Raw genomic sequence first — 72,089 nt, 5'->3', positions numbered from 1 at the left:
GCAGATGTACAATACACAGGATAATTACAGTAGACAATTACAAATGCTGACAACTCTGAATTTCTCAGAGTTAATATTTTGCATGTCCTGTTCCAGGTCCAGCACGTAAATACAATTACGAAGAAAGCACAGCAGGCCCTCCACATTCTTAGGAATTTGCAGAGATCCAGCAGGATATCTAAAACTTTGACAAAGTTCTGTGAATGTGTACTGGAGAGTATATTGACTGGCTGCATCACAGCCTGGGATGGAAACACCAATGCCCTTGAATGGAAAATCCAACAAAAAGTAGTGGATACAGCCCATTCCATCGTGAGTGAAGCCCTCCACTGCATTGAGCACATCGACATGAAACACTGTCGCAGGAAATCAGCTTTCATCATCAGGGACCCCCAACACCATGGGCATGCACTTTTCTCACTGCTGCCGTGAGGACGCAGGTACATGAACCTCAGGGTGAGCACCACCAGGTTCAAGAGCAGTTACTACCCCTCAGCCATCAGGCTCTTGGACAAAAGGGGATAACCACAGTGCCCATCACTGAATCGTTCCCATTATCTAAGGACTCACTTTGAAATAGTCTTCATCTCATGTTCTTGATATTTATTGATTATTTATTTATTATTATTTATTTTGGCGTTTTGTATTTGCAGTTTGTTGTCGTTTGCGGCCAGGTTCGTGCGGTCTTTCATTGATTCTGTTATGTTTGTTATGATTCTGTTGATTTATTGAGTATGCCCGCAAGAAAATGAACACCAGGATTGTATATGGTGAGGTATATGTACTTTGATATTAAGTTTGCTTTGAACTTTGAACTGCCAGTCACCTCCCTCTGGTTCCCTATCTCCTCCTTCCCTTTCTGCTCTAGTCCTCTGTCCACTCCTGTCATACTCCTTCTTCAGCCCTTTAACTCTTCCAACTATCACCCCCAGCTTCATAATTCACTCCCTCCCCTCTCCCGCACACACACCCACCTTTCCTCTCACCTTGTCTCACTTGTCATCCGCAGCTTGTACTCCCCCCCCCCCACCTTATTCTGGCTTCTTCCTCTTTTCCAGTCGATGGAGTCTCGCCCCGAAACATCGACTGGTTATTCCCCTCCACTGGTGCTGCCTGACCTGCTATTGTCCAGTTCCCTTGCATCCGCTGTGACGAAATGCTTTGAGAGGCTGAACTACCTCAACTCCTGCCCGAGCAGCGGCTGCTGTCCAGTTTGCCCACGGTCGTAACAAATCCACAGCAGATGCCATTTCATTGACTCTTCACTCAGCCATGGAACATCTGGACAGTGAAGATGCAGACATCAGGATGCTCTCCACTCAACACTGTCATCCCCTCAAAACTATTCAATAAGCTCCAAGACCGAGACCTCGATACCTCCTCGTACAACTGGACCCTCGATTCCCTCACTCTCAGACCTCAGTCAGTTGGGACTGGGAACAACATCTCCTCCACAAGCACAGTGACTCAAGGCTTTGTCCCGAGCTCACCGCTCTGCTCGCTTTAGGACTCTGAGGGTGAACACAGCTCCAACGTCATATTTAAGTTTGCTGACTATTGTTGGCGGAATCCAAGGTGGTGACGAGTCGGCATATAGTAGGGGGATTGAAAATCAGGCTGTTTGGTGCCACAACAACAACCTCTCACTCAATGTCAGCAGAACCGGGCCGACTATCGTCTGGAGGAGGGAATAACCGGAGGTCCATGAGGTAGACCTCATCAGGGAATCGGAGGTGGAAGGAGTGAATGCCTTTAAATTCCTTGTGGTTCTGATTTCAGGGGATTTGTTCTGGGTCCAGCACATTAAGCGCCATTACCAAGAAGACACGGCATTGCCTCTACTGTGATAGTACAGAATTTGCGCAGGGGATTCGACATGCCATCTAAAACTTTGACAAACTTCTACAGATACGCCGTGGGGATTATCCTGACTGCTTGCATAACGGCCTGCTGTGGAAACACAAATCCCCAGAGTGAACACAGCCCAGACTGTCGCAGGAAAAGCCTTCCTCACCATTGAGCGCATCTGACAGGGAGCGCTGCCACAAGAAAGCAACATCCACAATTAAGGCCGTGTTCTCTCCTCGCTGCTGCCATTGGGAGCTGAACGTGCCACAGCAACAGTATCAGGAAAAGTTGCGAAGAGAACGGTAGGAAGATTATCTCAGTTACAAGTCCGGGACAGTTTCATGTTACAACGCGGAGACCACGTCCAATCTTCATTGGGAATACATTAACGGGGGAAGTTTATCCTTTCTTCGAGACTTGGCATGAAAACCAGTGGCTGAGAATCTGCTCCGGTTCCGCTCCGGGTCTGGTCCCGGGACCGGCGTCAAAGTAACTCTGTGTCAATATAAGTGTGTAGAGAATGAAATAAACACTAATTATAGATCCATTAATTTCAATGTGTTCACTGCATCCACCAACGGAACAGAAATACTACGTATTCAGTAGCAGCCGCGGGCTACAGGTTCTGAGCTCCCCGGGTCCTAAAGTCCACCTACAATATGACAGGTTAAGTTGGACAAGCGGTGGTGGTGCTGACTGGGAGCCGTCAAGGTGAATGTTAGGGAATGGCCCCAGGCACTGTGGAAACACACAAAGCGCCGGAGATTCTCAGCGAGACAGGCCAGCAGTTGACATTTCTGCTCGAGGCCCTTCATCTCAGCTGAAAGAAAGAGGGGAGATAGTCGGTAGGGAAAGGTAGAAGAAACGGTGGAGTGAAAGCTGGCAGCTGATCCAGATGAGGGAGACGTGGAGTGTGGAAATGTGTCAGAAGCCGGGAGGTGAGAAATGGGAGAAACAAAGATGATGGAATCTGGTCGGAGGGGAAGGTGGAGCCTGGAATAAAGTGAGGGAAGTGGGGAGGAGCGTGTGGGGGATGGGCAGATGGGGAGGGTGGGGGAGGAGGGGAAAGAGAGAGGGTGATGGGGGCTGATGGATCACGGAGAGAGAAAATTAAAAGGAAAAGTGACAGAGGGGGAGAAACTACCGGAAGTCAGAGAATTCAGTGTTCATGCCGGCAGGTTTCAGGCTGCCCCAGTGGAACATGAGGAGCGGTTCCGCTTATTGATGAGACAAGACCACAACAGGTGCCCACGTGGAATCTGTTATTCAGTTTTCGACCCGTGTTATCCCCAGGAAATGCAGGAACAACAATAACAGGCCTGTCAGGATCCACGAAGAGAGACACGGAGTTTGCGTTCCACGTCCATGACATCTTCATTCAAACATTGCCTGGCCTCTGCGGAGTTCAAATATTTTCTGTTTATTTTTAGTTTTTCGAGCATCTGATTCAAATAAACGAACAAGCAAACAACAACGGATGGATCTGACACACGAGAGTCTGCAGACGCTGGAAATCCCGAGCAACACAAAATGCTGGAGGAACTCGGCGGGTCCGGCTGCATTTATGGATGGAATAAACAGACGATGTTTCCCGCCGAGAACCTTCATCAGGACCGGGAAGGAGGGGGGATAAAGTCGGAATAAGGCGGGGGAGGGTAAGGCGTACAAATGACATGTGAAAGATACACCAGGTGAGTCGGGTGGGGGATTGGGGGAGGGAACATGAAGGAAGAAGCTGGGAGGTGACAGGTGGAAAAGGTGAAGGGCTGAAGAGACTCTGATGTGTTTTTTTTTTCCGGCTCTTCCTGCATTACCGGTTCCCAGCAGCAGGTGGGGATCCTCGCCGTGAAACTGATCTTTGCACAGCTCGCTATCCCCATCTCCTGGTTGAAAGCGGTACCGCCATGAACTGAACGTCCAAACATTTATCAGCCGGTTTGGCGGAATCCCGACTTCAGAGCATTAACAAAGATGTCTGAAGTTGAGGGTCACATCGTGGCGTACCCCTTTCCTCTCTTACCCCTCCTCCCATGTGATCCTCAACCTCAGTCTTTTCCACTCACTCACTCCCCAGCCCTGTCAAACTCACTGGTGACAAAAGACCCCCATGCAGGTATCAAAGGTCACACGCGGTTCTCAGTGTGGGTTTCTTTCTGCCCCTCCGTCACTCAGTGTTCCAGTGCCCCTTTCGCCCCATCCATCACTCAGCCTCGCTCACATGATCATTTGGGACAGTTGTGTCACCCGAGCAAGGATTGTGTCACCCACTCGGGTGGGAAGGAGAGCCCAATGCAGGGGTGCAGCAAAGGGAGGGGTGGGCAAGTGGAGGAGGCATGAGGTCTGAGGAAGGGTGCACAGAAGTTAAGGGGCAGGGGGAATCCCGAGGGAGAGGACAACCGGGAACAAATTTGAGGGAGGTTCCGATGAAACTGTGTGTAAGTGCAAGTGAAGACAAGGCCGTGGATAAAGGTAAATGTCTGAGGTCACGTGTCTGTGCGTGTGCGTGTGGCAGAGAAAGAGAGAGAAAGCCAGAGACATCTTCTCTGCTTTCCAGGTAGATGCAGGCTCAGAACTGGTCCATTTTTTCCATCTGTTTCAAAACTAATAGAAAGATGTGGCTGCCCGTGAGGACGCAGGAAAAGGGAGGCGGGGTGTGCGGGATACAGAACGTACGCAGAAAGGTGGGGTTAGTTTAATTTGGTTTTATGGTCAGCACAGACATAGTGGGACCAGGTTACTGAGGGAACTGGGAAAATGCATTGTGAAGGCTCTGACCACAAAGAGTAATAAACAAGGGTGGATTCAGCTCTCTGTGAGAAACCCCCGATCAAGCTGATCAGGCAGAGAGAGGAGTACAGTGAAGAGAGAAATCAAGAGTATAGGAATAGAACACGCGATACCTCTGCAGATAATTTGAATGATAGAAACATAGAAAATAGGTGCAGGAGTAGGCCATTCGGCCCTTCGAGCCTGCACCGCCATTCATTATGATCATGGCTGATCATCCAACTCAGAACCCCGCCCCAGCCTTCCCTCCATACCCCCTGACCCCCGTAGCCACAAGGGCCATATCTAACTCCCTCCTAAATATAGCCAATGAACTGGCCTCAACTGTTTCCTGTGGCAGAGAATTCCACAGATTCACCACTCTCTGTGTGAAGAAGTTTTTCCTAATCTCGGTCCTAAAAGGCTTCCCCTCTATCCTCAAACTGTGGCCCCTCGTTCTGGACTTCCCCAACATCAGGAATAATCTTCCTGTATCTAGCCTGTCCAATCCCTTTAGGATCTTATACGCTTCAATCAGATCCCCCCTCAATCTTCTAAATTCCAACGAGTACAAGCCCAGTTCATCCAGTCTTTCTTCATATGAAAGTCCTGCCATCCCAGGAATCAATCTGGTGAACCTTCTTTGTACTCCCTCTATGGCAAGGATGTCTTTCCTCAGATTAGGGGACCAAAACTGCACACAATACTCCAGGTGTGGTCTCACCAAGGCCTTGTACAACTGCAGTAGTACCTCCCTGCTCCTGTACTCAAATCCTCTCGCTATAAATGCCAGCATACCATTCGCCTTTTTCACTGCCTGCTGTACCTGCATGCCCACTTTCAATGACTGGTGTATAATGACACCCAGGTCTCGTTGCACCTCCCCTTTTCCTAATCGGCCACCATTCAGATAATAATCTGTTTTCCTATTTTTGCCACCAAAGTGGATAACTTCACATTTATCCACATTAAATTGCATCTGCCATGAACTTGCCCACTCACCCAACCTATCCAAGTCACCCTGCATCCTCTTAGCATCCTCCTCACAGCTAACACTGCCACCCAGCTTCGTGTCATCCGCAAACTTGGAGATGCTGCATTTAATTCCCTCATCCAAGTCATTAATATATATTGTAAACAACTGGGGTCCCAGCACTGAGCCTTGCAGTACCCCACTAGTCACTAATTAGGATCAGTTCCTGAGGATTGGAGGGAGGCTAATGTAACCCCGCTTTTTAGAAAAGGAGCGACAGAGATACCGGGGAATTATAGACCGGTTAGACTAACATCGCTGGTGGGGAAAATGCTAGAGTCAGTTATCAAATATGAGATAACAGCACATTTGGAAAGTGGTGAAAGCATTGGACAAAGTCAGCATTGATTTGTGAAAGGAAAATCATGTCTGACGAATCTTACTAGAATTTTTTGAGGATGTAACTCGTAGAGTGGATAGGGGAGAAAAAAGATGTTGACAAGCTCCCACACAGGAGATTAGTGTGCAAACTTAAAACACACGGTATTGGGGGTATGGTATTGATGTGGATAGAGAATTGGTTGGCAGACAGGAGGCAAAGAGTGGGAAGAAACGGGACCTTTTCAGAATGGCAGGCAGTGACTAGTGGGGTACCCCAGCTCAGTGCTGGGACCCCAGTTGTTGAAAATATTTATTAATGATTTAGACGAGGGAATTAAATGCAGCATCTCCAAGTTTGCGGGTAACATGAAGCTGGGTGGCAGTGTTAGCTGTGAGGAGGATGCTAAGAGGATGCAGGGTGACTTGGATAGGTTAAGTGAGTGGGCAAATTCATGGCAGATGCAATATAATGTGGATAAATGTGAGGTTATCCACTTTGGTGGCAAGAACAGGGAAACAGATTATTATCTGAATGGTAGCCAATTTAGAAAAGGGGAGATGCAATGAGACCTGGGTGTCATTGTACACCAGTCATTGAAAGTGGGCATGCAGGTACAGCAGGCGGTGAAAAAGGCGAATAGTATGCTGGCATTCATAGCAAGAGGATTCGAGTACAGGAGCAGGGAGAGAACAGATTTCCTTAAGCGCTGATGTGGTTATCAACCGGTGGATCAGCTCGGGAGGGGAGTGGTCTGAAATCAATATTTCCCATCCCTATTTCCCAGGGAAAACATCATAGGATCCACGGAATGAAGGAAAATGAAAATCAACATCATGGAAAATCTCACATTACAAAAGAGTAGGTGCTGATGATGCGAAAGCCAACTGAGGTGGATAAATCCCCAGAGCCTGATCAAGGGCATGCGAAGACATCAGGAGTAGGTCCACCCTATTACCACAATTTTTGGGTTACCAATGATAGAACTAAACCATTTAACCTCTTCAGCTCGTCGGATGATTGCATTTCTTACATTTTACATTTTGCTGAATTGGAAAGAGATCAATCCGCCCACCACATTTCATTGGTTCTCTCAAACTATTTTGTGTTTAAACTTGGGAAAAATTAGAAGTTAATTTATGATCCCTCTATTAAATTTAAAAAGACTTGGAGGCCATTTATTCAACACTTCCATACGATGTAATTTGAACTTTTCCAAACCTATTCTGTTTCTTTTTAATATATGCCGAGATGGGCGGAGTCGACGACACTAATGGTTCCTTTTTTTTGACGTTACACAACAGTCCATGTCTTTTTCTTTCTTTAATTTAGGTGGTTACAATTGTTTAGATTAGTTTTTCTTTTGGGTATATATTTTTTTTTTCCTTTTTCAATTTTTTTTTGGTATATTATATTTGTATCTTGTACGATTGGGAGGTTTAATCCCCGTGTGCCAACTGGGTTTATAGACAATAGACAATAGGTGCAGGAGTAGGCCATTCAGCCCTTTGAGCCAGCACCACCATTCACTGTGACCATGGCTGATCATCCACAATCAGTATCTTTTTCCTGCCTTCTCCCCATATCCCTTCACTCTGCTTTCTTAAGAGCTCTATCCAACTCTTTTTTGAAAGAATGCAGAGAATTGGCCTGCACTGCCTTCTGAGGCAGAGCATTCCACAGAACCACAACCCTCTGTGGAATTTATATTCAAATACGTTGGATTTTCTATGTTTCTATTAAATGTGCAGCAAATTCAGAAATCAAAGGTGGAGAGAGAGGGTGCAGGGTGGCTCAAGGACACAACTTGAGAAAGGCTGGAAGGACAATCCGGGGAACTCCAGGCCGCTGAGCCTCACATCTGTGATGGGAAAATTTCTGAGAGACAGGATCAAACTGAGTTTGACCAGAAAACCAAAGAACATAGGAGCAGAATCACGCCATTTGGCCCATCAAGTCTACGCTGTCAATCCATCATGGCTGACTCACTTACCCTCTCAATCCTGTTTTCCTGCCTTCTCCCGACAATTTGACGCCCTTACTAATCAAGAACCCATCAACCTCAACTTTAAATATACTCAATGACTTGGCCCCCACATCTCTCTATGACAATGAATTCCAGTTTAATAATCTTCTGGCTAAAGAAATTCCCCCTCACCAATGTACAAAAAGGATGTCTTTGTATTGTCCACAAAACCAGCAATTCTGCCATCCATATCACTGACAAACCAAATGAAAAGAAGCGGTCTCAACACCGACCCCTGCGGACACCACTCGTCACCGGCACCCGACCTGTAAAGGACATCTTTATTCCCTCTCTTTATCTCCTGAGAGTCAGTCAATCTTCTATCCGTGCTGGTATCTTTCCTGTAATTCCATGGACTCTCACCTTGTTTAGCAGCCTCATGTGCGGCTCTTTGTCAAATGCCTTCTGAACATCCGAGTAAACAACATCTATTGACTCTTGTTTGTCTATCCTTCCTGTTATTTCCTCAAAGAATGCAACGGATTGGTCAGGCAAGATTTCTCCTGAAGGAAAAATCATGCTGATTTCAACCTATCATATGCCTTCAATTACTCTGAAACCTCACCCTTAATAACAGACTCCAGCCAACCAGTGAAGTCAGAAGAAATCGCCTATAATTTCCTGTCTTTTGCCTCTCTCCCTTATTAAAGAGTGGACTGATGTTTGCAATTTTCCAGTCCCCCAAAACCACTAGTGAAAATTGAAAGATCAGCACTAATGTCTCCACAATCACTTCAGCTGCTTCTTTCAGAACCTCTGGGTCTCACTCATCTGCTCCAGGTGACTTGTCTGCTTTCAGATCTTTCTGTTTTCCAAGGTCCTTCTTCATAGTGACAGTGACAACACTCACTTCTGTGCCCTGACACTCTTAAAATTCTGGCAGACTGCTGGTGTCTTCCGCAATGAAGACTGATACAATGTATTTAATGACTTTGTCCACCATTTCCAATGTAACTTTCTCGTGGTCTGATATTCACTCTCACCTCTATTACTCTTATTTATTTCCTAAAACTTTTGATATCCTCCTTTATATTATTGACTAGCTATCCTTCATATTTCATCTTTACTGACCTGTTTTTTTTTTCAGTTTCCTTCTGTTGGTTTTGAAAAGCTTCCCAATCCTCTCGCTCCTAACAGAGGACTTGTTTCCTTCCTGTTTCTCACTTCCACTCACACTGATTCAGTAGACAATCCCCCCACCACGTTCTCCATTGAGTCATTCATCCCGGGAACTGCTGCTGGAAGATCATCAGCTCAGTGAGAGACGGTCTTTGTTCTGCCCGAAACCTGTTGGTCTCCCAGCACAGCCAGATGTCGCGAAGGGAACGCTGTCGACAGGCACAGTCCAGGCTGCAGGAGGATGTGCTGAGGGACACAGTGGCTCTCAGTGCAGCCAGTGCAAAGTCTCTGGGAGAGGACCACAGTCGAGACTCCTTCTGCTACCACACATGGAGGGCCTGGGTCAGGTGGGGAAGCCCCACAAACACTGAAATTTGCAACATCCCCGAGGCGATCTGAATGGCAATGGTTCAAACAGTGTCAACACTGCTGAATGTATTGACCATATGAAATTAATGTATTGACATGAATGTATTGACCATATGACATTAAGAATGTCAAATATCATTTGAACTGTTTTAAACTTTTGTGGATATTTTCTTATAAATAAAGCTTAATTTTTTAAAACACAAGTTTACCTTTGCAGAACACACAAAATGCTGGAGGAATTCAGCAGGCCAGGTAGCATCTTAGGAAAAGAGTACAGTCAACGTTTCAGGTTGAGACCCTTCATCAAGACCAGAGAGAAACAGATGAGGAGTCAGGGTTAAAAGTTGGGGGAGGGGATGGAGAAACACAGGGTGATAGGGAACACTGGGAAGAGGGGAGGGGTGAAGTAAAGAGCTGGGAAGTTGGTTAGTGAAAGAGATACAGGGCTGGAGAAGGGGAAATCTAATAGGAGAGGACAGAAGGCCATGGAAGAAAGAAAAGGGGGAGGAGCACCAGAGGGAGGCGATGGGCGGGCAAGGAGATAAAGTGAGAGAGGGAAAAGGGGACAGGGAATGGGGAAAGAGGGGCTGAGAAATCGATGTTCATGCCATCAGGATGGAGGATACCCAAGTAGAATATAAGGTGTTGTTCCTCCAACCTGAGCATGGCCTCATCGCCATGGATTGAAATGTCGGAATGGGAATGGGAAGTTTAATTAAAATGGGAGACCACTGGGAGATCCTGCGTTTTCTGGCAAATGGAGCATAGATGCTTGGCGAAGCGGCCTGCCAATCTATGTCAGGTCTCACTGATGTACAGGAGGCCACACCAGGAACACCAGACACAGTACGTAACCCCAACAGACTCACAGGTGAAGTGTTACCTCACCTGGAAGAACTGTTTGGGGCCCTGAATGGTAGTGAGGGAGGATGTGTAGGGGCCAGGTGTAGCACTTGTTCCGTTTGCCAGGAGGGAGATCAGTGGGGAGGGGGGTGAATAGACAAGGGAGTCGTGTACAGGGAGAACCCTATGGAAAGCAGAAAGCGAGGGGGAGGGAAAGATGTGCTTGGCAGTGGGATCCTGTTGGAGATGGTGGAAGTTACGGAGAATTATGTGCTGGACACAGAGGTTGGTGGGGTGGCAGGTGAAGACAAGAGGAACCCTATCCCTGGTGGGGTGGCAGAAAAATGGGGTGAGAGCAGACATCGTGAACTGGAAGAGGTGCGGCTGAGGGCAGCATTGATGGTGGAGGAAGGGAATATCCTCCTTCTTCTTTGAAGAAGGAGGATATCTCCATCTTTCTGAAATGAAAAGCCTCTTCCTGAGAGTAGATGCCGCGGAGACAGAGGAATTGAGACAAGGGGATGGTGTCTTTATAAGTAACAGGGTGGGAAGAGGTATAGTCCAAGTAGCTGTGAGAGTCCGTGGGTTTATAACAGATATCAGTAAATAAGCTGTCTCCCGAGATAGAGACAGCAAGGACGAGAAAGGGAAGGGAAGTGTTGGAAATGCATCAGGTAAATTTGAGGGCAGGGTGGACGTTGGAGGCAAAGTTGATGAATTTGAAGAGCTGAGAATCGGTGCAGGAAGCAACACCTCTGCAGTCATCAGTGTAGCGTAGGAAAAGTGGGGGACAGACACCAGTAACATAACCTGTTCCATGTAGCTGATAAAAAGGCAGGCATAGCTGGGACCCTTGCGAGTGCCCATGGCTACCCCATTTGTTTGAAGAAAGTAGGAGGAGCCAAAGGAGACATTACTGAAAGTGAGGACAAGTTCTGCCAGACAGAGGAGAGTGGTGGTGGTGGAGGAGAACTGGTTGGGTCTGCTGTTCAGTAAGAAATGGAGAGCTTTAAGGCCTTCCTGGTGGGGTATGCAGGTGTATTGGTACAGGAGAACCAGAGTGAAGATCAGATGATTCGGGCCAGGGAATTTGAAATCATTGAAACTGGACCAGGAGGGATAAAACAGAGTCAAGATATGCTGATATGAGTTCAGTGGGGCAGGAACAAGCTGAAACAATGGGTCTACCTGGACAGGCAGGTTTGTGGATCTTGGGTAAGATGTAGAAAGGGGAGGTGCGGGAACTATGAGGTTGGAGGCAGTGGATGGGAGATCCCCAGAGCTTATAAAGTCAGTGATGGTGTGGGAGACAGTGGCCTGGTGCTCCTTAGTGGGGTCCTGTTCGAGGGGTAAGTAAGTAGGAGATGTCTGAGAATTGTCGCTGGGCCTGAACGGTAGAGGTCAGTACGCCAGACTACTACAGCACCCCACTTACCTGCGGGTTTGAGGATGAGGTGAGAATTAGTGCTGAGGGAGTGGAGAGCAGAGCGTTCGGAAGGAGTGAGGTTGGAATTGGAGAAAGGATTGGTGAAGTGGTGATGCTTGATGTCTCGTCGGCAGCTGGCAATGTAAAGACCCAGAGAAGGCAGAAGACCCGAGCGGGGTGACCAGGAGAGGAGGAGGGGTCATCGGTGCTTGTCCTCCCTCGCCCTTCAGTCTGTCGGATTGCACAGGGGAGAGGTGAGAGCACCAGCGACCCATCAGCAGCCGCTGCGGCGCAGCTCCGGTCTCCCAACAGCAGGAGACAGGTTTCGGAGGCAGCTGCAGACAGCAGGCCCCGATCCCCGGCGGGGAAAGGCCGGGCACCCTCCGTATAGCTGGAACAGCTCACGGAATCTCCTCACCTCCACAACTGAAAAGATTCGCAGCCCCGGCCGGTATTGCAGCGGTTGCCCAAGGTGCAGCTGCCGATTTGCGGCCTGTCCCCAGATCGGAGCCACTCGCTCCCGGTAGCAATGGACGGCCCACTGGGCGGGCTCACTCCTCAGCCGATGTGAGCCTGATTGACGGAGCGCCCCCGTGAGCTGCAGATTTCAGTCCGATAGAAGCGCCGAGTTTGTTCTCAGAATCACAGGAAGCTCCTGTCAATAACTTTGTTTATCGCCTGTGCATGTGAACTTTGCGTTAATGAACCTGACCGCAAGTCACCAGGAAGGACTCGATGTACACGGTGCAACACACACAAAATGCTGGAGGAAATCAGCGGACTTTTCTGCTTCTGTGGGGGGATGAAAAGTACAGTGTCGCTTCGGACCGAAACCTTTCGGCACCCTGAAGTAGATATAAAAGATAGGGAGGGGAGAGAGAAACACACGGTGAGAGTAGTAAACTGAAGCGGGAGGGATGAAGTAAAGAGCTGGGAAGTTGATCGGTGAAAGAGATACAGGGCTGGAGAAGGGGGAGTCTGATGGAAGAGGACAGAAGGCCATGGAGGAAAGTTTATGGGGAGGAGCACCAGACGGGGGCAATGGGCGGGCAAGGAGATCAGGTGGGAGAGGGAAAAGGGGAATGGGGAATGGTGAAGGAGAGGGGGTTGGGGGCATTACCGGAAATTCGAGAAATCGATGTTGATGCCACCAGGCTGGAGGCTACCCAGACAGAATATATGTTGTTCCTCCAAACTAATTGTGGACTCATCACGACAGTGGAGGAGCCCATGGTAATGCCCCCACTTCTCTTTCACCATCCCATCCCCTTTTCCCAGTGGTGGGCAAGTTGTTGCAGAAGATCCCGAGAGGCAGGATTTATTAGCATTCGGAGAGACATAATCTGATCAGGGATAGTCTGCCTGGTTTTGTTAAAGGCAGGTCTTGCCTTACGAACGTGATTGAATTCTTTGGGAATGTAACAAAACACAGTGATGAAGGTCGAGCAGTGGACGTAGTGTATATAGATTTCAGTAAGACTTTCAATAAGGTTCCCCATGCAAAGCTCATTCAGAAAGCAATGAGGCATGGGATCCAAGGGGACCTTGCTTTGTGGATCATGAACTGGCTTGACCACAGAAGGCAAAGAATGGTTGTGGATAGTTTGTATTCTGCATGGAGGATGGAGACCAGGGATCTGTTCCTGGACTCCTTCTCTTCGAAATTTTTATAAATGACCTGGATGAGGAAGTAGACAGATGGTTTCAATCACGTTCGTAAGGCATGACCTGCCCTTGACAAAACCAGACAGGCGATCGTTTCGCTGAACACCTACACTCTGTCCGTCAGAGAAAGCAGTATCTCCCAGTGGCCACATATTTTAATTCCACGCCCCATTTCCATTCTGATATGTCTATCCATGGCCTCCTCTACTGTAAAGATGAAGCCACACTCAGGTTGGAGGAACAACACCTTATATTCCGACTGGGTAGCCTCCAACCTGGTGGCATGAACATTGACTTCTCAAACTTCCGCTAATGCCCCACTTCCCCCTCGTACCCCATCTGTTATTTATTTATATACACACATTCTTTCACTCCCTCTCCTTTTTCTCCCTCTGTCCCTCTCACTATACCCCTTGTTCTTCCTCTGGGTTTTTCCCCCCTCCCACTTTTCTTTCTCCCTGGGCCTCCTGTCCTATGATCCTCTCATGTCCCTTTTGCCAATCATCTGTCCAGCTCTTGGCTCCATCCCTCCCCCTCCTGTCTTCTCCTATCATTTTGGATCTCCCCCTCTGCCTCCCACTTTCATATCTCTTACTAGCTCTTCCTTCAGTTAGTCCTGATGAAGGGTCTCAGCCCAAAACGTCCACTGTACCTCTTCCTAGAGATGCTGCCTGGCCTGCTGCATTCACCAGCAACTTTGATATGTGTAGCCAGAGGCTTTCCCATGGCTGAATGTCTAACACAAGGGAGGGGCATAGTTTTAAGGTGATTGGAAGTAGGTACAAGGGGATGTCAGGGGTAAGTTTTTCATGCAGAGAGTGGTGGGAGCGTGGACTGCATTGCCAGTGAAGGTGGTAGAGCCAGGTACAATAAAGTCTTTTTAAAAATCTCTTAGATTGGTACATGGTGCTTAGAAAAATAGAGTGCTATGCAGTAGGGAAATTCTAGGCAGCTTAATCTAGAGTATATTACATGGCCCCCATTACGTTGTGGGCCGAAGGGACTGTCATGTGCTGTAGATTTTCTATGTTCTATACTGGATGAACTCAGCAGGTCAGACTGCATCTATGGAAATGACAAATGATGAAGAAGGGAGGGGGACAGATTTTTTTTTCTGGAAGCAGAAATAAAATTCATGCCATCAGGTTGGAGGCTACCCAGACATAATATACATTGCTTTTCCTTCGCACAAGGGAAGGCTATGTACTGACAGGTTGGAATGGGAATGAGAATTGAAATTAAAATGTTTGGCCACCAGGAAGTTCCATCTTTGGCAGATGGAGCAGAGGTATTTGACAAAGCAGTCCCCAATTTACAACAGGTCGCACCAATGTAGAGGAGGTTGCATTGGGAGTGGCAGACCAAATAAATGACCCCAGCAGATGAAGTGTTGCCTCACCTGGAAGGACTTTTTGGGTCCTTAAATGGAGGTGAGGGAGGAGGTGAATAGGTACTTTGGCTGCTTGCAGGGGTAAGTGTCAGGAGTGAGATTAGTGGGGAGGGTGAATGGACAAGGGAGTCATGGAGGTAGTGATCCCTGCAGAAAGTAGAGAAGGGAGGAGGTAAAGATATGTTTGAGGACACGAGTTCAGTAGGGCAGGAGCACCCAGGAGCAGGGTCGGACAACAGGCCAACTGTTGTCTCGCTTTTCAGGAATTGTCCCTTTCAGTTCTGCCTTACACTGAACCAGGCTCCGCGCTCCGGGTTCATTTATATTCAGTCCTCTTTTATGTGTTTCTGATCCCGCCCCGAGATGGAAATTGCCGCGATTCCTTCCCAGACAGCACTTGCAGCAACGTTATGTTCATTCCCGAAACTGCAGCGCCCCTAGAGGACAATCGCGGTACTGCAGGGGTTCAGCAGCTCCCGAAGGTGAAAGGATCCTGAACCAGGAAGTACCGGGAGTTAACATGGCTTCGAAACGACAGGTCGAGAGTTTAACCGAGGAGGTAATTTGTCCCATCTGCCTGGATTTCTTCACCGATCCGGTTATACTGGAGTGTGGACACAACTTCTGCCGCTCCTGTATCACTCGGTGTTGGGAAAGGGAGGAGCGAAACTCCTGCCCGGAATGTAGAGAGGAGATTGCAGACCGCACCCTCAGGGTCAATCGGGCTTTAGCAAATCTGTCTGAGAAAGCTCGAAAACTAAACCTGAATCCGAAAGAGAAGGAAGGTAAACTTCACTGCGAGGAACATGATGAAGAACTGAAGCTGTTTTGTGAGACGGACAAGAAACTGATCTGTCTGATCTGTAGAGATGCGCGGGAACACAAGTCTCACAGCTTCATGCCGGTTAACGAAGCCGTTAAAATTTACAAGGTAAAAATAACCCGTTTTTGATCGCCTTTTTGTCTGATCCAAAAGTGTCATCTTTTTGTCTAATCCAGTCACTCTTTGATTCTCAGGATCGGCTTAAATCTTCCTGGGACTCTCTCACAAAAAAGAAATCGGACTTTCAGGAAATGGAGCAGCAACAGAAAGAGAAGATTTCTGGAGTTCGGGTGAGGCTTCCTGAGCAGAATTTCCAATATCGTTGTGTAGTTTTGTACCCTTTAATGCAGAATAGCAGAGCATCGCAGCTCCACTAACCTGGGTTTGATCCGAACCGCTGGTGCTGTCTGCGTGGAGTTTGCACGTTCTCTCCGTAACCAGTGCCTTCTTTTAGCCAACATTCCATGGTTGAATGGTAAATTGGCCACTGTAATTAACCCCGTGAAGGGGTTTGTATGTGAATCAGGTGGGAGTTAATGACTCAGTGAGGAAGACTCTGTTTCAGGGAAATGTGATCGAAGATCTGAGAACCACTTACTTACTGCCTGTTATGCCACTGGCGTTTAGGAGAGCAGTGAAGGTCCTCCATCTCTGGCAGTGTCCATGTCTTCATTGAACATGTCAGCAGCTACTTCTCGGTTTTCACTACTGTCAGTCATGCAGGTCCTGAGTGGAGACTCAGGAATAACATGGCATTCAGATGTAGAAAGACTCTTCATTGTTTCTGTAACAATTTTGTTTTACCAGTCAGTATTGTTAGCCCTGAGCTGAACCCTTGAACCTGGAGGACCAGTAAACCACTCTTACTCTGGCCTCTACCCTTTGACCTGTTTGTCATGGGTGACCCTACCAAGAGTCAAACCATAAAGCCCTGACTCCAGCCAGCAGAGCTCTTTGGGTGATTGAGGCTCACAAGCCTCCAAACCCAACGGCAAGGATGTGGTCCTCTTGGATGATAATGGGCTGGATAGACCTTCCATATCATAAGGAAATACATCAGGGCCAATTAATAAACTAGCCTCTCCTTTCATTCGACAGGAACAGTCACAAAGCTTTCAGTCCCAGATCACATCCCAGTTTGATGAACTGCGCCGGATTATCACCGAAAAAGAGCAACACGCGCTCCAAGATCTCAGGGAAGAAGAGGAGAGGATTCTAAATCCAATGGAGGAAAATCTTCGGGAGATTCAAGAGAATCTAAATTCTATTCAGGAGGAAATCTCTAAGTTACAAACAAGGATAGATCAGAAAGACAATGTGATATTCCTTATGGTGAGGGATTTCAGTTTGGTTCTGTAAAAGTGCACAGTCACAAAATGATGTCACAACCTGGCAGACGTTTTCACTGTTCCGGACTGTTGTCATTCCCCAAACCGGCCTCTGACAACATGTGTACATCACAGGACAGTCTGCTGGTGATCGTTTCTGTGATTCCCATGTATAAAATCCCCTGATACTCAGAGTAACACCCAATTACAGTCAGAGGCTGTGAGTGTGTCTTGTGTGGTGGGTGCGAGGGTCTGTCTGCCAATCAGTGGGAACTGAGGTTGAATTGCGGAATGTGACCCACACATCAGATTTACCTTCGATATCAGATTGTATCACGTTAATTGTTTTCGAGAATTTTGTACCAAATGTTTTGTTTTTCAGATATATTCTTTTTCAGATTATATCCCATTTTGCATCAAAGATAGGTCTTTCAGCTCTTCTTCTCTTATCAACTTCCCTGCTTCACAAGCAACCTCCCACACATTCACCACACAGAGCAACAGTGCCCCGAACTCCATGGTCCCTCATGTGTTTATGCAGCTTCCCCATTACATTCAATCTCTGCTGTTCCACTTCAGCCACTCCTGTAGCAGTGAGTTCCACATTCTCTTCACCACATTTCTTGTGGCAACTAACTGATGTTTTAACTTTGACTTTTGGTCTCTGCCCAAGCAGAAATATTTTCTCCTCTCCCACCCCGTCAAATCCATTTAGAATGTTAAATTTCTCCATCTGATCCTCCCTGACATCATATCCAGATAAAAATACACAACCTGTCCAGTCTGTCCTGTAAGTTCCATCCTCTCAGTTATGGTATAATTTTCATAATCATTCCTTGTGCTTACTCCCGTGGTTCTGTGTCCCTCTTTCATGCCTCATGAAAACAGGTTGAGTGCACTCAGCCCTTTGAGGTTGAGAGGCATTGATCATGTGGATAGTCAGAGGCTCTTTCCCAGGGCTGAAATGACTGCCACAAGAGGGCACAGGGTTAAGGTGCTTGGGAGTAGGTACAGAGGAGATGTCAGGGGTAGGATTTTTTACGCAGAGAGTGGTGAGTGCGTGGAATGGGCTGCTGGCAATGGTGGTGGAGGCGGATATGAAAGGGTCTTCTAAGAGACTTTTGAATAGATACATGGAGCTTAGCAAAACAGAGGGGTGTGGGTAACCCGAGTATTTTCTAAGGTAGGGACTTTGTAGGCCGAAGGGCCTGTATTGTGTTGTAGGTTTTCTATGTTTCAATGTTTCTTTCACCATGTGTGTTAGTGGGAGTAAGTGGGAATTTTCAGCAGTTTGTAATAACTTGACTCAGATTCCTGCTGTTCGGATGCTGACAGTCAGTCTTAGTCAATTGAGATCTGTGTTTTATTTATTTCAGGAGGAAGCTCATCAGAAGAGGAGGTAGGACATGGTCTTTACTGAAACTCTGGATGGATTTGTAAAATAGTTCAAACATTGCTGATGCTCAGTTTATAACCAGCTGTATAATATTTACAGGATTAGTGATGATATCCGGACATTGTCTGTGACAGATGGTGCCCTACTGGCTGAAAAATTCGATCATCCCTATTTGATGATAGCGTCGGAAAAAGTGCTTGGTGGCATTAAGCAAGGTAAAACATAGGGTTTCATTTGTCCTTGTTTATGAGACACAGTTTCAAAGGTTGAAAGGTCAGAGAAATGTATACAGTATACATCCTGAAATGCTTTTTCTTCGCAACCATTTTTCGAAAAGAGAAGTGCCCCAAAGAATGAACGACAGTCAAATGTTAGAACCCCAATTACCCCCCGCTCCCCTCCCTCCTGCACATAAGTGGTAGCGAGCAACAGTCCCACTCCCCCGCCCGGCAAAAATAAAGCACACCCGCTACCAGCACTCAGCGTGAGCTAAGCAATAGCGAAGACACAGACTTGCAGTTATCCCAAAGACTACATTGTTCACCCGATAGTCCAACACATTGCAGGCTCTCTCTCTCCTAATAAGGGAGAGAGAGGTGACTCCATTTTTCTACCCAGAAGGAGAGATAACAGACAACTCACTGGATTACGGTGTTAAAAGTCCATTACATCACTTTTTCCGAGCCCTGTGCCTGAAGATCGCAAAGATCCCTGGTCCCCAGGCACCCAGCAGATGTTCCAACTCCCCCAACGACACACAGGTCTGCTGTGGTGACACCGATCCATGATTCACCCGACTCCAGTTGCTTGGGATCCTAGGCTTCTGAAAAGGCGCCAAGATCATGGGCCGAGACTTCAGCATGCTGAATAGCAGCTGATTGTGGAACCCCAGGTCCCATTCTCGCAAAGAACTGTAGTCAGCGATATTAAAGATGGAAATAGCGCTGTTTCCGAAGATGCAAGCAAAGGAATCTCTGTTGGGAGCTATAACAACTTCGCTCTGCCTCCTTGATATAATTGGACGCAAAATATGGCTGTAATAATACGGCTGAAGGGGAACTAGAGACAATAAGACATAGGAGCAGAATTATCTGCTTGGCCCATCTTTGACCCTCCTTTGAACCCTCTCCAATGCCACAACATCTTTTCTCAGATCAGGAGCCCAAAACTGTTCACAATACTCAAGGTGAAGCCTCACCAGTGCCTCATAAAGCCTCAGCAACACATCCCTGTTCTTGTATTCTAGATCTCTTGAATTGAATACTAACATGGCATTTGCCTTCCTCACCACTGACTCAACCAGCAAGTTAACTTTTATGTTGTTCTGCACAAGGACTCCCAAGTCTCATTGCATATCAGATTTTTGGATTTTCTCCCCACTTAGAATACAGTCTGCAGATTTATTTCTACCACCAATGTGCATGACCATGCTTTATCCAATATTGTATTTGATTTTCTCCTTTCTTGCCCATTTTCCTAATCTGTCTAAATCCTTCTGCAGCCTACCAATTTCCTCAACACTACCTTCCCCTCCACCAATCTTCATATCATCTGCCAGCTTGGCAACAAAACCATCTATTCCATCATCTAAATCATTGATATACAGCATAAAAAGAAGTGGTCCCAACACTGACCCCTGAGGAACACCACTAGCCACTGGCAGCCAACTAGAAAATGATCCTTTTATTCCCAGTTGCTGCCTCCTACCAATCGGCCAACTCTCTAAACATGTCAGTAACTTTCCTGTAATACCATGGGCTCCTAATGTGATAGCAGCCTTGTGTGACATCTTGTCAAAGGCCTTCTGAAAGTCCATTTATACAACGTACACTGCATCTATCCTATGTGTAATTTCGTAAAAGAATTCCAACAGTTTTGTCATGCAAGAGTTTCCCTGAAGGAAACCATTCTGACTTTGTTCTATCTTGTCCTGTGTCACCAAGTACTCCATAACCTCAACCTTAACAATTGACTCTAGCATCTTCCCAATCATTGAGGTCAGGGTAACTGGTCATAATTTCCTTTCACCTACCTTTCTCTTTTAAAGAATGGAGTGACATTTGCAATTTTCCAGTCGTCTGGCACCATGCCGGATTCCAATGATTTTTGAAAGATCATTTCTAATGCCTCCGCAATCTGTACCACTATCTCTTTCAGACCCCGAGTGTGCAGTTCATCTGGTCCAGGTGACTAATGTACCCTTGGGTCTTTCAGCTTTTTGAGCACCTTCTCCCCTGTGAAATTAACTGCACTCACTTAGTTCATCTGCTACCACCCTGGCCTCTGTTATTATTTCTCTGGCCTCATTTTCAGCGATCCCACATCCACACTAATTTCTTTTTGAGTTTTACATACAGCGCTTGAAAAAGCTTTTACTATCCACTTTGATATTGCTTGCTAGCTTGCTTTCATATTTCATCTTCTTCCTCCTAATGATTCTTTTAGTTATGCTCTGCAGTTTTTAAAAGCTTCTCAATTCTTTCTTCTCACTAATTTTTGCTTTGTTTTATACCTTTTCCTTTGCCTTTACATTAGCTCTGACTTCCCATGTATTATTTTTCCATTTGAGTATTTCTTTGTTTTTGGAATACACCCATCCTGCACCTTCTCATTTTTTCCTGGAAACTCTCTCCATTGCTGCTCTGCTGTCATCCCTGCCAGCATCTCCTTCCAAATTATTTTGTCCAACTCCTTTCACCTATCACTGTAAATTCCCTTATTCCACTGTATTACTGCTATGTCAGATTTTACTTTCTCCCTATGAAATTTCAAGTTGAAGTCAATCATTCTGTGATCACTGCGTCCTCAGTGTTCTTTTACCTTAAACACCCTAATCACCCCCAGTTCATCCATAACACCCAATCCAGTATTGCTGATCCCCTAGTACGCTCAATGATAAACTGCTCTAAAAAGCCAACTCACAGGCATTCAGCAAATTCACTCACTTGAGATCCATTTCCAACCTGATTTTCCCAATTGACCTGCATGTGCGAATCTCCCATGAATATCATAACATTACCCTTTTGTCACTCCTTTTCCATATCCTGTTGTACTCTATGGTCCACATCCCAGCTACTATTGGGAGGTCTGTACAGGTGTCCCCCACTTTTTGAATGTTCGCTTTATGAAACCTCACTGTTAAGAAAGACCTACATTAGTTCCCTGTTCTCACTAACAGAAGGTGTTTTCACTGTTACGGAAAAAGCAGCGCCTGAAAAAATTCAGTGCGAGCCCCGAGCAGCCGCTCTCTCCAGTATTCGGAATGGCATTCTCGCCAGCATTGCTTAAACACGTGCCTGTGAGCAGCCGTTTGCAAGATGAGTTCTAAAGTATCAGAAAAGTCTAAAAGAGCTCGTAAGGTTGTTACACTCAGCGTAAAACTAGACATAATTAAGCGTTTCGATCGTGGTGAACGAAGCAAGGACAAAGTAAGTTTGGCTTGTGGAAGTTGACAAAGATGATGTTGAAGAGGTTTTGGCATCCCATGACCAATAACTGATAGATGAAGAGCTGATGCAATTGCAAGAGGAAAGGATAACAATCAAAACCGAATACAGTAGCAAATGGACCGAAGGTGAAGTCGTCCAGGAACTGAACGTGAAGCAACTGCATGAGATTTTCGCTGCAATGATAAAGTATGACTTTAATTTTGAAAGGGTACGTCGGTTTAGGGCATACTTGCCGGATAGTTTGAGTGCTTACAAAGAACTATATGATAGAAAAATGCGCAAGGCTAAGCAGTCAAGCAAGCCTCCCACATCAGCCACCTCTGAACTGACGTCACACCAACAGTTCACAGACAGACTCCAGGGTGAGATTCCTCAGGAGGATGATCTGGGAAGTGGTTTCTTAGATGTTGAACCCATGGCCCAACTCGTCCATCTGGGCTAAGATGTCTTCTTCAGTATATCCCATTTCCGTGTGTTTGTCCCATATCCCTCTAACCATTTCCTATCCCTGTACCTGTCTAAGTTTATTTTAAAATATTTTAATTATACCATAGACCATAAGACTAAGATATAGGAGCAGAATTAGGCCATTTGGCCCATCGAGTCTGCTCTGCCATTTCATCGTAGCTGATCCAATTTTCCTCTCAGCCCCAATCTCTTGCCATCTCCCCATATCCCTTCATGCCCTGACCAATCAAGAATCTATCAACCTCTGACTTAAATATACAAACCCCATTTCCAGAAAAGTTGGGATATTTTCCAAACTGCAATAAAAACAAAAATCTGTGATATGTTAATTCACGTGAACCTTTATTTAACTGACAAAAGTACAAAGAAAAGCATTTCAATAGTATTACTGACAAACTTAATTGTATTTTGTAAACGTACACAAATTTAGAATTTGATGGCTGCAAAACACTCAACAAAAGTTGGGACAGTGGCATGTTTCCCATTGTGTTACATCACCTTTCCTTTTAATAACACTTTTTAATTGTTTTGGAACTGAGGATACTAATTGTAGTAGATTTGAAACTGGAAATTTTGTCCATCCTTGCTTGATATAAGACTTCAGCTGCTCAACGGTCCGTGGTCTCCGTTATCTGATTCTCCTCTTCATGATGCGCCATACATTTTCAATAGGAGATAGATCTGGACTGGCAGCAGGCCAGTCAAGCACACGCACTCTGTGTCTACAACACCACGCTGTTGTAGCCCGTGCAGAATGTGGTCTGGCATTGTCCTGCTGAAATAAGCATGGACGTCCCGGGAAGAGGCGTTGCCTTGATGACAACATATGTTCTCTAAAATCCTAATATACTCCTCAGAGTCAATGGTACCTTCACATACATGCAACTCACCCATGCCGTGGGCACTGATGCACCCCCATACCATCACAGATGCTGGCCTTTGCACCTTTCGCTGATAACAATCTGGACGGTCGTTTTCATCTTTGGCACGGAGAACTCGACGCCCGTTTTTTCTGAAAACTAGCTGAAATGTGGACTCATCTGACCACAGAACATGGTTCCCCAATCTTTCGGTCCATCTGAGATGAGCTCAGGCCCAGGGAACTCATCGGTGTTTCTGCATAGAGTTGATGTATGGCTTCCTCCTTGCGTAATACAGTGACAAGTTGCATTTCTGGATGCGGTGACGGACTGTGTTGAGTAACAATGGTTTTCCGAAGTACTCCCAAGCCCAGGTGGCTATAATTGTCACAATAGCATGACGTTTTCTTAGGCAGTGCTGCCTGAGGGCTTGAAGATCACGCACATTCAATAGTTCTTTCCAACCTTGCCCTTTATGCACTGAGATGTCTCTGAATTCTCTGAATCTTTTCACAATATTGTGTACTGTAGATGTTGAAAGACCTAAATTCTCTGCAATCTTGCGTTGAGAAATGTTCATTTTGAACTGACTAACAATTCTGTCATGAATTTTGGCACAAAGGGGTGAGCCACGATCCATCCTTGCTTGCAAAGACTGAGCCTTTGATGGATACTACTTTTATACCCAGTCATGATACCTCACCTGCTACCAATTAGCCTGCTTAATGTGGAGTCTTCCAAACCGGTGTTACTTGAATATTCTGTGCACTTTTCAATTTATTTTAACTCTGTCCCAACTTTTGTTGAGTGTGTTGCAGCCATCAAATTCTAAATTTGTGTATATTTACAAAATGCTATTAAGTTGGTCAGTAAAACTATTGAAAATCTTTTCTTTGTACTTTTGTCAGTTAAATGAAGGTTCACATGAATTAACATATCACAGGTTTTTGTTTTTATTGCATTTTGGAAAATATCCCAACTTTTCTGGAAATGGGGTTTGTACATAAAGGCCTCCACATCAGCTTGTGTCAAAGAATTCCACAGATTCACCACACACTGGCTACAGAAATCCCTCCACATCTCCATCCTAAAAGAATGCTTCCCCACTTTGAGGCTGTGTCCTCTGGTCTTAGACTCTCCCACCATAAGGAACATCCTCTCCGTATCCACTCTATCAAAGCCTTTCAACATTCATTAGGTTTCACCCCTCATTCTTCTGAATTCCAGTGAATACAGGCCCAGAGCCATCAAACACTCTTCATATGACAAAAATTCAACCTGGAATCATTTTCATGAACATCCTTTGCACTGTCTCCAGTTTCAGCTCATCCTTTCTGAGATAAAGGCCCCAAACCTGCTCACAATACCCCAAGCAAGGCCTCACCAGTGCTTTATAAAGTTTCAGCATTACACCCTTGCTTTAATATTCTAGCCTTCTTGAAATGAATCATAAAATCACATTTACCTTCCTCACCATGGACTCAATCTGCAAATTAACATTTATGGAATCCCAAGTCCCTTTGTACCTCAGTTTCTTTATATTTTCTCTCCATTTAGAAAACAGTCAAGACTTACATTTCTTCTGCCAAAGTGCATGACCATACACTTCCTGACACTGCATTCCATCGGCCAGTTCTTTGCCCATTCTCCAAAACTATCTAAGTCCTTCTGTAACTTCTCTACTTCCTCAGAAGTACTTGGCCTTCCACCTATCTTCAGATCGTCTGCAAACTTTCCAACAAAGCCATCAATTCTATCATCCAAATAATTGACATACAATATAAAAAGAATCAGTCCCAACACAGACCCCTGTGGAACACCACTAGCCACTGGCAGCCAGCCAGAAAAGGCTCCATTTATTCCCACTCTTTGCCTCCTGCCAAGCAGCCACTGCTTTGTCCATGCTAGGATCTTTCCTGTAATACAGTGGGCTCGTAGCTTCTTAAGTAGCCTTATGTGTGGCACCTTGTCAAAGGCCTTCTGGAAATCCAAGTATACAACATCAACTGATTCTCCTTTGTTACATAGAAACATAGAAAATAGGTGCAGGAGTAGGCCATTCGGCCCTTCAAGCCTGCACCGCCATTTATTATGATCATGGCTGATCATCCAACTCAGAACACCGCCCCAGCCTTCCCTCCATACCCCCTGACCCCCCTAGCCACAAGGGCCATATCTAACTCCCTCTTAAATATAGCCAATGAACTGGCCTCAACTGTTTCCTGTGGCAGAGAATTCCACAGATTCACCACTCTCTGTGTGAAGAAGTTTTTCCTAATCTCGGTCCTAAAAGGCTTCCCCTCTATCCTCAAACTGTGACCCCTCGTTCTGGACTTCCCCAACATCGGGAACAATCTTCCTGCATCTAGCCTGTCCAATCCCCTTAGGATCTTATACGTTTCAATCAGATCCCCCCTCAATCTTCTAAATTCCAACGAGTACAAGCCCAGTTCATCCAGTCTTTCTTCATATGAAAGTCCTGCCATCCCAGGAATCAATCTGGTGAACCTTCTCTGTACTCCCTCTATGGCAAGGATGTCTTTCCTCAGATTAGGGGACCAAAACTGCACACAATACTCCAGGTGTGGTCTCACCAAGGCCTTGTACAACTGCAGTAGTACCTCCCTGCTCCTGTACTCAAATCCTCTTGCTATAAATGCCAGCATACCATTCGCCTTTTTCACCGCCTGCTGTACCTGCATGCCCACTTTCAATGACTGGTGTATAATGACACCCAGGTCACGTTGCACCTCCCCTTTTCCTAATTGGCCACCATTCAGATAATAATCTGTTTTCCTATTTTTACCACCAAAGTGGATAACTTCACATTTATCCACATTAAATTGCATCTGCCATGAATTTGCCCACTCACCCAACCTATCCAAGTCACCCTGCATCCTCTTAGCATCCTCCTCACAGCTAACACTGCCACCCAGCTTCATGTCATCCGCAAACTTGGAGATGCTGCATTTAATTCCCTCATCCAAGTCATTAATATATATTGTAAACAACTGGGGTCCCAGCACTGAGCCTTGCGGTACCCCACTAGTCACTGCCTGCCATTCTGAAAAGGTCCCGTTTATTCCCACTCTTTGCTTCCTGTCTGCTAACCAACTCTCCACCCACACCAATACCTTACCCCCAATACCATGTGCTTTAAGTTTGCACACTAATCTCCTGTGTGGGACCTTGTCAAAAGCCTTCTGAAAATCCAAATATACCACATCCACTGGTTCTCCCCTATCCACTCTACTAGTTACATCCTCAAAAATTTCTATGAGATTCGTCAGACATGATTTTCCTTTCACAAATCCATGCTGACTTTGTCCGATCATTTCACCGCTTTCCAAATGTGCTGTTATCACATCCTTGATAACTGACTCCAGCAGTTTCCCCACCACCGACGTTAGGCTAACCGGTCTATAATTCCCCGGTTTCTCTCTCCCTCCTTTCTTAAAAAGTGGAGTTACATTAGCCACCCTCCAATCCTCAGGAAGTAGTCCAGAATCTAATGAGTTTTGAAAAATTATCACTAGTGCATCCACTATTTCTTGGGCTACTTCCTTAAGCACCCTGGGATGCAGACCATCCGGCCCTGGGGATTTATCTGCCTTCAATCCCTTCAATTTACCTGGCTTTTGTTTATCTGGCTTGTTATTTCTTCAAAGAATTCCAACAGATTTGTCAGGCAAGATTTTCCCTTGAGGAAACCATGTTGACTACGGCCTATTTTATCATGTGCCTCCAAGTACCCTGACACCTCCTCCTCAATAATCAACTTCAACATCTTCCCAGCCACTGAGATCAGACTAACTAGCCCAGGGTTTCCTTTATTCTGCCTCTCTCTTCTTGAACAGTGGAGTGACATTTGAAACTTTCCAGTCTTCCAGAAACATTCAAGAATCCAGTGATTCTTGAAGGATCATTACTAGTGCCTCCATGATCTCTTCAGCCACCTCTTTCAGAACTCTGGCCTGTACACCATCTAGTCCAGGTGACAGCTACCTTAATATCTTTCAGTTTCCCAAGAACTTGTTCTCTAGTAATGCTAACTTCACGCACGGCATGCCGCCTGACACTTGTAACTTCCACCATACTGCTAGTCTCTTCCACAGTGAAGACTGATGCAACATACGTCTTCAGTTCATCCACCCCTTCATTGTCCCCCATTACTACCTCTCCGGCATTGTTTTCCCGCAGTCTGATATCCACTCTTGCCTCTCTCTAATCCAGAAATTAGCATCTCCCGGGTACTAGTTTCTGGATTGCTGCCTGTGCCACGCGCCAGTGAGGGTAGAAACAGGATGATTTGGCAGATAAATGTGTGGCTGAGAAGCTGGTGCAGGGGGCAGGGCTTCAGGTTCTTGGATCATTGGGATCTCTTCTGGGGTAGGAATGACCTGTTCAAAAGTGATGGGTTGCACCTGAACCCGAGGAGGACCAGTATTCTCACGGGCAGGTTTGTTAGAGCTATTGGGGAGGGTTTAAACTAATTTGGTGGGGGGCGGGAACCGGAGTGAAGGGACTCAGGATAGGACGGATAGTGAAAAATAAAGATAGCGTGCAGTCAGACTATCAGGAATTGCAGGCAGGTGATGGGACTTAGTTGCAGCCAACAGGCTGAGTATCAGAACATTAGAGATGCAGAATCAGAAAGGATAGCAAATACGGTACTCAAGGTGTTGTATCTAAATGCACGTAGTATAAGAAATAAAGTGGATGATCTTGTTGCACGATTACAAGTTGCCAGGTATGATGTTGTAGCCATCACTGAACTGTGGCTGAAGGATGGTTGTAGTTGGGAGCTGAATGTCCAAGGTTACACATTATATCAGAGTGATAGGAAGGTAGGCAGAGGAGGTGGTGTGGCTCTACTGGTAATAATAATGGCTCCGTCTGTATAAGTAGACAATGGATGCGCCCTTGGGGCCGCAGACCTGGGCGATGAATATGGATACCCTGGGCTGCCCAGACATCAAGATCCCCCTCTCGGCCTTGTGGATGTGGTCCAGCGGAATGTGAAGCAGTATATTTGGCATCGGCTTGGCTGCAGGAGCTGCCGGGAGGTGACGTGATACGTCATCCAACCGCCTTAGGGGCTCCACTCCGGATTGTGTAGGGTTTACTCCTCAGCCTTCTCTTCTCCCGGAAGTACCCACAAGGCAGTGGGATCCGTAACCCTGGATAGGGGCCCATACCGGGTACTGTCAGCCGGAGCCAGCTGAGCCCAGGACTCGTGTAAGGCAAGGTCTTCATGCTCTGTAGTAGTGACATATGGAACCACTACCCTCTACCTTTCTACTGGTAAAGAATGGCATCAAATCAGTAGAAGGATGTGACATAGGATCGAAAGATGTTGAATACTTGTGGGTTGAGTTAAGAAACAGCACGGGTAAAAAGACGTTGATGGCAGTTATATACAGGCCTCCCAACAGAGCTGGGAGGTGGACGACAGATTACAACAGGAGATAGAAAAGCTGTGTCAAAAGGGCAATGTTATGGTAGTCATGGGATAATTTAACATGCAGGTTGATGGGTAAAATTCGGTTGGTATTGGATGTCAAGAGACTGAGTTTGTTGAATCCCTGAGAGATGGCATATAGAGCAGTTTTGTCATTGAGGCTACCAGGGGATGAGTTATACTTGATTGTCTGTTATGTAATGAACTGGAGGCGATTAGGGAGCTGAAGGTAAAAAAACCCTTAGGAACCAGTGATCGCTGTATGATTGGGTTCAACTTGAAATTTCTTAGGGAGAAAGTAAAGGCTGATATAGCAGTATTTCAGTGGAGTAAGGGAAATTACAGTGCTATGAGAGAGGAGTTGGCCAATGTAAATTGGAAAGAGCTGCTGGCAGGGATGTCAGCAGAGCAGCAATGGTGTGCATTTCTGGGAAAAATAAGGAAGGTGCAGGACATGAGTATTTCTTCATTTCTTTCAAAAATGAAGAAATACTCAAATGGTAAAATAGTACACTCACAACATGCTGGAGGAACTCAGCAGGTCAGGCAGTATCTGTGGAAAAGATCGGTCGATGTTTCTGGCTGGAACCCTTCGTCAAGACTGTAGGGGGAAGGGGCAGAGGCCCTATAAAGAAGGTGGGGGGGAGGGTGAGAAGGAGAAGGCGAAGGTTCCAGGTGAAAAACCAGTAAGGGGAAAGATCAAGGGGTGGGGGAGGGGAGGCAGGGAGTTGATAGGCAGGAAAGGTGAAGAAAGAATAGGGGAAAACACAATGGGTAGTAGAAGGAGGCAGAACCATGAGGGAGGTGATAAGCAGCTGGGGGAGGGGACAGAGTGACATAGGGATAGGGGAATGGAGGGAGAGGGAATTACCAGAAGTTGGAAAATTCTATGTTCATACCAGGGACTGGAGACTACCTAGACGGTATATGAGGTGTTGCTCCTCCAACCTGAGTTTTGCCTCAGTAGAGGAGGCCATGTGTGGACATATCTGAATGGGAGTGGGAAGCAGAGTTGAAGTGGGTGGCTACTGGGAGATCCTGTCTGTTTTGGCGGATGGAGTGGAGGTGCTCGACAAAGTGGTCCCCCAATCTGCATCAGGTTTCACTGATGTAGAGGAGGCCGCACCGGGAGCACCGGATGCAATAGATGACCCCAACAGACTCACAAGAGAAGTGTTGCCTCACTTGCAAGGACAGTTTGGGGCCCTGAATGGTGGCAAGAGAGGAGGTGTAGGCACAGGTGTAGCACTTGTGCTTACAGGGATAAGTACCAGGTAGGAGATCCGTAGGGAGGGACGTGTGGACCAGTGTGGAAAGCAGAGAGGGGTGGAGAGGGAAAGATGTGCTTAGTTGTGGGGTACTATTGAAGGTGGCGGAAGTTGCGGAGGATAATGTGCTGGATCCGGAGGCTGGTGGGGTGGTAGGTGAGGACAAAGGGAACTCTGTCCCTGTTGTGGTGGCGGGAGGATGGGGTGAGAGCCGAAGTGCGGGAAATGGAGGAGATGCGGGTGAGGGCATCATTGATGACAGCAGAAGAGAAACCACGATCCTTGAAGAAAGAGGACATTTGAGATGTCCTGGAATGGAAAACCTCATCCTCGGAGCAGATACGGTGGAGACGGAGGAACTGGGAATAGGGAATGGCATTTCTACATATTAGAGGTATAGTTGAGGTAGTTATGAGAGTCAGTGGGCTTGTAGAAGATGTCAATGGACAGTCTGTCTCCAGAGATAGTATAACCATGGTTTGTAAAATAGTACAACTTTGGCTGACAAGGGAAGTCAAAGCTATTGTAAAAGCAAAAGAAAGAGCAGACAACAAAGCAAATATTAGTTGGATGATAGCAGATTGGGAAGTTTTTAAAAACCTACAGAGAGCAACTAAGAAAATCATTGGAAGGGAAAAGATGAAATATGAAAGCAAGCTAGCAAATAATATCAAAGTGGATGGTAAAAGTTATTTCAAGTATGTTAAAAATAAATGAGAAATGAGAGTGGATATAGGACCGCTAGAAAATGAGGCAGGAGAAATAATAACAGGGGACAAGGAGATGGCTGGTGAACTAAATGACTATTTTGCATCATTCTTCACTGTGGAAGACTCTAGCAGTATGCCTGATGTTGTAGTGTGTGAGGGAAGAGAAGTGGATGCAGTTACTATTACAAGAGAGAAGGTGCTCAAAAAGCTGAAAGACCTAAAGGCACATAAGTCACCTGGAGCAGAGGAACTGCACCCTAGGGTTCTGAAAGTGGTAGCATTAGAGATTGTGGTGGCATTAGAAATGATCTTTCAAAAATGATTGGACTCTGGCATGGTGTCAGAGGACTGCAAGATTGCAATTGTCACTCCACTCTTTAAGAAAGGAGGAAGGCAGCAGAAAGGAAATTATAGACCAGTTAGCCTGACCTCAGTGGTTGGGAAGATGATTGAGTCAATTATTAAGGATAAGGTGATGGAGTATGTGTTGACACAGGACAAGATTATAGTATAAAGTCAGCACGGTTTCCTTCAGGGAAAATCCTGCCTGACAAACTTGTTGGAATTCTTTGAGGAGATTACAAGCAGGATAGATAAAGGACATGCAGTGGATGCCACCTCCAACGGGATCTCCCCACTAAGCATATCTTTCCCTGCGGCCCCCCCCACCTCTGCTTTCCGCAGGGATCGCTCCCTACGCGACTCCCTTGTCCTTTCGTCCCCTCCAACCCTCCCCACCGATCTCCCTCCTGGCACTTATCCTTGTAAGCGGAACAACTACTACACATGCCCTTACACTTCCTCCCTCACTACCATTCAGTGGCCCACGCAGTCCTTCCAGGTGAGACAACACTTCACTTGTGAGTTGGCTGGGTGATATACTGCGTCCGGTGCTCCCGATGAGGCCTTCTATATATTGGTGAGACCCGACGCAGACTAGGAGACCGTTTTGCTGAACACATACGCTCTGTCCACCAGAGAAAGCAGGATCTCCCAGTGGCCACACATTTTAATTCCACATCAAATTCCCATTCTGATATGTCTATCCATGGCCTCCTCCACTGTCAAGATGAAACCACACTCAGGCTGGAGGAACAACATCGTATATTCCGTCTGGGTAGCCTCCAACCTGATGGCATGAACATTGACTTCTCAAACTTCCGCTAATGCCCCACCTCCCCCTCATACCCCATACTTTATTTATTTATTTATATACACACATTCTTTTTCTCTCTCTCCTTTTTCTCCCTCTGTCCCTGTCACTATACCCCTTGCCCATCCTCTGGGTTTGTCCTCCCACCTTCCCCTTTTCTTTCTTTCTCCATAGGCCTCCTGTCCCATGATCCTCTCATATCCCTTTTGCCAATCACCTGTCCAGCCCTTGGCTCCATCCCTCCCCCTCCCGTCTTCTCCTATCATTTTGGATCTCCCCCTCCCCCTCCCACTTTCAAATCTCTTACTAGCTCTTCTTTCAGTTCGTCCTGACGAAGGGTCTCGGCCCGAAACGTCGACTGTACCTCTTCCTAGAGATGCTGCCTGGCCTGCTGCATTCACCAGCAACTTCTATGTGTGTTGCAGTGGATGTTGTATATTTGGACATTCAGAAGGTCTTTGACAAAGTGCCACACATGAGGCTGCTTCCCAAGTTAAGAGCTAGTGGTATTATCCGAAAGTTACTAACATGGTTAGAGCATTGGCTGATTGGTAGTAGGCAGACAGTGGGAATAAAAGGATCATTTTCTGGTTGGCTGCCAGTGACTAGTGGTGTTCCGCAGGGGTCAGTGTTGGGACCACTTCTTTTTATACTGTATATAATTGATTTAGATGATGGAATAGATGGCTTTTTGCCAAGTTTGCAGATGATACAAAGATTGGTGGATGGGCAGGTAGTGTTGAGGAAATAGATAGGATGCAGAAGGATCTAGGCAGATTAGGAGTATGGACAAGAAAGTGGAAAATGAAATACAATGTTGGAAAATGCATGGTCATGCAAATTGGTAGCAGAAATAAATGTGCAGACTATTTTCTAAATGAAGAGAAATCCAAAAATCTGAGATGCACAAGGACTTGGGAGTGCAGAACACCTTCAAGGTTATCTTGCAGGTTGAGTCGCTGGTGAGGAAGGCAAATGCAATGTTAGCATTCATTTCAAGAGTTCTACAATACAAGAGCAAGGATGTGATGCTGAGGCTTTAAAAGTCACTGGTGAGGCCTCACCTTGAATATTGTGAACAGTTCTGGGTCCCTCATCTTAGAAAAGATGCGCTGACATTGGAGAGGGTCCAGAAGAGGTTCAGAAGGATGATTCCATCCTAATGACTATCTTACGAGGAACGTTTGATGGCTCTAGCTGTGTACTTGCTGAAATTCAGAAGGATGAGGGGGGGGGATTTCATTGAAACCTTTCGAATGTTGAAAAGGCAAGACAGAGTAGATGTGGAAAGAATGTTTCCCATGGTGGGAGAGTCCAGGACAAGAAGGCACAGCCTCAGGATAGAGGGGCGCCCTTTGAAAACAGAGATGAGGAGAAATTTCTTTAGCCAAAGGGTGGTGGGTTTGTTAAATTTGTTGCCACATGCAGCTGTGGAGGCCAGGTCACTGGGTGTATTTAAGGCAGAGATTGATAAGTTTTTGAATGGACATGGTTTCAAAGGTCACGGGGGAGAAGGCTGGAAACTGGGGTTGTGGAGGAGATTAAAAAAAAGATCAGCCATGATTGAATGGCGGAGCAGAGTTGATGGGCAGATGGCCTAATTCTGCTCCCATGTCTTATGGTCTTTTAAACTTTATGTATCTGAAGAAACTTCTGTTGCCCTTTTTAATATTATTTGCTAACTTAATTTTGTCTTCCCTCTTTACCTTCTTATTAACTTTTTTAGTTGCATTTGAAAAGTTTCCCAATCCTCTGACTTTCCACTACTTTTTGCTCTGTTTTATTCCCTCTCTTTGGCTTTTATGTTGGCTTTGACTTCTCTTGTTAGCCACATCTTGCCTTTGGAGTACTTCTTCTGTGGGATGTAGAAACATAGAAACATAGAAAGCCTACAGCACAATACAGGCATTTCGGCCCACAAAGCTGTGCCGAACATGTCCTTACCCTCGAACTACCTAGGCTTACCCATAGCCCTCTATATTTCTAAGCTCCATGTATCCATCCAGGAGTTTCTTAAAAGACCCTATCATTTCCACCTCCACCACCGCCACCCGCAGCCCATTCTATGAAGTCACCTCTTATCAAGTCACCTCTCATCCTCTGTCGCTCCAAGGAGAAAAGGCCGAGTTCACTCAACCTATTCTCATAAGGCATGCTCCCCAATCCAGGCAACATCCTTGTAAAGCTCCTCTGCACTCTTTCTATGGTTTCAACGAACTTCCTGTAGTGAGGCGACCAGAATTGAGCACAGTACTCCAATTGGGGTCTGGCCAGGGTCCGATATAGCTGCAACATTTTCTCTCGGCTCCTGAACTCCATCCCTTGATTGATGAAGGCCAATGTATCGTATGCCTTCTTAACCACAGAGTCAACTTGCGTAGCAGTTTTGAGTGTCTTATGGAAAAGGACCCCAAGATCTCTCTGATCCTCCACACTGCCAAGAATCTTACCATTAATACTATATTCTGCCGTCATACTTGACTTGCCAAATTGAACCACTTCACACTTATCTGGGTTGAACTCCATCTTCCACTTCTCAGCCCAGTTTTGCATCCTAGCAGTGTCCCGCTGTAACCTCTGACAGCCCTCCACACTATCCACAACACCCCAACCTTTGTGCCTTCAGCAAATTTACTAATCCATCCTTCCACTTCCTCATGCAGGTCATTTATAAAAATCACGAAGAGTAGGGGTCCCAGAACAGATCCCTGAGGCACACCACTGGTCACCGGCCTCCATGCAGAATATGACCCGTCTACAACAATTCTTCGCCTTCTGTGAGTCAGCCAATTCTGGATCCATAAAGCAATGTCCCCTTGGATCCCATGCCTCCTTACTTTCTCAATAAGCCTTGCATGGGGTGCCTTGTCAACTGCCTTACTGAAATCTATATACACTCCATCTACTGCTCTACCTTCATCAATGTGTTTAGTCACATCCACAAAAATTCAACCAGACTCGTAAGGCATGACCTGCCTTTGACAAAGCCATGCTGACTATTTCTAATCATATTATGCCTCTCCAAATGTTCATAAATCCTGCCTCTCAGGATCCTTTCCATCAACTTACCAACCACTGAAGTAAGACTCACTGGTCTATAATTTCCTGGGCTATCTCTACTCCCTTTCTTGAATAAGAGAACAACATCCACAACCCTCCAATCTTCCAGAACCTCTCCTGTCCTCATTGATGATGCGAAGATGATTGCCAGAGGCTCAGCAATCTCGTCACTCGCTTCCCACGGTAGCCTGGGCTACATCTCATCTGGTCCCGGTGACTTACCCAAGTTGATACTTTCCAAAAGCTCCAGCACATCCTCTTCCTTAATATCTACATGCTCAAGCTTTTCAGACTGCTGTCAGCCATCCTTACAATCGCCAAGATCCTTTTCCGTTGTGAATACTGAAGCCAAGTATTCATTAAGTACCTCTGCTATCTCCTGTGGTTCCATACACACTTTTCCACTGTCACACTTGATTGATCCTATTCTCTCACATCTTATCCTCTTCACATATTTGTAGAATGCCTTGGGATTTTCCTTAATCCTATCCTAATCATAATTGTTTCCCTGAGAACATCTGTTTCCAATTTATGCTTCCAAGTTCCTACCTGATAGCCTCATATTTCCCCTTACTCCAATTAAACGCTTTCCTAATTAGCCTGTTCCTATCCCTCTCCAATGCTGTGGTAAAGGAGATAGAATTCTGATCACAGGATATAGAATTGTATATATCCTGTGTCTTCTGAGTTGCTTCCAGAAGTTCCAGCCATTCCTGCTCTACCGATCTCCCTGCCAGTGTTCTTTTCCAATCAATTCTGGCCAACTCCTCTCTCATGCCTCTGTAATTCCCTTTACTAGACTGTCATCCTAATGTATCTAACTTTAGCTTCTCTGCAAATTTCAGGGTGAATTTGATCATATGATGATCACTTGTCCCTGAGTCTTTTATCTTAAGTTATCTAATTAAATCTAATCAACACCCAATCCAGAGTAGCTGATCCTCTTGTGGGCTCAACCACGAGCTGAACTAAAAAGCCATCTCACAGGCATTCTCGGAGTTCTCCCTCCTGTAATCCAGCACCAGCCTGATTTTCCCAACCCACCTGCAAATTAAAGCCCCCATGACCATGATAACATTCCCCTTTTGGCATGTATTTTCTGTCTCCCATTGTAATTTTCAAGCCAAATCCTTAACATTGTTTAGGGGTCTGTATACAACTCATGTCAGGGTCTTTATACCCCTGCAGTTCCTTCGCTCTATCCACAATAATTCAACACCTTCTGACCCTCTGTCACATCTTTCTCGTGATTTAATTTCATTTTTTACCAACAGAGCAATGGCGCCCCATCTCCCTTCCTGTCTGTCCTTTCGAAACAATGTTTATCCTTCGACATTAAGCTCCTTGCTGTAATCTTTCAGCCATGATTCAGTGATGCCTACAACATCATACCTACCAATCTGCAACTGTGCTGCAAGTTCATCTGCCTTGTTCTGTATTCTGCATGCATTCAGATACAATGCCTTCAGTCCTTTTTCAATTTTACGTTGCAACTCATCCTGTTGAATACAATTTTGTCCTATCAACAGCCTCTCCTCATGACACATTGCCTCTGTTTGTAAACCAGCTACCTCACCTTCAACACTATTATCCACCTTTCGTACGATACTTCTTGCATTGAAATATATTCAGCTGAGGACACTAGTTACACCATGCTCAGCCTTTTGATTTCTAACTTTGTCTGAGGTCTTACCTCCACAACCTCTCGACTAACTGCTCTGGCACTTTGGTTCCCATCCCCTTACAACTCTAGCTTAAACTCCACCGTGCACCATTAATAAATCTTCCTGCTAGGATATTAGTCCCCTCCAGTTCAGGTGCAAACTGTCCCTTCTGTACAGGTCCCACCTTCCCTGGAAGGAGCCCAATGATCCAGAAATCTTATGCCCTCCCTCCTACACCAGCTCCTTAGTCACATATTAAACTGTATAATCTTGATTGTTCTGGCCTCACCAGCACGTGGCACGGATAACAATCCTGAGATCACAACCCTGGAGGTCCTGCCCTTTAACTCAGCACCTAACGCCTTGAACTCCCTTTGCAGAACCTCGTCACTCATCCTACCCATGTCAGTGGTACCAATATGGAGCACGACTTCTGGCTGTTCACCCTCACACTTAAGAATGCTGAGGACTCAATCCGAGATATCCCAGACCCAGGCACCCGGGAGGCAACATCCCATCTGGGAATCTCGTTCTCACCCACAGAGCCTGCTGTCCTTTTCCCCAACTAACACATCCCCTGTCACCACAGCATGCCTCTTCTCCCCCCTTCCCTTCTGAGTCACAGAGGCAGACTCAGTACCAGGGACCTGACCAGTGTGACTTTCCCCTGTTAGATTCTCCTCGGACAGTATCCAAATTGATATACCTGTTGTTGAGGGGGATGGCCATAGGGGTACTCTGCACTGGCTCCCTCAACCCTTTCCCCTTCCTGACTGTCACCCAGTCTCCGTGTCCTGCACCTTGTTGTAATTACCTCTCTGTACGTCCTGTCTCTCATCCCTTCAGCCTCCCGAATGATCCGGAGTTCATCCAGTTCCAGCTACAACTCCTTAACGTGGTTTGTTAGAAGCTGCAGCTGGATGTACATCTTGCAGTTGTCGTCCTCTGGGACACTGGAGGTCTCCCTGCCTTCCCACATCCCACAAGAGGAGCATTTGACTATCCTGCCTGGCATCTCTACCATCCTAGCTGAGCAGATAAAAAGAAGAGAAGGAAAAAAATTGAGTTCATGTGGACAATGTCCCGGCCAATCCTCTCTGTCACATCTTCAACAAACTGGAACTTGTGGACGTGATTTTCCATGCACAACGCCATGCTGACTGTCCCTGATCTGTCCTTGTCTTTCCAAATGCAGCAGGCAAGATGTAGGGAGGATGTTTCCCCTGTCTGAGGAGTCGAGGGTCAGGGGTCGCTGTCTCAGGATGGGGTGGACCCTCAGAGGATGGTGTATCTGGAATTCTCTGCACCGGAGGCTGTGGGGTCTCAGTCATTCAGTTCATTTAATGTCACAGAATCATCGTTGTACAGTATTGAAATGGGCACCTCCGTCCTGACCTATTTACCCATCTACACTCACCTCATTGACCAGTATTAGGTCAGTCTCCTTCTGTGCCTTGCCCATTAAAGTGTCTGGCTGAGTGTCTCGGAAACACAGTGATTGTATCTGATTCCATCACCTCCTCTGGCAGCAAGTTCCAACATAACCACTCACTGTTCAAATAAATTCACCTTTAAACTCCTTCCTCCCTCCTCAGACCTGTGACCTCTTGTATTTGATCTCCCTTCTGTGGGAAGATGATTTCAACCATCTGTTCAATCTAACCCCTTGTAACCTTATATATTTCTGTCAGATCACCTCCCCACCAGTCCATTCACCAGCATTTTGCCTGTATCCTGCAAAACCTTCCCTGTCATTATTTCTCAACTCCTCTTCTGTGCCAGTTCCTCAGGGCCCTCAATTCCCCCGTGTTACAGAAAATGATTGACCTCATTTTCCACCACATTTCAGAAGCAAATGTGCTGCAGGTCCTAAAATACAGAAATGTAGATAAATCCCCTGGTCCTGATCAAGTGTATCCCAGGATATTGTGGGAAGCTCAGGAGGAAAGTGTGGAGCCCATTTTGGAGATATGTGTGTCATCGATAGCTGTGGATGAGGGGCCAGAAGACTGGAGGGAGACTAATGTTGAACATTTATTGAAGATCCGCTGTAGGGAAACGCCTGGGAAGTACAGACCGGTGAGCCTAATGTCAGAGGTGGGTACGTTAATGGAGGGGATTCTGAGAGACAGTATCTACATTCATTTGGAAAGGCGAGGACTAATCAGGGATACCCAGCTTGGTTTTCTGCATGGACGGTACGGTAGCATAGTGGTTAGCACAACGCTTTACAGTACCAGTGACCCGGGTTCATGTCCCGTCACTGCCTGTAAGGAGTTTGCACGTGGGTTTCTTCCAGGTGCTCTGGTTTCACAGTCCAAACCCGTACCGGTTGGCAGGTTAATTGGTCATTGTCACTTGTCCCATGGTGAGGCTCGGATTAAATCAGGGGTTGCTGGGTGGTGGGGGACATAGTGATTTGTCCCATGGTCAGACTTGGATTAAATCGGGGTTGCTGGGTGGTGGGGGTCATCGTAACTTGTCCCATGGTCAGGCTTGGATTAAATCAGGGGTTTCTGGGTGGTGGAGGGGGTCATTGTAACTTGTCCCATGGTCAGGCTCGGATTAAATCAGGGGTTGCTGGGTGATGTGGGTTATTGTAACTTGTCCCATGGTCAGGCTCGGATTAAATCGGGTTGCTCTGTGGTGGGGGTCAAAGGGCCGGAAGGGCCTATTCCGAGCTGTATCTCAATAAATAAATTACAGCTGATGAAAGTGCAGTAGACATCGTCTCCATGGAGTTTAGCGAGGAATTTGACAAGGTAGCAGAGAGTTAGATCACATGGGATACAGTACGATCTGGAATAGGATACAGAATTGTCTGGGTGGAGTCCTGTGACCAGCGGTTGTGCTGCAGGGATCGGTGCTGGGTCCACTGTTTTTCATCATTCATATGAAAAACGCAAACACAAGGAAATCTGCAGATGCTGGAAAATCAATCATGCCGGTGAACACAGCAGGCCAGGCAGCATCTATAGGAAGAGGTACAGTCGACGTTTCAGGCCGGGACCCTTCGTCAGGACTAACTGAAAGAAGAGATAGTGAGAGATTTGAAAGTTGGAAGGGGAGGGGGAGATCCAAAATGATAGGAGAAGACAGGAGGGAGGGGCGAATCTAAGAGCTGGAAAGTTGATTGGCAGAAGGGATACCAGCCAGGAGCAGGGAGATGATCATGGGATGGGAAGCCAGGGGAGAGAGAGAAGGGGGGAGGGGAGCCCAGAGGGTGGAGAGCAGGCAAGGAGTTATTGTGAGAGGGACAGAGGGAGAAAAGAGAGAGAGAAAAAAAGGGCAGGAGGATAAAAATAAATAAATGAGGAGGAGGGGCATTAACAGAAGTTAGAGAAGTCAATATTCATGCCATCAGGTTGGACAGTGAAGAGGTTATTTATTTATTTAGATATAGTGTGAAACAGGCCATCCCAGACCAATGACCTGCTCCACCCAGCACCCCAACTATTTAAAACTAGCCCAATCATGGGGCAATGGACAATGACCATTTAACCTACAAAGCATTATGTCTTTGTACAAGCGTCACAGAGTGATAGAAACTAACAGCACAGGCCCTTCAGCCCACCTGGTCTGTACTGAAACATTTAAACTACCTGCTCCCATCGACCTGCACCGGGACCAGAGTCCTCCAAATCCTACCATCCATGTACCTGTTCAAACTTCTCTTAAATGTTTAAATTGAGCTTGCATATACCACTGTTACTGGCTGCTCTTTCCACACTCTCATGACCCTCTGAATGAAGCAGTTTCCCCTCATGCTCCCCTTAAACTTTTCATCTTTCACTTTTAACCCATGACCTCTGGTTGTAATCCCACCCAACCTCCATGGAAAAAGCCTGCTTGCATTTACCCTATCTATACCCTTCATAATTTTGTATACCTCTATCAAATCTCCCCTCAGTCTTCTATATTACAGGAATGAAGTCCTAAACTATTCAATCTTTCCTTCATGTCTCAGGTCCTCCAGTCCCAGCTACATCCCTGTAAGTTTTCTCTGTACTCTTTCAATCTTGTTTACATCTTTCCTGTAGGTAGGTGACCAAAACTGTACACAATATCACAAATTAGGCCTCACCAGGTCTCATACAACTTCAACATGACTTCCCATCTCCTGTCTTCAAAACTTTGATTTATGAAGCCCAATGTGACAAAAGCTTTTTTTTACTCTATCTACCTGTAACACTGCTTTTGATGTATTATAGACCTGTGTTCCCAGATCTGCTGTAGAACAGAGTCCTCAGTGCCTGACCATTCACTGTGTAAGACCTACGCTGGGGTCCTACCAAAGTGCAACAGCTCACACTTGTCTGCATTGAATTCCAGCTGACACTTTTCAGCCCATTTTTCCAGCTGCTCCAGATCCCACTGCAAGTAATGATGGTCTTCCCCGCTGTCCACTCCTCCCCAGTCTGAGGGATGAATCGGGAGTATGAGGTCATGGGCAGAAAGTACAAATTCCTTACAGGTGGCGTCAGAATTGAACTCTGAACTCCAGAATGCCCCATGGTACAACAGTATTGTGTGTTCCACTACATAACCCTGTTGCTCATGGTTTATCCAAGATTACAATGAGATCTTGATTAATTGGGTCTCTGGGCCATTGGATGGAAATTGATTTTAATTCAGAGATGAGGGTGTTGCCTTTTGGAAGGGAAAACTAGGACAGGATTTACACAGCAATTGGTGGGGCCCTGGGGAGTGCTGTGGAACAGAGAGACCAGGGGGAGATTGTCTTCATCAGTCAGAATACTGAGTACAGGAGCTGGGACGTCACGTTACGAGTGTAGAAGACACTGGGAAGGCCACATTTTGAGCAGAGTAACACACACAAACTGCTGGAGGAAATCAGCAGATCAGGCAGCAGCTATGGATATGAATAAACAGTTGATGTTTGGGGCCAAGGTTTTGTGTGTGTTGCTTTGGATTTCCAGCATCCACAGATTTTCTTGTCTGTATGATTTGGATCACACTGCCCAGTGCTGGTGATAATTCTCCAGGAAGAATGTCATTAAACTGAGAGGGTATAAAACAGATTTACAAGGATGTTACTGAGACTGGAGGGTTTGGGTTATAAGGAGAGGGTGGATATTCTGGGTTGTTTTCCTGGAGCTCAGGAGGCTGCCAAAGGAAACTGTAGCTGTGGATACAGTTACAATGATTTAAAAGACATGTGGACGGGTACGTGGGTGGGAAAGGTTTAAAGAAATAATGGGCAAATACAGGCAAATGGAACAAGTTCATTAAAGTGAGTTGATCAGCACGGATGAATTCTGCTTGACCTCCTCTTTAAATCCCTCCATTGTTCAGTCACCCCATCCTCAACTGGGTCCAGTTGTTGCTCCACCCCTTCCTCATACCCGTTTCCACTGCTATCTCCCGTCTTTCTTTCCAATCTTGAGGAAAGGTCTCGGCTTGAAACATCGACTGTATATCTCCTTTAGCACATGCTGCTTGACCCTCTGAGATCCTCCAGAATTGTATGTGTGTTGATCAGGAAAAATCCGATCTCCATGGCAAGGAAAAATCTCGGGAAGATGTTGGTTGTCCATCCGCTGTGTTTGGATAAAATCCCGGGAAAGAGTCCTGTCGGCCACCCGACTGTGCCTGAGGCCGAGCGGCCTCTCCCCCGGTCCCGGGGCCGCGCTGCCCGAGTCTCCCCCCGATCCCCGGGGACTCTCTAATTCTCTGCTTCTCCCCCCAGTCTCTGTCACCCTGGATGTGGAAACGGCGCATCCGCTGCTCGAGGTGTCTGAGGATCGGAAGAGTGTGAGACTGACCGGGACCCGGAGGGATCTCCCTGACACCGGGAAGAGGTTCACAGTGTGGGCTTGTGTGCTGGGATCGGAGGGATTCACATCGGGGAGACATTACTGGGAGGTGGAGGTGACGGGGAATCGGTTGTGGTATCTGGGGGTTGCCGCAGAGTCTGTGGAGAGGAAGAGATGGGTCAGACCGAGTCCGGAGACCGGATTCTGGATCATCGGGCGGTTTAATGATGAGATGTGGGTTTACACCTCCCCTGAGTCCCGTCTCCCTGCCGGTCCCATCCCCGGGAGGGTGGGAGTTTATCTCAGTTACGAGTCCGGGACAGTTTCATTTTACAACGCGGAGACCAAGTCCCGTCTCCACACCTTCAGTAGGAATAAATTCACGGGGAAACTTTATCCTTTGTTTTGGACTGGATATAAAAACGAAATGCTGAGAATCTGCTCCGGTTCCGCTCCGGGTCTGTAAACGGGTCGGGTCCGGGACCGGCTTCAGGAGTAAGTCAGTGTAAATATAAATGTGCGGAGAGAGAAATAAACACGATCTGAGAATTATCGATCCATTAATTTTAACTCGTTCACCGCATCCGTCAACGGAACAGAAACACTGCGGATTCAGCAGCAGCCGCGGCCGGCGGGTCCTGAGCTCCCCGGCTCCCCCGGGTGCTAAAGTCCACCGGGACTGACCGGGTAACTGGGACAAGTGGTGGTGGGGCTGACTGGGAGAGGGGGGTCGGGGTGAATTGTGGTAACACGGGACATATAGTGTTGGTAATATGCAAATCACCGCTGACTCCCGGCGTGTCAGGTAACATCTGTGGAGGGAAATGGACAGGTGAGAGGTAATAGATGAGGGAGGGGTTGGAAATCTGTCAGATAACAGGAGGTGAGAGGTGTCAGGAACAAAGGGCTGAAGATTTTGGAATCTGACAGGAGTAGAAAGTGGAGCCCCGAGTAAAAGGAGAGGGGTGGGGAGGTGTGTGTGGGTAGAGAGAGTGGGGAAGGAGGGGAAGGAGATAGGGTGATGGGGCTGGTGGATCAGGAGGAGAGTAACAATTACATAGTAAAGGTGGCAGGGAACGACTACCAGAAGTTTCAGAATTCAATGTTGATGCTGTCAGGTTGACAATCACCCTGACGGAACATGGGGAGCTGTTCCTCTAATTTATGAGACAAGTAGAGCCAGAATCTCTATGTTGAATCAGATATTCATTTTTGGACCCAGGAAATGCAGGAAAAGCACAGCAGCTTGGTCAGGATCTGTGAAGAGAGGAACAGGCGTGTGAAAGTGGGAGTGCAGTGTAATTTCCTCCGGCAGGGGGATGAAGAAGAAGGAATGTGCTCAGAGAGGGGAGTGGACCATTAGAGAAATCGATGCTCAGGTTGGAACTACCCGGAGAGGTACGGTGAAGATTAGAGAGATGTGGACATGATATTTTGGAGCCAGAATTCCGGCACCACATGCAGGCTGATCCCAGCACAATCCTCGGGCAGACTGTGTTGGTCATTGACGCAATGGGGAAATGTAAATGGTGACACCCCCTGTGTGTATTTGTGTGTGGTGGAGACAGAGAGAGTCTGAGACTTGCTCCGGGCTCCCCAGGTAGATGCAGGGATGATGTTTCTGGTAACGGGAGTGTCAGGATGAGGAGGCACAGTGAGGGGACGACCATTCATAGGTGAATAAACGTATTTACCCAGCTCATAATCTAACAGGGCTCTGCACATTTACACATCAACTATGTTGAGGAGAGATGTGGATAGAGTTTTGGATACAAAGTGAATCAGTAGAAACAGCATGAGCACAGGGAAGTGGTATTGATCATGTCTAATGGGAGAGCAGGTGTGAGGGGCTGAATGGCCTCCTTGCTTCTGTTTCTGATGTTCTTCAGAGCAGTGTACAGACTGATCAGAGAGAGGATAGAAGGGTCCGGGGAATAAATAGAGGTGTAAAGCAGGAGGGTAAAAAGGAGATTAAATATCAATTACTTAAATTGTCAGGCGAATGTCTTTGACACTGAAGTGGGGGGATCTTGATGCAGCAGAAGATTGTGAGGTGTCAGATACACTGGGATTACTCAAGCATGGATGCAGGAAAACTTCCTGCCTTCACCTCTGTACAACCCTGCTCTGATGTAAGGTCCCACTCTTCCTAATTAGACTGAAGGAGGTAGACAGCACGCACACCGGCCCTTCGGTGCAACATGTCCCTGACAACCAAGTTGGCTCCCTCAGCACGTCCCATTTGACCCCATCTGGCCAGCGTTCCTCTAAACGTTTTCAATCAAGAACTTGTCTAAATGTCTTAAAAATGTTTCCGTTCTATCGGCCTTTACTATTTCCTCTGGCAGCTCATCCCATTTACTGACCACCAACTGTGTGGAAAATTTGCCACTCGGGTCCACTGCTGATCTTTACCCTCTGAGCTTAGACATAGAAACATAGAAACACAGAAAATAGGTGCAGGAGTAGGCTATTCGGCCCTTCGAGCCTGCACCGCCATTTATTATGACCATGGCTGAGCATCCAACTCAGAACCCCGCCCCAGCCTTCCCTCCATACCCCCTGATCCCCATAGCCACAAGGGCCATATCTAACTCCCTCTTAAATATAGCCAATGAACTGGCCTCAACTGTTTCCTGTGGCAGAGAATTCCACAGATTCACCACTCTGTGTGAAGAAGTTTTTCCTAATCTCGGTCCTAAAAGGCTTCCCCTTTATCCTCAAACTGTGACCCCTTGTTCTGGACTTCCCCAACATCGGGAACAATCTTCCTGCATCTAGCCTGTCCAATCCCTTTAGGATTTTATACGTTTCAATCAGATCCCCCCTCAGTCTTCTAAATTCCAACGAGTACAAGCCCAGTTCATCCAGTCTTTCTTCATATGAAAGTCCTGCCATCCCAGGAATCAATCTGGTGAACCTTCTTTGTACTCCCTCTATGGCAAGGATGTCTTTCCTCAGATTAGGGGACCAAAACTGCACACAATACTCCAGGTGTGGTCTCACCAAGGCCTTGTACAACTGCAGTAGTACCTCCCTGCTCCTGTACTCATCCTCTCGCTATAAATGCCAGCATACCATTCGCCTTTTTTCACCGCCTGCTGTACCTGCATGCCCACTTTCAATGACTGGTGTATAATGACACCCAGGTCTCGTTGCACCTTCCCTTTTCCTAATCGGCCACCATTCAGATAATAATCTGTTTTCCTATTTTTGCTACCAAAGTGGATAACTTCACATTTATCCACATTAAATTGCATCTGCCATGAATTTGCCCACTCACCCAACCTATCCAAGTCACTCTGCATCCTCTTAGCATCCTCCTCACAGCTAACACTGCCACCCAGCTTCGTGTCATCCGCAAACTTGGAGATGCTGCATTTAATTCCCTCATCCAAGTCATTAATATATATTGTAAACAACGGGGGTCCCAGCACTGAGCCTTGCGGTACCCCACTAGTCACCGCCTGCCATTCTGAAAAGGTCCCGTTTATTCCCACTCTTTGCTTCCTGTCTGCTAACCAATTCTCCATCCACATCAATACCTTACCCCCAATACCATGTCCTTTAAGTTTGCACACTAATCTCCTGTGTGGGACCTTGTCAAAAGCCTTTTGAAAATCCAAATATACCACATCCACTGGTTCTCCCCTATCCACTCTACTAGTTACATCCTCAAAAAATTCAATGAGATTCGTCAGACATGATTTTCCTTTCACAAATCCATGTTGACTTTGTCCGATGATTTCACCGCTTTCCAAATGTGCTGTTATCACATCTTTGATAACTGACTCCAGCAGTTTCCCCACCACCGACGTTAGGCTAACTGGTCTATAATTCCCTGGTTTCTCTCTCCCTCCTTTTTTAAAAAGTGGGGTTACATTAGCCACCCTCCAATCCTCAGGAACTAGTCCAGAATCTAACGAGTTTTGAAAAATTATCACTAATGCATCCACTATTTCTTGGGCTACTTCCTTAAGCACTCTAGGATGCAGACCATCTGGCCCTGGGGATTTATCTGCCTTCAATCCCTTCAATTTACCTAACACCACTTCCCTACTAACAAGTATTTCGCTCAGTTCCTCCATCTCACTGGACCGTCTGTCCCCTACTATTTCTGGAAGATTATTTATGTCCTCCTTAGTGAAGACGGAACCAAAGTAATTATTCAATTGGTCTGCCATGTCCTTGCTCCCCATAATCAATTCACCTGTTTCTGTCTGTAGGGGACCTACATTTGTCTTTACCAGTCTTTTCCTTTTTACATACCTATAAAAGCTTTTACAGTCAGTTTTTATGTTCCCTGCCAGTTTTCTCTCATAATCTTTTTTCCCCTTCCTAATTAAGCCCTTTGTCCTCCTCTGCTGAACTCTGAATTTCTCCCAGTCTTCAGGTGAGCCACTTTCTCTGGCTAATTTGTATGCTTCTTCTTTGGAATTGATACTATCCTTAATTTCTCTTGTCAGCCACGGGTGCACTACCTTCCTTGATTTATTCTTTTACCAAACTGGAATGAACAATTGTTGTAGTTCATCCATGCAACCTTTAAATGCTTGCCATTGCATATCCACCGTCAATCCTTTAAGTGTCATTTGCCAGTCTATCTTAGCTAATTCACGTCTCATACCTTCAAATTTACCCCTCTTTAAGTTCAGAACCTTTGTTTCTGAATTAACTATGTCACTCTCCATCTTAATGAAGAATTCCACCATATTGTGGTCACCCTTACCCAAAGGGCCTCTCACGACAAGATTGCTAATTAACCCTTCCTCATTGCTCAAAACCCAGTCCAGAATAGCCTGCTCTCTAGCTGGTTCCTCGACATGTTGATTCAAAAAACCATCCCGCATACATTCCAAGAAATCCTCTTCCTCAGCACCTTTAGCAATTTGGTTCACCCATTCTACATGTAGATTGAAGTCACCCATTATAACTGCTGTTCCTTTATTGCACACATTTCTAATTTCCTGTTTAATACCATCTCCGACCTCACTACTACTGTTAGGTGGCCTGTACACAACTCCCACCAGCGTCTTCTGCCCCTTGGTGTTACGCAGCTCTACCCATATCGATTCCACATCTTCCCAGCTTATGTCCTTCCTTTCTATTGCGTTAGTCTCTTCTTTAACCAGCAACGCCACCCCACCTTCCCTTCCTTCATGTCTATCCCTCCTGAATATTGAATATCCCCAAACGTTGAGCTCCCATCCTTGGTCACCCTGGAGCCATGTCTCTGTGATCCCAACTATATCATAATCATTAATAACAATCTGCACTTTCAATTCATCCACCTTATTACGAATGCTCCTTGCATTGACACACAAAGCCTTCAGGCGCTCTTTTACAACTCTCTTAGCCCTTATACAATTATGTTGAAAAGTGGCCCTTTTTAATGCTTGCCCTGGATTTGTCGGCCTGCCACTTTTACTCTTCTCCTTGGTACTATTTGCTTCTACCCTCACTTTACACCCCCCTGTCTCTCTGCACTGGTTCCCATCCCCCTGTTGTGAACTAACCTCCTCACGCCTAGCCTCTTTAATTTGATTCCCACCCCCCAACCATTCTAGTTTAAAGTCACCTCAGTAGCCCTCGCTAATCTCCCTGCCAGGATATTGGTCCCCCTAGGATTCAAGTGTAACCCGTCCTTTTTGTACAGGTCACGCCTGCGCCAAAATAGGTCCCAGTGATCCAAAAACTTGAATCCCTGCCCCCTGCTCCAATCCCTCAGCCACCTCAAATCCCTCAAATCTATATCCTCTAGTTTTAGACTCCCCTACCCTGGGGAAAGACTGTGACCATCGACCTCATCAATGACCTGCAGGATTTCATAAAGCACAATAATGTCAACCCTCAGCCTCCTTTGCTTCAGGGAAAACAGTCCAGGTCGATCCAGATTCTCCTCAAGCCCTTGAGCCCCGGTAACATTCCTGTGAATCTTGTCTGCACACATTCCAGCTGAATGTCATCCTTTCTACAGCTCAGTGACCAGAACTGCACCCAGTACTCTGAGTGTGGTCTCACCAATGTCTTATACAGCTGTAACATGACAAACCACCTCATGTACTTAATGCCCCGATGGATAAAGGCCAGTGTACCATACACCTTCTTCACTACACTGTCTACCTGTGTCTCTACTCTCAGGAACTGTGTACTTGTTCCCCTGGGTATTTCTATTCTACAACACTCCCCAGGGCTCTGACATTCACTGTCTACATTCTGTCCTGGTTTTAACTTCCTGAAATGCGTCACTTTGCACATTTCTGTGTTAAATTCTTTCTGTCATTCCTTTGCCCACATTCCCAGTTGATTGAGGTCCTGTTGTAACTTTGGACAGACTTCACTGTTCACCACATGACCAGTTTCAGTTTCTGTGCCTGTTCCTGGGCTGTCCTGTTCTACGTTCGATGTTCCCCGTTTAGAAGAATGAGAGGAGATCTCAGGGAAACACAAAACTCTTTCAGGGCCCAACAGACAGGATGCAGAGAGGATATTTCTCCTGTCTGAGGAGTTGAGGGTCAGGGGTCACTGTCTCAGGATGGAGTGAACCCTCAGTGACTTCACACACTCCGGATCTTTTCAATGATTTCAAGTTCCCTGGCCCTGATCATCTTATTTTCACTATGGATGTCCAGTCCCTATGCACCTCCATCCACCAGCAGGAATGCCTCAAAGCTTTCTGTTTCTTTCTGGACACTCGTCCCAACCAGTTCCCATCCACCACCACTCTCCTCCATCTAGCGCAACTTGTCCTCACTCTCAATAATTACTGTAATTTCCACCATCTCCAACTGGATCCCACCAGAAAGCACATATTTCCCTCTCCCCAACTTTCTGCTTTCAGCAGGGATCACTCCCTACACGACTCCCTTGTCCATTCGTCCCTTCCCACTGAACTCCCTCCTGGCACTTCCAGGTGAGGCGAAACTTCACCTGTGTGTCAGATGGGGTCATAGACTGTGTTTGGTGCTCCTGGTGTGGCCTCCTGTATACCTGTGAGACCCAACATAGATTGGGAGTCTGCTTCATCAGGCATCAGAAAAAGCTGGAAACCAGTAGCCACCCATTTTAATTCCACTGCCTCTTCCCATATGCCCATCGAGGGCCTCTACTGTCGCGAAGAGGCCACACTCAGTTGGAAGAACAATATCTTATATTCCGTCTGGGTAGCCTCCTACCTGATAGCATGAACGTCGATTTATCGAACTTCCAGTAAAGGCCACCCCTCCTTCACCATTCCCCGTGCCCTTTTCCCTCTCTCACTTTATCTCCTTGCCTGCCCATCGCCTCCCTCTGGTGCTCCTCCCACTTTTCTTCCATGGCCTTCTGTTCTCTCCTGTAGGACTCGCCCTTCTCCAGTCCTGTATCTCTTTCACCCAATCACCTTCCCAGCTTCCGGTTTCACCGATCACCTCGTGTTCTTCCCCCAACCCCGCCACCTTTCAAATGTGATTCCTCTTGTTTTTTTCTCCAGTCCTGCTGAAGAGCTTTGGCCTGAAACGTCGACTGTACTTTTTCTCATAGGTGCTGCCTGCCCTGCTGAGTTCCTCCAGTATATTGTGTGTGTTGCTTGGATTGAATTGAATTGACTTTATTTCTTATATCCTTCAAATACATGAGGAGCAAAAATCTTTACCTCTCCATCTAAGTGTGCAATCATCATAATTTATAATAAATAGAACAGTCAGTGTAACATAGAAATACACTCAGATCAGTGTGAGTTAATCAGCCTGATGGTCTGCTGGAAGAAGCTGTCTCGGAGCCTGCTGGTCCTGGCTTTTATGCTGCGGTACCGTTTCCCGGATTGTAGCAGCTGGAATAGATTGTGGTTGGGGTGACTTGGGTCCCCAATGATCCTATGGGCCCTTTTTACACACCTGTCTTTGTAAATGTCCTGAATCATGGGAAGTTCACAAGTACGGATGTGCTGGGCTGTCGACACCACTCTCTGCAGAATACTGCGATTAAGGGAGGTACAGTGTCCATACCGGTCAGGATGCTCTCAATTGTGCCCCTGTAGAAAGTTCTTAGGATCTGGGGGCCCATACCAAACTTCCTCAACTGTCTGAGGTGAAAGAGGTGCTGTTGTGCCTTTTTCACCGCACAGCTGGTGTGTACAGACCACGTGAGGTCCTCGGTGATGTGGATGCCGAAGAGCTTGAAGCTGTTCACCCTCTCTACCCCAGATCCATTGATGTCAATAGGGGTTTAGCCCGTCTCCATTCCTCCTGTAATCCACGACCAGCTCCTTTGTTTTTGTGACATTGAGGGAGAGGTTATTTTCTTGACACCACTGTGTCAGAGAGATGACTTCTCCCCTGTTGGCCACCTCGTTACTGTTTGAGATTAGGCCAATCAATGTAGCGTCGTCGGCAAAATTAATCAGCAGATTAGAGCTGTGGGTGGAGACACAGCCCTGAGGAGCTCGTGTATTGAGAGTCAGAGGGGTGGAGGTGAGGGAGCCCACTCTTAACACCTGCTGGCGATCTGACAGGAAGTCCAGGATCCAGCTGCACAAGGCAGGGTCAAGGCCGAGGTCTCTGAGCTTCCTGTCGAGCCTGGAGGGAATTCTGGTGTTGAATACTGTAGTCCAAGAACAGCATTCTCACATAAGCATCCCTCTTCTCCAGATATGTAAGGATGGTATGTAGAGCAGTGGCTATTGCATCGTCTGTTGATCGTTGTGTCAGTAGGCGTATTGTAGGGGGTCCAGTGTGGGTGGTAGCACGCTGCAGATGTAATCCTTGACCAGCCTCTCAAAGCATTTGTTTATTATTGAGGTGAGTGCAACAGGATGTCAGTCGTTCAGGCATGTTACCTTGGTCTTGTTTGGTACAGGGATAATGGAGGTTAATTTGTAGCAGGAAGGTACTCTACACTGGGAGAGGGAGCGATTAAATATTTCCTGCATATGCAGATTTTCTTTTGTGTGTAGTTTCATGGTGCAAGATTGCCACCCGCTGTTGGAAACCGGTACTGCAGGAAGAGCAGAAACACAATGCTGTAACTCGGCTGGAATGTGGGCATCGGTAGCGGGGCCAACAGTTACTGGCCGCCGACTGCCCAAAAGAAAGTCGAAATGAGGTACTTTTGGCCCACTCGTACACAGACAGATCGCTAAACTGAGGAAGGAATCACAATCAAATCAGGTTTATTATGACCGACATGTGTCATGAAATTCATTAACTTTGCAGCAGCAGTTCAATGCAATACATAATACAGAAGAACAAAAAATAATAAGTAAATGAGTAAGTAAATCAGTTGCAGTAGATGTATATTGAATAGATTAAAAATCATGCAAAAAAAGAATTATATTAAAAAAGTGAGGTAGTGTTCACGGGGTCAATGTGCATTTAGGAATCGGATAGCAGAGGGGAAGAAGCTGTTTCTGAATCGCTGAGTCTGTGCCTCCTGCCTGATGGTAACAGTGAGAAAAGGGCATGCCCTGGGTTCTGGCCATCCTCAATAATGGACGCTGCCTTTCTGAGATACCGCTCCTTGAAGATGGCCTAGGTACGCTGTAGGCTAGTACCCAAGATGAAGCCGACAAAATTTACAACCCTCTGCAGCTTTTTTTGGTCCTGTGCAGTAGCGCCCCCATACCAGACAGTGATGCAGCCTGTCAGAATGCTCTGCATGGTACATCTACAGAAGTTTTTGAGTGTATTTGTTGACATATGAAATCTCTTCAAACTCCTCATGAAGTGTAGCTATAATGAAGTATAATAAAGTTTGCTACTGTTGTTCAGGAGGATTTAAACTAATGTGGCCAGGGGATGGGAACAAGTGCAGAGAGACAGAAGGGTGTAAAATGAGGGTAGAAGCAAAAAGTAGTAAGGTGAAAAGTAAAAGTGGCAGGCTGGCAAATCCAGGGCAAAAATCAAAAAGGGCCACTTTTCAACATAATTGTATAAGGGCTAAGAGTGTTGTACAAACAAGCCTGAAGGCTTTGTGTGTCAATGCAAGGAGCATTCGTAACAAGGTGGGTGAATTGAATGTGCAGATAGTTATTAATGATTATGATATAGTTGGGATCACAGAGACATGGCTCCAGGGTGACCAAGGATGGGAGTGCAACAATCAGGGATATTCAATATTCAGGAGGGATAGACATGAAAGAAAAGGAGGTGGGGTAGCGTTGCTGGTTAGAAAGGAGATTAACACAATAGAAAGGAAGGACATTAGCCTGGAGGATGTGGAATCGATATGAATAGAGCTGCATAACACTAAGCGGCAGAAAACGCTGGTGCGAGTTGCGTACAGACCACCTAACAGCAGTAGTGAGGTTAGGGATGGCATTAAACAGGAAATTAGAAATGCCTGCAATAATGGAACAGCAGTAATAATGGGTGACTTCAATCTACATATAGATTGGGTGAACCAAATTGGTAAGGGTGCTGAGGAAGAGGATTTCTTGTATGTGGGATGGTTTTCTGAACCAACATGTCGAGGAACCAACTAGAGAGCAGGCCATTCTAGACTGGGTATTGAGCAATGAGGAAGGGTTAATTAGCAATCTTGTTGTGAGAGGCCCCTTGGGTAAGAGTGACCATTAAGATGGAGAGTGACATAGTTAATTCAGAAACAAAGGTTCTGAACTTAAAGAAGGGTAACTTTGAAGGTATGAGACGTGAATTAGCTAAGATGGACCGGCAAATGATACTTAAAGGGTTGACAGTGGATATTCAATGGCAAGCATTTAACGATCGCATGGATGAACTACAACAATTGTTCATCCCAGTTTGGCAAAAGAATAAACCAAGGAAGGTAGTGCACCCGTGGCTGACAAGTGAAATTAGGGATCGTATCAATTCCAAAGCAGAAGCATACAAATTAGCCAGAAAAAGCGGCACGCCTGAGGACTGGGAGAAATTCAGAGTCCAGAAGAGGAGGGCAAAGGGCTTCATTTAGGAAAGGGAAAAAAGATTATGAGAGAAAGCTGGCAGGAAACATCAAAACTGACTATAAAAGCTTTTATAGATATGTGAAAAGAAAAAGATTGGTTAAAACAAATGTAGGTCCCTTACAGTCAGAAACAGGTGAATTGATCATGGGGAACAAGGACATGGCAGACCAATTGAATAACTACTTTGGTTCTGTCTTCACTAAGGAGGACATAAATAATCTTCCGGAAATAGTAGGGGACTGGGGTCTAGTGAGATAGAGGAACTGAGGGAAATACATGTTTGTAGGGAAGTGGTGTTAGGTAAATTGAAGGGATTAAAGGCAGATAAATCCCTAGGGCCAGATGCTCTGCATCCCAGAGTGCTTAAGGAAGTAGCCAAAGAAATAGTGGATGCATTAGTGATAATTTTTCATAACTCTTTATATTCTGGATTAGTTCCTGAGGATTGGAGGGTGGCTAATGTAACCCCACTTTTTAAAAAAAGGAGGGAGAGAGAAACTGGGGAATTATAGACCGGTTAGCCTGACATCGGTGGTGGGGAAAATGCTAGAGTCAGTTATCAAAGATGTGATAACAGCACATTTAGAAAGCAGTGAAATCATCGGACAAAGTCAGCATGTTTGCACAGAAGAAGAGAGGTTCCCTCCATCAAACAAATCCTGAAATCGTTTAATACCTAAACTATCCCATTCTTTAAAAGATAAGGCAATAAAAGATGGTTTTAAAAAACAATTAGAAAAGATGGGACTTGAGAGGGAGAATCTCAGTAAACCAAAATGTTTGCTAAACTGTAGCCAAATCCTGAAAGTATGTTTGACTACCACATTGTCAGTTAGTTTACTTAAAGATAAAGGAGGTGAGGATCCAAGTAAAGAAATAATGGAAAATTTCAAAACAGAGTTAACTTCCAAAGAAACCCTTATAGGGCAATTCTCATGGTTAATGTAATATATCCAGAACATAGTATTTCATATATTACGAGTTCGTATGTCTAAAGACAAGCTCTCTCATTTCTAAGCAGATATTTCCCCTTACTGTGATCGATGTACTAATAGAGTGGCCACAATAATTCATATGTTTTGGACATGTCCGAGCCTTGATAAATTTTGGAAAGATGCATTTCAAACTTTTTCTGTACTTTTCAATGTTAGTTTTAAGCCCAAACCTTTGACTGCCATGTTTGGTATTGTCGAGGATAGTGCAACAGAACTGAAGCCATCTAATTTGCAGGTAAACACGAGGACATCTGCAGATGCTGCAAATGCAAGCAACACACACACAAATGCTCCTGCACGCATGCTGAGCTCGTTGACATCATTAACTTTGCCTCCAACTTTGACCCTGCCCTCAAGTTTACCTAGTCCATTTACGACACCTCCCTCCCCTTTCTTGTTCTTTCTGTCTCTATCTCTGGAGACGGCTTATCTCCTGATGTCTGCTATAAGCCTGCGGACTCTCACAGCTACCTGGACTATTCCTCCTCCCATATTGTCTCTTGCAAAAATGTCATCATCCCCTTTTCTCAATTCCTCCGTCTCCGCCACATCTGCTCTGAAGATGAGGCTTTTCACACCAGGACGAAGAAGATGTCCTCCTTGTTTAAAGAAAGGAGCATCCCTTCCTCCACCATCAACTCTGCTCTCAAACACATCGCTCCCATTTCACGCACATCTGTTCTCATCCCATCCTCCCGCCACCCCACTAGGGATAGGGTTCCCCTGGTCCTCACCTACCAACCAACCAGCCTCCGGGTCCAACAGATGATTCTCCGTAACTTCCGCCACGTCCAACGGGATCCCACAACTAAGCACATCTTTCCCTCCCCCCAGCCTTCTGCTTTCCGCAGGGATTGCTCCCTACGTGACTCCCTTGTCCATTAGTTTCCGCGCCCCCCCTCCCACATCCTTTCCCACCGATCTTCCTCCTGGCACTTATCCTTGCAAGCAGGACAAGTGCTACACCTGCCCTTGCACTTCCTCCCTCACCTCCATTCAGGGCCCCAGACAGTCCTTCCAGGTGAGGCGACACTTCACCTGTGAGTCGGCTGGGGTGATATACTGCGTCCGGTGCTCCCAATGCAGCCTATATATTGGCGAGACCCGATGCAGACTGGGAGATCGTTTCGCTGAACACCTATGCTCTGTCCGCCAGAGAAAGCAGGCTCTCCCAGTGGCCACACATTTTAATTCCACGTCCCATTCCCATTCTGATATGTCTATCCATCACCTCCTCTACTGTAAAGATGAAGCCACACTCAGGTTGGAGGAACAACACCTTATATTCCGTCTGGGTAGCCTCCAACCTGATGGCATGAACATTGACTTCTCTAACTTCCGCTAATGCCCCACCTCCCCCTCGTACCCCACCTCTTATTAATTAATTAAATTGTTTATTTATTTATTTATTTATTATTTTTCCCTCTTTTTTTCTCCCTCTGTCCCTCTCACTATAACTCCTTGCCCATCCTCTGGGTTTTCTCCCCCCTCCCCTTTCTTTCTCCCTCGGCCTCCCGTCCCATGAACATCTCCCTTCTCCAGCCTCGTATCCCTTTTGCCAATCAACTGTCCAGCTCTTAGCTCCATCCCTCCCCCTCCTGTCTTCTCCTATCATTTCAGATGTCCCCCTCCCCCTCCCGCTTTCAAATCTCTTACTATCTCTTTTTCAGTTGGTCCTGACGAAGGGTCTCGGCCCGAAATGTCGACTGTTCCTCTTTCTATAGATGTTGCCTGGCCTGCTGTGTTCACCAGTAATTTTGTGTGTGTAATTTGCGGGTATTGGCCTTTATGTCTCTGATGGCCAGGAGTGCGATCTTGCTCAAGTAGAAGGAGGCCACCCCGCCCGCTCATGTTCAATGGCTATCTGATGTTATGTTATGCCTTGATCTAGAGAAGATTCGTTGTTCGATTTCTGATTCTAAACATGATTTCCTAATGTTATGGGGATCCTTTCTGAATTACTTTCATAATCTTTGAACTGTTATTTAAGTATGGATCTGAGCCATTATTATTATTATTATTATATTATATCGTAAGGCATTTCTTTTTTTCCTTCTTTTCTTTTTTTACTAACCAGCTCATTCTGGTAGTGGGGGTAGATTTTTTTTTAATAATTATAATTATTTGATTTTATTCCATTTCATAATTCAATCTTTTTTTCTACATGATTGATTTCGAATTTGGGATACTTTGATCTTATTACTGTGATTTAAATGTAATGTAATTCGTATTATTTGTATTCTTATGAATTTTGTATATGTATTTATGCAATTTATGTAATATTAATACAAATATTGAAAGAGAAATCTCCTTCAGTGAAGGATGACCAGCAAAAATTCAAATTATTTTTCACGTCATCAGACAGTGAAGTGCCAAACATTAAACCACACAAACTAGGAAATAAAATGAGAGTACTTTGAGCAGACCATTTAGCCCCTTAGGAGTGTCCTCTCTATCTGTGAGATCATATCCTATCTGGATGCACCAAGACTTGGCATGGCTATGACTGTGCTCAAGAAGGCAGGAAACCGCAGAGAGTTGTGGACACAGCTCAGCACATCACAGACAGGCGACTCGCTGCCTTGGTAAAGGAGCTAACGTAATCAAAGACCCAACACACACTGGACATTCTCTTTCTCTCTGTCATGGTCCAATCTGTGAAGTCCGCATTCCGGTTCACGGTCTGGTCCGTGGACTCAGGACTCCGGGTCTTCCAGCTGTCCCTCATTTGATTGAGTTAAGCATAGGCATCTGATTCCCATATAAGCAGCCTTGGGGTTGAGTGTGAGCTGCTGGTTTGTCTTGTTAGTCCCCCTTGGAGCAACCTGCTGATGGAAGGCTAGTGAAACCATTCGTGATCTCTAGGCCTGGTTGGAGGACCACAGCTTCATGGAGCCTTGTTACCACTCGCTGGAGTAGTCTTTGTGATATGGATTCGGCTGTTTCCCGGCCAGCTGAGTGGCCGTCAGCCACTCTGAGCTAGGTAGGGATCAGGCTGTTTCCATAGCCAGCGGACTTGTACCTGCGACTCGGAGCAACCCTGAAGTAGAGATGGATCTGTCTGTCGTTCTTTGGTGTTTGTCTCCTCTTGTCTTCGCCTCCGTGGGGTAAGTCAGGCCGTTTTGCCGTTGCCCTGCGGAGGGATCTGTCTTGTCTTGTCACCGCCTCCGTGGGGTAAGTCAGGCTGCTCTGCTGTTGCCCTGTGGGGGGTCATGTATTGTCTTGTCTTGTCCTCGCCTCCGAGGGGTAAGTCAGGCCATTTTGCCGTTGCCCTGCGGGGAGACATGTCTTGTCTTGTCTTTGCCTCTGTTGGGTTAGTCCGGCCGTTCTGCTTTTACCCAACAGGTGGACCTGTCCCACCTTGGTGTGGAGAGGTTGAGTCCCGGCTTGTCTAAGCCCCGGCTCTATGTCTATGTACTGTTCTGTCTCATGTTGTTGTCGTGTTACCAATGAGTCCCAGATTTCCGAAGGACAACTCCCGGCTCCGTGTTGCTGTTCAGTTCCCAGTCGGTCTCTCAGCTCCAGCCTCCGAGTTATCAGCCTCCGCATTTCAAGAGCCCAAGCCTCGACGATCCCACAGCCAGGCTCCAAGAGCCCAAGCCTTGACTATCCCGCAGCCGAGCTCACGACCCAAGGCCCCAGCCTGTAGCTGAGCTCACTACCCAAGGCCCAGCCTCAAGCCACAAGAGCAAAGATTCCAGCCTGTCTCCAAGCTCAGGTCTCTAGACCCCAGCCACGTCCTGTCCTGAAGCCATGTCATGTCCTTGCCTGGTTCTGGGATCCGAGGCCGAGGCAAGACCCAGGTTGTGGGTTCTTGTCCAGTCTCGGGCTCGGTTTCGAAGCCTTGTCTCCTAGACCATGGTTTCTAGTCCTGGTCCCGCTTTCCCTAGGTTAAGTCTGTGTTCTTGTCCCTGCTCCTGGTCTGAATCCTGTCACGTCCCTACTCTAGTCAAGTCCTGTTCCTTGTACTTCTGTGTCAGTGTCTCGCATTTGGGTCCGTTCCCAGCACCCCCATTGTGACACTCCACCCCTTCCCATGGGCAGAAGATACATAAGCTTGAAAGTACACACCATCAGGCTCAAGGACAGTTTCAAGTCTTATTGATTCTGCCCCTTTCCAGGTCCTGATGAACGTTCATGGCCTGAATCATCAGCTGTTTATTCCCCTCCATAGATGCTGCCTGACCTGATAAGTTCCTGCAACATTTCCTGTGTTTAACTTGACTTCAATCCTGTTGTTGTAAGACTGTTGGATGGTTCTCTTGATGAACTCTTGACTTCACAGTTTACCTGATCAAGGTCTTTCACCTTACTGTCTGCCTGCTCCGCTCCTGACATCGCCTCCAGTTTCAGGGGAGTAGATTTAAAACGAAGATGAGAAGGAACTGCTTTTCCCTAGGAGTGGTGAATCTGTGGAGTTCTCTGCCCAATGAAGCAGTGGAGGCTACCTCAGTAAATATACTTCAGACAAGTTTGGATAGATTTTTGCACAGTAGGGGAACTGAGGGTTATGGGGAGAAGGCAGGTAGGTGGAGATGACTCTGTGATCAGATCAGCCATGATCTTATTAAATGGCGGAGCGCTCGATGAGCCAGATGGCCTACACCCGAAGTTATTTCTTATGTTCTTATGTTTATTCTGCATTCTGTTATCGTTTTCCCTTGTGCTGCCTCAATGCACTACTGTAATGGTTTTACCTGCAGAAGCATCGGGCAGAAGGTACGAAAGCCTGTCCCACCAGGGTCAAAGACAGCTTCCAGTCTACTGTCCTCAGACTCTTGAACGGACCTCTTGTGTAAGAAGATCGATTCTCGGCACTTTATCTTTTACTTGCACCGCACTCTTTCAGTAGCTGCTACCCTTTATTCTACATTCCAGTGAGATGGCAGTGTGTCCAGGTGCAGCGGCCTCTCCGGGGACAACCGAAGGTAGTTTGTCTTTTTTTAATGTATTTTTTATGATCGCAAGCCAAGCTGGACATTAAGAACTTCAGGTACTGCACGTCTACCCCATCAGTGAGCTGCTCGTTGGTGGAGGAGCGGGACTTGGTGTGTTATTGTCTGCTACAGAAAGGCTTTGGAGTCAGTGCATGAAGGCAGGATGTACTCTAACAGCGAGTGATCGCCTGCGATGTTTTACTTCAGATCACAAGACCTTGTTGGACGTTGGCAGTGTACGGCACTGCAAGTCCATTTCCCTTGCTTATTGGTGAGACAGGTGGCAGGGAGCTGTGTGGCCTCCGTTGTAATGATGTCTAGGCCTCAAGCTGCGGACTCGCCTTTTACACCAGTCCAGGAGAGGAAACAGCGAAGGCAGTGTTGCACGGCGTCCGTGGGGTCTGGGGTTGTCCTGCCCTGTCGGTGCTTCCAGCCAGTGTTTAGACTTTGTCCACTGCCGGGCAGTGCGGTAGTGTAGCAGATAGAGTGACCGTTTACTCCGCCAGTGACCGGGGTTCATTCCACACTACTGTCTGAAAGGAGTTTGCACGTTTATCCCGTGACCATGAGGGTTTCCTCCAGGTGCTCCAGTTTCCTCCCATATTGAAAAGGCATGTTGGTAAGTTGTGGGTACACGATGTTGGTGCCAGACGGAAGGCAGCATAAGGGCTGCCCCCAGCACAATCCTCGGACTGTTGATCATTGGTGTAATTGACACATTTCACTGTATGCTTCAATGTTTTGATGTACACCTGACAAAGTTTAAGCTTTCTTTTAAAAAAAAACCTTACTCAGTAAATGTAAAACTACAGACTCAATCTGCAAATTAACCTTTAAGGAATCCCGCACAAGGACTCTCAAGTCACTTTGCAATGCAGTTTTTTTGTATTTTCTCTCCATTTAGAAAGTAGTTAGCCCTTGCATTTCTGCTTCCAAAGTGCATGATCATACACTTCCCAACGCTGTATTCCATCTGCCATTCCTTTACCCACTCTCCTAATCTGTCTAATTCCTTCTCTACTTCCTCAAAATTACCTCCCCTGCACTTATCTTCATTTCATCAGTAAACTTTGCAGCAGAGCCATCAATTCCATCATCCAAATCATTGACGCGTAACGTAAAAAGAATCTGTCACAACACAGACCTCTGTTGAAGAACAATGATCACCAGTAGCCACCCAGAAAATGCTCCCTTTATTCTCACTTTTTGCCTCCTTCCAATCAGCCACTGCTTTATCCATACTCGTACCTTTCCTGTAATACCAGGGGCTTGTAGCTTGTTCAGCAGACTCAAGTGTGGCATCTCGTCAAAGGCCTTCCGAAAATCCAAGTACACAACATCAACCAATTCTCCTTTGTCTATTCTGCTTGTTATTTAAGACGGTAAGACCATAAGACATAGGAGCAGAATTAGGCCATTCAGTCTATCTAGTCCACTCCGCCATTTTATCATGGCCGATCTAGGATCCCATTCAAACCCATACACCTGCCCTCTTACCATATCCCTTGATGCTCTAAACAATCAGGAATCTATCATCTTCTGCTTTAAATATACCCTCGTTGTCGGCCTCTGCAGCAGTTTGTGGCAGAGCATTCCACAGATTCACCACTCACTGGTTAAAAAATAAATTCCTCCTACTTCTGTTCTAAAGGGTCACCCCTCAATTTTGATTCTGTTCCCTCCAGTTCTGGATATCCCCACCATAGGAAACATCCATTCTTGAAAGACTTCCAACAGATTTGTCAGTCAAGATCTTCCCTTGAGGAAAGCATTCCGACTGCCGCCTGTTTTATCATGTGCCTCCAAGTAACCTGCGAACTCATCCTTAATAATCGACTCCAACATCTTCCCAACCACTGAGGTCAGACTAACTAGCTAATAATTTCATTTCTTCTGCCTCTCTCCCTTTCTGAAGAGTGGATTGGCATTTGCAGTTTTCCTGTCTTTCGGAAATCATTCCAGAATCGATGATCATTGAAAGATCAATACTATTCCCTCCACTATCTCTTCAGCCCCCTCTTTCAGGACACGGGGTTCTACACAATCCGGTTCAGTTGACTGGTCTACATTCAGGCCTCTCAGTTTCTCATGAACCTTCTGGTAATGGCAACTTCACACATTTCTCAACCCTGACACTCCTGAACTTCCAGCATACTGCTAGAGTCTTCCACAGTGAAGACTGATGCAAAATACTTATTCAGTTCATCCGCCATTTCCTTGCTCTCCCATTACTCCCTCTCCAGCATTGTTTTCCGGCGGTCTGATATCCACTTTCGCCTCTCCTTTACACTTTATGTATCTGAAGGAACTTTTGGTATTCTCTTTAATATTATCAGCGAGCTTATTTTGTAGTCCAATTACAGCTGAGCAGCTGAAAGTCCTGAGAGTCCTCTGCCCCCCTCAATACCTGTTACCCCCATCCTGCACTCAATCACACACAACTTGCTTTGGCCCTTGGAGACGGGTGGCTGCTCCATTCTAGCACTCAGAGGCCAACCAACACCTCGCCTACTCATACCTTCTGATCCACCGTCACCATCAGCTCTCACAGCCTCAGACACAGCTGAACACCCCGCCATCAAACCCCGGAGGCTAATTGAGTCAGGGAGGCTGGAAGGGGAGAGATTGATGACCTCACTGATGAAAATCAATGCCACCTCATTTCCCCTGAACCTATGGGGTTTAGTTACTCTGGGGAGGCTGTCAGACTACAGGGGAAGTCTATATTTAAACTGACAGTCACACCCTCCTCTGCTCATCGATATTCAAAAATCCCACTGTCACGCTGGGCAAACATTTCTGTTTCGCATCATTTCTTACTCCTTCATCACTTTCTGTCGCTTCTCACAGAAGATGCTCCGTCTGGTTTAACCCTCAACCAACCTGGGTCCTGTGATCAATACAGGTCATAAATGTTGAAATTGTTGCCTCGTTCTGAACTCCCTCTTGGGGATGCATGCTTCCCTGTGTTCACACTGTTGACTTAAGGTGTATTAAAGGCACCTTGTTGCTCCTGGTTTCCTGCCCCTCGAGTAGCAGAGTAGCCCTGACAGTGCATTTTGTAGACAGTGCATGCACGTTGGGAAAATGGTTAGTCATTGTCACAGGTCCTGTGTTATTTAAGACCGTAAGGTGTATTGAAGGCACCTTGTTGCTCCTGGTTTTCTGCCATTCAACACAGGTTGTCCTATGGAGCTGACCTTCGGAGTCCTTTCGCAGTAGCCCTGACAGTGCATGTTGTAGACAGTGAATGCACATTGGTAAAATAGTTTGTCGTCGTCACAGGCACGGAGGCACGGTGAAATATTTTGTTTTGCATGCCTTCCCTACAGATCATTTCATCACATCAGTGCATTGAAGGAAAGCAAGGGAAAAGCAGTAACAGATTGCAGAATAAAGTGTTAAAGTGAGAGGGAAAGTGCAGTGCAGGAGGACAATGAAGTGTGCGAACATAGCCAGGTAGACGGGTGAGATCAGTAGTCCGTCCATCATACTCTGGCAATATTCGCAGAACAACACACAGAGCAACAACGAAACAATACCAGGCAACAGGGAAACAACCCCATCCCTTGTCTCTCTGCAGTTTTACAAAATACGGTTGGCTTTACAGCATGATCCATGTGACCTCTCCTGTCCTTTGTGCAGTCGGTCAGACTGACTGACCCACATTTCCGAGAGATGAAGGCTTTTCACCTCAGGGTGTCCTGGCTGCTTCTTCACCCTGAGACCCACAATACGACCTCGCATATCGTACTGGTTTGGGCATCTCCCTCAGAGGGTGTCACAGAACGGAAAACAGAAATTTGGGTAAGTACCTGGATGGGGGATTATGGAGGGCTATGGTCCAGGTGCAGGTTGCTGCGACAAAGCATAAGACCATAAGACATAGGAGCAGAATTAGGCTATTTGGCCCATCAAGTCTCCTCTCCCAGTCAATCACGGCTGATCCTTTATTCCCCTCCTCAGCCCCACTCCCTGTAACCTTTGATTTTGTGTCCAATCAAGAACCTATCAAGCTCACACCCAACGGCCTGGCCTCCACAGCGGCCTGTGGTAACAAATTCCACAAATTCACCACCCTCTGGTTAAAGAAGTTTCTCCGCATGTTTTAAATGGACATCCCTCTATCCTGAGGGTGTGCTCTCTTGTCCTAGACTCTCCCTCCATCGGAAACATCCTTTCCACATTGACTCTGTCTGCACCTTTCAATATTCAAAAAGTTTCAATGAGATCTCCTCTCATCTTCTAAATTCCTGTGAGTACAGACCCAGAGTCATCAAACGTTCCTCGTATCATTCCTGGAATCATCCTTGTGAACCTCCTCTGGTCCCTCTCCAATGCCAGCACATTCTTTTTCAGATGGAAGCCCAAAATTGTTGACAATACTCAAGGTGAGGTCTCACCAGTGCCTTATAAAGCCTCAGCATCACATCCCTGCTCTTGTATTCTAGAATGTGCTTTCCACCGCCGACTCAACTTGCAAGTTAACATTTAGCGTGTTTTGTAGAAGTACTGTTCCTTTGCATCACAGATTTTTGGATGTTCCCCCGTTTACAAAATAGTCTGCACATTTATTTCTGCTACCAAAGTGCATGACCATGCATTTTTGAACATCGTATTTCATTGTATTTTAGTATTTTCTTGCCCATTTCCCTAACCTGTCTTCATCCTTCTGCAGCCTGCCTGTTTTCTCAACACAACCTGCCCCTCCACCAGTCTTCAGATCATCTGCAGACTTGGCAACAAAGCCATCTATTCAATCATCTATCCTACTTGTAATCTCCCAAAGAATTCCAACAGGTTCGTCAGGTACAATTTTTCCTTAAGAAAACCATTCTGACTTTGTCCTATATAGTCCTGTAACTTCATCCTTAAAAATTCACTACATCATCTTCCCAGGCACTGAGGTCAGTATCGGGTCTATAAGTTCCTTTCTGCTACCTTCCTTCTTTCTTAAAGGGTTGTGTGAAATTTGCAAATTTCCAGTCCTCTGGCACCATGTCAGAGTCCAATGATTTTTGAACAATCTGGAACAGACTGGAGGTCTCCCAGATTTCCCATATCTCACACTCAGTTCAAAACTGGAGTACTCTGGAGTCATTCTCACTGCAGTATTATGCCCAAACAGTGTCGTGGTTTCTCGTTTCTTACAAACAACAAGGAGCCACAGAAAATCCTTCAAGACGTTTTAAACTTTAATTTGCAAATCAAAGCTGAGACAATCAGAAAACTAGTAGCTGACTGCCCATCGAGGCTTGTACACAGCATTTTTTATAGCAATCTCCTATCTTAGCTACATTATCATATCCAGACGGCCTGTGATCACATATCATCAATACATCCGCTCTCGACCTTCCACTATTGTTTTACTCCCCAATTTAATTATGTCCTAGTTTACTTTTTAGACCAGGTGTCCACTCATCCCTAACCACAGTTATTTCTTGATTGGTCTTGTTTTGACATACTGCCACATATTTCATTACCTTACTCGCCACCGTTATCTTCCTACTTGGTTTCATTCTAGTTCTCTTCATGAATTAATAGTGATTAGGTCAAAAGTCATGGCTACATAGTGAATACTTTCCACTGAGCTAGCAGCAGTTACATAGTGAATATAGAAAATACAATGTCCCTTTGAGTAAATGCTGTTACAATGTGTACATTTGGGTAAATACTGCTGAGTAAATACTGCAATACATATAGAATATAATGCATTCTCCAATAACAGTCGAGGAATGAATACGTAAGAACGAAAGGGGAAACTTACCAGATAGTTTACTTCACCCAAGCCTGATCTCGTTGAAGCCAGATGAGCCAAAGTCACTCTAAACACTGGCACAATCAAAAGATTGGCCGCTCTGCTTGCAATTGTGTTATTTGTATTTGCTTTTGGAATGAATCCCACTTGGTGGTTGGTCGCAGTCCAACGCTGAGAAACTGCCACAAAGTTCTGCCTTTTAAATCTCGATTGCGGATCTGGTTGAAGATCAGAATCAAGTTTATTATCACCAGCATGTGACGTGAAGTTTCTTAACTTATCAGCAGCAGTTCAATGCAATACCTAATTTACCTGAAAGAGAGAGAGAAAAAGATAAAATAAAACATAATAATAAATAAACAAGTAAATCAACGATGTATATTCAATAGACTTTTTAAAATGTGCAGAAACAGAAATACTGTATATTAAGAAAGTGAGGTAGGGTCCAGAGCTTCAATGTCCATCCAGGAATCGGATGGCAGAGGGGAAGAAGCTGTTACTGAATCTCTGAATGTGTGCCTTCAGGCTTCTGTACCTCCTACCTGATGGTAACAGTGAGAAAAGGGCATGCCCTGGGTGCTGGACATCCATAATAATGGACGCTGCCTTTCTGAGACACCACTCCCTAAAGATGTTCTGAGTAATTTGTAGGCTAGTACCCAAGATGGAGCTGGCTAGATTTACTATTTTCTGCAGCTTCTTTTGGTCCTGTGCAGTAGCCCCTCCGTACCAGACAGTGATACAGCCTGTCAGAATGCTCTCCACGGTACAACTATATGTACAGCAAAATGGGGCTCTCTTCATGCATTCCTGCTAATTCATTGGTCGCAGTCCAACATGTCGTGCTCTATGACTCGAGGCTTTTATAAGGAAGAGAGTCGAGTACTGAAGGGCACAGTCACAGAATAAAGGGATGTATCTTTACATTGATGATGGAGAAGAATTTTTTCAGACTGATTGTGGTGAATCTGTGAAATTCATTGCCTCAGAGGGCTGTGGTGACTAAGTCAGTGGGTGGACTTCGGAGTTTGGAGTCCAATGCTGGCGTTCTCTGTAAGCAAATTTGTGCATTCCGTCCTGTGTGTGTGTGGGTTTCCTCTGGGTGATCCGGTTTCCTCCCACAGTGTAGAGATCTACCAGTTAATTGGCTAATTGTCATTGTAAATTCTCCAGTGATTAGGCCGGGGTTAGGTGGGTGGGTTGCTGGGCAGTGGAGCTTGTTGGGCTGGAAGGATGTGTTATGTGCTGTATCTCTAAATAAAATAAAAAAAATAAAATTAATATCACTGACATATGTTGTTTTGCAGTAGCAGTACAGAGTAACACATAAACATTATATAAATTTCAAGAAGAAATGTACACAGAAAATTAAATTAAATTAAAGTGAAAAGAGAGAGCAGAAAAGAGGTCAAGGTAGGTTTTTGATTGACGAGGGGTGTTTAAGAGCAATGGGGGATGGGGAAAAGAGGGAAGACAAAATCAGCCAGAATTGAGTGGTGGAACAAACTCGATGGGCCAAATAGTCTAATTCGGCCCCTGTATCTTGCTGCCTGATGGACTGTGGGAAGCACGACATGGGATTAGTTGGTGCTTGATGGTCGGCGTGGAATTGCTGGGCTTAGGACCTCGTGCAGATGCTGGAAATTTGAAAGACAGTAAGCAAACCCTGTGTGCAACATTTCAAGATGTGGTCTAACCAATGGCCGACATAACTGAAGGAAATATCTCACTTTTTTGCATTCATTTCTGTTGGGCAGATAAATGACAGATAAAGATGATGTTTCGCATGAAAGACGTTCGGATAGAAATGCAAACCGGACTGATAAATAAAAACTTTGGCCTGCTGATTGTCAGGAGTATAACACCTTCAGTGGTTTCACAGAAAAGGAAGCTGAAATATTTGTGTATAATTTGTGCATCATTTATACTATCTGTGGTTATGTGTCTGTGATGCTGCTGCAAGGGAGTTTTCACTGTACCAGTACCTCACTGTTCTTGATATTGAACTAAACTTGAGAAAATTGTCCATCTTTTCACATCACAGACATCCCGTGTCCACTGGGCTGGAGCTGGAGGTCTGTGCTGCGGTTAAAGACTGTGTTTGTACGAGGGAGGAATGAGGCTTCTTCTTGCTGTTGTATTTTTTGCTTGTTGTGTTCCGTGTTGCTCTGCCGGGCATTGTGGGCATGCTGTGTTGGCACTGGTATGTGTGGCGACTCTTGCCCCCAGCACACTCTTGGGTGCGCTGGTAGTAAATGCAAACGACGAATTTCACTGTATGCTTTGATGGAGGAGACACCCTCGTTGATCGGGATCTACCATGAATGTTGTGTCCTGGCTATCTACAGGGTATACGCAAGGCAGGGCAACACAATATGGAGAGTAAGGTGGTGCCTCTTCATCAGGCTCCGCCGCTGATCGATCCAAAACTACAGCAGAGACCAATACAGTTTGGCACCAGCAGTGTTGCAGGAGTTGCCAGTTTGCACTGAACTCAGCGCAGGCCTGACTTTGGGACATCATCTCCAGATTTTTCCTCGAGGTTTACTCCCAAAGCCTTCTCTGCGAGTAGGTCTAGCCTCAAGGCAGCAGAGGTTTCAGATCGGAGTTTTCCTTCTCCCATGTGCACCTCCAACCATGGCTGAGGAGCCCCATTTTCCCAAACCGACTGGTTTAAGGCAGCAGTAACCCGCCTTTGCCCCTTCTCCTGTCAGTAGAAGTGGTTCCACGGGGCTTAGTAGCCAAGGCAGGGAGCTTGACTTGGTTGTCAGAGGCTATTTGAGACACACAACATTGGTAGGTAGTGGAAGCTTACCACTGCACCCACCCCTGGCAATGACAACCTTAAGGAGAATGTTTTGATGCGTACATGAGAAATAAACTTCAATCTTGAATTCCTTTTCTTCTCTACTGCTGAGACTGACAGCATCGGAACTGAATTCTGATGCCCCGAGCTGCAACACAACCGTGATTATGTGTCTGATCTTTCTGTTTTTTTTTGGTAGTTTGAGATTTCTGAAGTATTCTTCAGCTTCTTGCTGTTTCTCTCCCCACATGCTCTGAGCTGTTGAGAATTTCCACTGTTCACTGATCTAGTTTTCAGAATCAGGCTGATTATCCCTGTCGTATGTAAAAGTAAAAGACAAAGTAAAATTCATTATCAAAGCATATTTTCAGTATGTTACCAGATAGTGCCTTGAGATTTATTTTTTTGTAGGCATTGACTGGAAAATAAAGACAGTAGAATATATAAAGAAATCCACATAAACAAAGAATGACAAACAACCAATGTGCAAAAGGAGACAAATCGTGCAAATAATTAACAAATAAATAAATAACAATACTGAGAACATGAGCTGTCGAGTTCTTGAAAGTGAGGCTCTCGGTTGTGGAATCAGTTCAGTGTTGAGGTGAGTGATGTTATCCACACTGGTTCAAGAGCTGATGGTTGTTGGCTAATAATTGTTCCTGAACCTGGTGGTGTGGGTCTAAGGCTCCTGTGCCTCCTGCCCAATGGTCAAAGTGAGAAGACAGCGTGAGGTGACGAGACTTTCCTGAGTCTGACGAAGGTCTCAGCCCAAAATATCGACTGTTTATTCCTCTCCATGAATGCTGCCTGACCTGCTGAGTTTCTTCAGCGTTTTGTGTGTGTTACTCAGGATTTCCAAAATCTCCATGTTTGTGGTTTTTTTACACAAGTTTTTACACAAAACATGGTGTATTTTTGGAATGAGCTGATAGAGGAAGTGGTTGAGACAGCTGCATTAACAACTTTTAAAAGGTGGTTGGACAGGTACTTGGATAGAACATGGAACGTTACAGAACAGCAGGCCCTTCAGCCCACAATGTTGTTCTCACCTTTCAACCTGTTCCAAGATCAATCTATCCTTCCCTCCGTTTTGCTGTCGTCTATGTGCCTGTCTAAGTGTCTCTTAAATGTCCCTAAAGAATCCGCCTCCACCAACATCCCTGTCACCACTAATCTCTGTGAAAGAAACCTGCCTCTGACATCTACCCTACCCTTCCCTTCAAACACCTCAAAGTTATGCCTTCTTGTATTAACCATTTCTGTCCTGAGAAAAATACGCTAGCTGTCCACTCTATCAACTATTTTTATTGGATAGGATAATTTTAGATGGTTATGGACCAATGCTGGCAAATGGGACTATACGTTATGATGGCAGAATATAGTATTAATGGTAAGACTCTTGGCAGTGTGGAGGATCAGAGGGATCTTGGGGTCCGAGTTCATAGGACTGTCAAAGCAGCTGCGCAGGTTGACTCTGTGGTTAAGAAGGCGTACGGTGTATTGGTCTTCATCAACCGTGGAATTGAATTTAGGAGCCGAGAGGCAATGTTGCAGCAATTTAGGAACCTGGTCAGACCATACTTGGAGTAGAATAGAATAGAATATCTTTATTGTCATTGTTATGGAGCAATGAAACACAGTTTAGCAGCTCAACGTTTTGCAGCATGACAAAGAATATATACAAAAAATAAACTCTAAAACATCAGGAGTGCAGTCCAAAATTAATAATATATGGATGGGGTGGGGGGGGGGGGGTAGGACTATTGCACACCTGCCATTCCTGGGAGTGTGATGCATTTAGCTGCCGCCGTCTTAGGAGGGGGGCAGGAGAAGGGAAGGGGGTGTTATACATTTCACTGCTTGTGGGTAGAAGCTGTTAAGGAGTCTCTTTGTTTTCGTCCTTAATGCTCTGTATCTCTTCCCAGAAGGTAGAGGGGGAAACAGGTGATGTCCAGGATGAGTGGGATCCTTTGAAATACAAGTAGCCTTCTTTTGAAGTCTGCCAGTATAAATGTCTCTGAGGGAGGGTAATGTTGTGCCAATAACCCACTCTGCTACCCTCACCACCTGCTACAAGTCCTTCCTGTTCTCTTCTGTGCAGTTGGCAAACCACACTGCTCAGCAATACGTCAGGAGGCTCTCTATAGTTGTCCAATAGAAGTTGATCAGCAGGTGATGAGGGAGAAGAGCGTGCTTTAGCTTCCTTAGGAAGTAAAGCCTCTATAAGAGATATGGGCAGTCCAGGTGAGGTCAGCCGAGATGTGGACGCCGAGGAACTTGAAACTCGATATTGTCTGGATTGGGGAGCACGCCTTATGAAAACAGGTTGAGTGAACTTGGCCTTTACTCCTTGGAGTGGTGGAGGATGAAGGTGACCTGATAGAGGTGTATAAGATGATGAGAGGCATTGATCATGTGGATAGTCAGAGGCTTTTCCCCAGGGTTGAAATGGTTGCCACAGGAGGACACAGGTTTAAGTTGCTGAGGAGTAGGTACAGAGGAGATGCCAAGGATGATTTTTTACGCAGGGAGTGGTGAGTGCGTGGAATGGGCTGCCGGACACTGGGTCAAACGCCCCGGAATTATTCAGCCTTATGTGTTTAAACTGACCAGATTCCTTTGTAGCGCCATTATGCTTCTGGAGATGACTATTCTCCACCCTGAATTCCCCAGCTTCCATCACCTTCTCCACAGTAAATAGAGAAGAGAAGTATTTATTTCAGACCTCACCCATCTGCTATGTAGTGATCTCCCACAGAGATGAGCACACTGATCCTTCAAGGGACATATTCCTTCACCAGTTACACTCAGGCTCATTGAACCTCCTGGAATCTCCTTTGGCCAGATTTGAGGACCTGAGTGACAGGGAAAGGTTGAATAGGTGAGGACTGAACTCCCTGGAGCGTAGGTGATTGCAGAACCGATTTGACAGAGACATACACAATTATACAGTATATTTAGGGGGAAATACATGCCGGCTTTTCATGGTGTTTGGATGAGACTGCAGCTAGAGTTCATAGGGTAAGGGTGAAGGGTACAATATTTAAGGGGAACCTGAAGGGGAACATGTTCACTGAGAGGATGGAGCGAATGTGCAATGAGCTGTCGGCGCAAGTAGTTCAGTTGCAATATTGAAGTCTGGGAAGTACATGCATGGGAAGGATATGGTGGCCTATTCCAGGTGAAGGTCCATTTGACAAGGCAGATAGCAGTTCGGACCGACTAGATGGGCTGAACGAACTTTTTCTCTGCTATAGTGCTCTATGATTCGATGCCTATTTGCAGAAATTGTCTTCATTTGCACATTATTTGCTTGTTTTCATTCATGTATATTTCCCCGAATTTCTATTATATTTGTTTATTTTGCTGTAAATACTGACAAAAATTTCAAGGTCGTACATCGTAACATATACGATAATAAATTTACTTTGACTTTGCTCCAGCAGAGTTGCAGAATTTTGAGCCTGTCCTTCCTGCAGTACCGGGTCCCAGACGCAGGAGGGGATTCTGCGCCGAGACACTGCCCAGATATTCCAGCTGCTCGAATTGAACGCGACACTGCCAGAACCGAAATTTCGCACATCCATCAGCCGAAATGGCGGAGTCCTGAATTCAGGACATTATCAACCATTAACTACAGTTTTACAAAACAGCAGAACATCAGATCGGACGGAAATGTAGATGTTGGAAAATTCAACAAATTCCCTAACTTCCACACCCAACATTTTAATCATAGGCAAGTCATCAGCGCGCACCAATCTCCCATGGTTCCACACGGACACTGATTATTTAGGGCACTTTTTATCTCTTCAGTTATACTCTTGATCTAAGTATAATTCTAAACAGCTTTATGACTGACTCACCTTTGCAGCCAACTCTGGAAGACCGCTGGAGAAGGTGTATTTCTCTGTGTGGCCAGCAGGTGGGGTATCGTTCCAGTTATTTGCTCACACTCTGCTTTCCTCCAGTCGGGACAGAATGTGCCAACAGATGCCAAGTGCACACTTGCAGCTCCCCACTGTGCAGGAGGAGTTGTGCGGAATTACTCTGGTCCACACTCCAGGTCTTCTTACCACAGGGAGCACCACAGACTGAGGGGATCACAAGGTACCGAAGTCTGGGAACACTGATTCAGCAGCTGTTGAGGAAACAGTCAAAAATAACAATTGTCACAGACATGACAGACAGTCGGAGTCTCTTTATCCTCAGTGTGAGAATGTCAATTCCTACAGGGAATAAATATAAGGTGAGAGGAGAAGGTTTAAAGGAGATTGATGAAGCAAGTTTTTTGAACACAGAGAATGATAGGTACCTGGAACTGTCAGAGGAGGAGGTGGAAACAGATACAACAACAATATTTCGGTGATATTTAGACAGAAACACATGAACAGACAAAGAATGGAGGGTTGTGGACCATGTACAAAGAGATGGGATGAAATTGAATTGGCACAATTTTCAGCCCAGAC

The 72,089-nt window shown here is 46.0% G+C and overlaps 1 protein-coding gene across 1 annotated transcript; it reads left to right on the top strand.

Annotated features, from left to right (window-relative positions):
• Window positions 1-15,290: 15,290 nt before the first annotated feature.
• LOC140197444 (zinc-binding protein A33-like) lies at window positions 15,291-42,741 on the top strand. Its single transcript, XM_072257406.1, has 6 exons — window positions 15,291-15,735; window positions 15,822-15,917; window positions 16,726-16,959; window positions 18,332-18,354; window positions 18,451-18,566; window positions 42,155-42,741. Exons 1-6 carry the CDS (start codon window positions 15,325-15,327, stop codon window positions 42,685-42,687), a joined length of 1,413 nt encoding a protein of 470 aa, XP_072113507.1. The 5' UTR covers window positions 15,291-15,324; the 3' UTR covers window positions 42,688-42,741.
• The last annotated feature ends 29,348 nt before the right edge of the window (window positions 42,742-72,089 follow it).

Source organism: Mobula birostris, chromosome 5 (assembly GCF_030028105.1).
Source record: "Mobula birostris isolate sMobBir1 chromosome 5, sMobBir1.hap1, whole genome shotgun sequence".
NCBI classification, from domain to species: domain Eukaryota; kingdom Metazoa; phylum Chordata; class Chondrichthyes; order Myliobatiformes; family Myliobatidae; genus Mobula; species Mobula birostris.
This window is presented reverse-complemented; position numbering and strand designations above follow the sequence as displayed.

Bases quoted from the DNA above. Each gene is read 5' to 3' on its own strand.
- LOC140197444 (XM_072257406.1), top strand. From the start codon at position 15,325: ATGGCTTCGAAACGACAGGTCGAGAGTTTAACCGAGGAGGTAATTTGT. The intron at 15,918-16,725 runs GTGAGGCTTCCT...TTCATTCGACAG, and splicing joins AGAAGATTTCTGGAGTTCGG to GAACAGTCACAAAGCTTTCA. The intron at 18,355-18,450 runs GTAGGACATGGT...TAATATTTACAG, and splicing joins GAAGCTCATCAGAAGAGGAG to GATTAGTGATGATATCCGGA.